General features: G+C 45.5%; 2 protein-coding genes across 2 annotated transcripts; both read left to right on the top strand.

Moving 5' to 3' along the window:
• The first annotated feature begins 30,294 nt into the window (after positions 1 to 30,294).
• Positions 30,295 to 31,906, top strand: LOC123159882 (non-specific lipid transfer protein GPI-anchored 7). The gene is made up of 3 exons (XM_044577692.1): positions 30,295 to 30,768; positions 31,309 to 31,371; positions 31,668 to 31,906. The coding sequence occupies exons 1-3, from the start codon at positions 30,378 to 30,380 to the stop codon at positions 31,769 to 31,771; spliced, it is 558 nt and encodes a 185-aa protein (XP_044433627.1). The 5' UTR covers positions 30,295 to 30,377; the 3' UTR covers positions 31,772 to 31,906.
• Positions 31,907 to 33,743: 1,837 nt separating this feature from the next.
• On the top strand, positions 33,744 to 35,382 carry LOC123159881 (uncharacterized). Its single transcript, XM_044577691.1, has 2 exons — positions 33,744 to 34,641; positions 34,772 to 35,382. Exons 1-2 carry the CDS (start codon positions 33,972 to 33,974, stop codon positions 34,786 to 34,788), a joined length of 687 nt encoding a protein of 228 aa, XP_044433626.1. The 5' UTR covers positions 33,744 to 33,971; the 3' UTR covers positions 34,789 to 35,382.
• The last annotated feature ends 36,707 nt before the right edge of the window (positions 35,383 to 72,089 follow it).

Here is a 72,089-nt window from a genome sequence, read left to right on the forward strand (position 1 = left end):
TTGTTCAATCTCGTTACCGGCAAGTCACTTTACTCGTTCCGTAACACATCATCCCGTGATCAACTCCTTGGTCACATTGCGCATATGATGATATCCTACCGAGTGGGCCCAGAGATACCTCTCCGTTTACACGGAGTGACAAATCCCAGTCTCGATCCGCATAAAACAATAGATACTTTCGGAGATACCTGTAGTGCACCTTTATAGTCACCCAGTTATGTTGTGACGTTTGATACACCCAAAGCACTCCTACGGTATCCAGGAGTTACACGCTCTCATGGTCAAAGGAAGAGATACTTGACATTGGCAAAGCTCTAGCAAACGAACTACACGATCTTTGTGCTAGGCTTAGGATTGGGTCTTGTCCATCACATCATTCTCCTAATGATGTGATCCCGTTATCAACGACATCCAATGTCCATAGCCAGGAAACCATGACTATCTGTTGATCACAACGAGCTAGTCAACTAGAGGCTCACTAGGGACATATTGTGGTCTATGTATTCACACGTGTATTACGATTTCCGGATAATACAGTTATAGCATGAATAAAAGACAATTATCATGAACAAGGAAATATAATAATAATACTTTTATAATTGCCTCTAGGGCATATTTTCAACAGTCTCCCACTTGCACTAGAGTCAATAATCTAGTTCACATCGCTATGTGATTAACACTCACAGGTCACATCACCATGTGACTAACACCCAAGAGTTTACTAGAATCAGTAGTCTAGTTCACATCACTATGTGATTAATACTCAATGAGTTTTAGGTTTGATCATGTTGCTTGTGAGAGAGGTTTTAGTCAACGGGTCCGAACCTTTAAGATCCGTGTGTGTTTTACAAATCTGTCAGGACCCCGACTCGATGTCACATCGATCTAGCTGGTAACACCTCATATCACTTTGCGGCCTCACGCACGGTATCCCCACGGGTGTCGTCTTACCTTTTCCCGGGACCGTTTGCGCCTTTTGGCTCACGTATATGATAGTGTCGCTAGCATCCATATGATAAAGAGCCCGGGCTGACATGACTAGTCGTAAACCCAAAGTGGCACAGACTTACAGGGACAGGCATCCATGACCCAGCTTCGAACGTGTCGGTCATCAGCAAGTGGGTCCGGGCTGTAGCACTGGGCTAGCAGGACTCCGGTAAACCGGGCTGTAGCGGGCTAACAGGACTCCGGTACTCAAAGCGTGACATTTCCCCGAAGGGACAGACACAGGAACGAAGAAGGACACATGCCGGCCAGCCTAAGTGTTCCAGAGCAGTAGCAAGCTACCATGGCTCAGCGGTAACACTAGGAGACATTTCCCGGTAAGAGAGGCTACTAAAGATAAACAACTAGATAGTCAGATCCCACACATACCAAGCATTTCAATCATACACACAATATGCTCGATATGTGCAAATACAACGAAGCATCACAACATGACTCTATGACACAAGTACTTTATTTAAGGCTCAGTGAGCCATACATAACATACACAAAGGTACGGGTCTCACGACCCCACATACAAGTCATACAGTCATACAAACCAGCAGCGGAAGTAACTTGTCTGAGTACAGACAACTAGTAAAATAAAAGAGGCTTGGAAAGCCTAGCTATACTACGTGGTCCTTCACAAGCTCAGGGTCACCACCTGGGTCTTAGCCTACTCGTTGATGTCAACGTCTACATAGAACCCATCAGAAGGGGTTGCAGCGTCTTCTGTAAAAATGTAGATTATAGCAACATGAGTACAAAGGTACTCAGCAAGACTTACATCAGATCCTACATACATGCATAGTATCAAGAAGGGTTGGTGGAGTTATTGCAGCAAGCCAGCTTTGACTCTTGGCTAGGCTATCCTACGATACTCCAACTTGAAATGGTTTTGCGCACACGAGTCCACTACTCACCACTTCAATACACCACCGAGGATCCGCCTCCGTCTTCCTACGGAAGAGCCATCCTCGGCACTCACACTTATCTTGAGGCTTTTAGTAGTTTTCATTTACTTGTCTATGAACTGTATAAGCAACCAAGTAGTCCTTTACCGCGGACGCGGCTATTCGAATAGATCATGTTAACCCTGCAGGGGGTACTTCTTCATACACGCTCTCACCACTTACCGTCGTTTACACGACATGTACTCGGCAACCTTCAAGCGGAAGCCCAACGTGGGTGTCGGCCACGACCTACCTAATCACCTAAGCCTCCAGTCCAGGTTTATCGCCTATTCAGGTTCCATCCGCAGGGAGTCCGGCCGAGGTTTCCCATACGGCCCCGAACGATGTGAACAGGGTTCCCGAGATACCTAACGGGTATTCGGTACACCCGGCCACGTACCTACCGCATCACAGCCCACCCCTACGGTCAGCGCTGTCCACGGCCTCCAGTAGGCTACAAACACCAGAAACTACTTGCAACTCCTGGACGGAGAACTAGGGTGAATAAGAAGCCGAGAGGGTCCATTGGTTTCGGGCCCAATGCATGGTAGTAGCTGATTCTTAAATCACACATACAGATCTCAGTGCTTAAGGTCGGCTTCAATGAAACAACCCACCATGTACTCCTACATGGCCTCTCATCGATACCTTTACCAAATCGTGTTCACCACACCACTCTCATTACCGACATAATCATTTCACTCCAGCCCATCACCCCGATGAACCAGACCTGACACGACTCTAAGCATAGCAGGCATAGCAAGGTAGGAACAACACATACATATGGCTCAAGCAACTCCTACACATGCTAGTGGGTTTCATCTAGTTACTGTGGCAATGACAGGTCATGCAGAGGAAATGGGTTCAACTACCGTAGCACACAGCAGTTTGAATCGCGTTGTCTTAATGCAGTAAAAGAGAGCAGGAGCGAGAACATGGGATTGTATCGATATGATCAAATGGTTGGTTGCTTGCCTGATGGTTCGATGCACTGATATGGTTCTTCGTTAGGGTAATCACGGTACTCCTCGGGGCAGAACCTGTCGCAAAGGACATCGATACACAACCATCACCAAACAATGTGCAACAATATGATGCATGCATGAAACATGGCAATATGAGTGTGTTGGGCTAATGCAACTAAGAACAGAGGGGTTTGAACAAATTTGAATCAAGGATTCAAATTTTAAGTTCAAATATGGTCTTTTAAAGTGCTTTTCCTTGTTCTGCTTAAAACATCAATTTAACTTGTTTGATCATGCATGAAAATAGTACAGATGGATAGATTGGATTTTTCTGATCATTTTTCATATATAATTTGTCCAATTTGGAGTTACAGAATAAAAGTTATGAATTTTTGAAGTTTAAATAATATTCTGGAATTTCCTGATTTAAATTAAATCCAGAAATTATAATTATTGCGCCAGCATGACGTCAGCATGACGTCAGTGGTCAACTGCGGCTGGCTGAAGTCAAACCTGACGTGTGGGGGCCACACGTCAGTGACAGGGGGGGTTTAACAGGTTTAAATTAATCCTAATTAGGGATTAGTGGCGCTGGGGCCCACTGTCAGTGTCAGGGGGGGGTTGACTAACGGTAATTAGTACTAACTAACTACCTGTCCGACAGGGCCCACGCGTCAGTGACCCTGGGGGGTCAAACCTCAGGTCGGACAGGTCAAACCCGCCGGCGGCATGACGCCGGCGAGGCCCGAGACGGCGGCGAAAGTGCTTTTTGCCATTCCGGCAACCAAATGGACGGCGGAAGGCATCTACGTGTTGCTGAGGTTGAGCCGCGACTATTGGTGGTGGTGGTTGGGCTCGGGGTGGCCGGAGTTGACGGCGGCGAGCTCGGCTGCGGCCGCCGGGGTTCGGTCGTGCACGGGAACAGGGTTGGAGCTCGAAGTCGAGCGAAGCGAGGCGCTAGGGATGCTCTACGGGGTCTTGCGAACTCGTTGGACTCGCCGGGGTGACCAAATGGTCACCGGAGCTGCGTCGACAGCGAGCTCGGCGACGACGGAGGTTCGGCCGTGGTGGGGAGGAGGCTACGGTGGGGAAACGAGGGGGAGGAGAGGGGAAAACGGTGGCATAGCTCACCGCGGTTGCAGTGGGCGTCGAAGTGGGCTCGGGGACGCGCTGGAGACGGCGAATCGACGGCGACGGTGGTCGGAGCCCGAAGAGGGGAACGGCGACGTGGCGGCGATGCAGGGCTTCCGGGGAGCTGTGGAGCGGTGGGGAGGAAGAGGGAGTCGAGGCGGAGCTCCTGAGCTAGTCGGGGGAGCGAGGGGTGGTCGGAGACGGCGGCTATGGCGAACGGCGGCGACGGTGGTGTTCGGCCGTGATAGAGAGAGAGAGAGAGCAGCACGGGAGAGAGAGAGGGATAAGGTCAGGGGATCGGGGCGGCACCGAGAAGAAGCGCCGCGGCGTCGCGCTGGCGGGGGAGGCAGGCAGACGGGCTGGTGGCGTGGCGCTCCGGCCGTGCGCGCGCGCCGCGGCCACACGCCTGGCCGACTGGCGCCAGGAGGACGACGGCGGTGGTGGGCTGGGCTGGCTTGCTGGGCCGGCCAGCTGGCTGGGCCGGCCAGCTGGCTGGGCCGCACAGGGAAGTTTTTCCCCTTTTTTCTGTTTCTGTTTTTTTTATTTAATATATCTGCAACTTTGTTGAATTTAATAAAATACCTAGGCAACTTCAAAATCACCAAACTATTCCTGGCCCATAGTTGGATTATTTCCAACATGAAACATTTTAGTTTGGAGATATTTGAGCATTTAAATATTTTATATTATTTTAAATGCCCAAATTCAAACATTTATGATTTAATTCAAAAACCCTAGGATGGCCTAGGAAAATGTGCACCATTTTTGGCAGAGGTTCTGAACCAAGACAAAATGATGGGCATTTTAGAAGGGCATTTCAGGTTCATTGAAAAATTATTTTAGTAACCCTAGTTGGTTTCAGAGGGGACTGGGGGTTCTGCCATCCCCATTTCAAGTTTCTGATGAAAGAGTAAACATGATGCAACACTCTAATGCATGACTAGCTAGGTTGTGACAACTCACCCCCACTCAAAAGAATCTCGTCCCGAGATTTGGGTTCCTCCGAGAAGAAGGCGGGATATTCAAGTCGAAGACGATCCTCCCTTTCCCAAGTTGCTTCATCCTCAGAATGGTGCGACCATTGAACCTTGAGAAACTTGATATTATGACGTCGCGTGGTACGTTCGGCCTGATCGAGGATACGAATGGGGTACTCTCGATATGTAAGATCATCTTGGAGATCAAGCGTTTCGTGGTCCACTTCACGGATAGGATCCGAGAAGCAACGCCTGAGTTGAGAAACGTGGAAGACATCGTGAACTCTGGAGAGGTGCGGAGGTAGTTCCAACTGGTAGGCAACTTCTCCTCGTTTGGCAAGAATGCGAAAAGGTCCAATGTAACGAGGAGCCAATTTGCCTTTGATACCGAAACGATGGGTTCCCTTCAGAGGGGTGACCCGAAGATAAGCCTTCTCGTCAACCTCGAAAGTCATAGCCTTATGTTTTCGGTCATATTGACTCTTTTGACGGGATTGGGCTGTTTTCAACTTTTCACGAACGATACGAACTTGTTCTTCTGCTTCCTGAATCATGTCCGGGCCAAAGAATTGTCTTTCCCCGGTCTCTGACCAGTTAAGGGGTGTTCGACATCGTCGTCCATAGAGAACTTCAAAAGGGGCTTTACCCAAGCTAGATTGATAGCTGTTGTTGTAAGCGAATTCGGCAAATGGAAGGCACTTCTCCCAGTCCATTCCGAATGAGATAACAGAGGCTCGAAGCATGTCTTCTAGAATTTGGTTGACGCGTTCCACTTGACCACTCGACTGAGGGTGGAAAGCGGTGCTAAAGGAAAGACGGGTTCCCATAGCATTTTGGAAACTTTCCCAAAATCGAGAGGTGAAAAGACTTCCTCGATCCGAGTTAATTTCCAAAGGAACACCATGAAGGGACACTATTCGGGAGATGTACAAATCTGCCAGCTGACTAGCGGTTATACTCTCACGAACAGGTAAGAAGTGGGCTACTTTGGAAAGACGATCGACCACGACGAAAATAGCATTATTCCCTCTCTTGGTCCTGGGAAAACCGGTAATGAAATCCATACCAATTTTATCCCATTTCCATTCAGGAATAGCTAGGGTTGAAGGGTGCCAGCAGGCCGTTGATGCTCTGCTTTTACACGACGACAGACGTCGCAATTTGCAATATACTGAGCAATTTCTCTCTTCATCCTAGTCCACCAGAACCTCTGGCGTAGGTCCTGATACATTTTAGTGCTACCGGGATGAATGGTGAGAGGAGATTCATGAGCTTCCTTAAGGATTAATCGCCTTAGGTTGCGCACTTTGGGAACCACTAGTCGATTCCCGAAGTATACGACTCCTTGATCATTAATGGAGAAACAATTCGCAATTCCTTTCTGAATGTTCCTCTTGATGCGGGAGATTCCCGGATCTACCTTCTGTGCTTTGATAATTTGATCCGTAAGGGTAGGTTTTGCCACCAAGGTGGAGAGAAAACCTTGAGGAACAATGTGAAGGTTAAGCTTCCGAAATTCCTCATGGAGAAGCGGTTGACTTTGTTGTAACATCAGGTTGTTACAATAAGATTTACGACTTAGCGCATCAGCCATGACGTTGGCTTTCCCTGGGGTGTAGGTTATTCCTAAGTCGAAGTCGGTGATCAATTCAACCCAACGTCTCTGCCTGAGATTCAAATCCGGTTGGGTGAAAATATACTTCAGACTTTGGTGATCAGTGAATATTTCGCAACGATTACCGAGGAGGTAATGTCGCCAGGTCTTAAGTGCATAGACTACGGCTGCAAGCTCTAGATCATGAGTAGGATAATTCTCCTCATGTGGGTGCAATTGCCGTGAAGCGTAGGCAATTACGTGTCGATCTTGCATGAGAATGCAACCTAGTCCTTGTCGCGAGGCGTCGCAGTAGATAACAAAGTCCTTGGAGAAGTCTGGCGGTACCAGCACGGGAGCAGAAGTCAGGCGTCTTTTCAGTTCCTGAAAGCTGTGCTCACATTGTGGAGTCCATTCGAACTTCTTATCTTTCTTGAGGAGTTCGGTTAGAGGTTTGGCAACCTTGGAGAAGTTCTCGACAAAGCGACGACAATAGCTCGCTAAGCCTAGAAAACTCCGAACTTGCTTGACCGATTCAGGTGGAGTCCAGTTAAGGACGGCTTGAACTCGCTCAGGGTTAACAGCAATACCTTTACCAGATATTACATGACCCAGATAGGTCACTTCTGACAACCAGAATTCACATTTAGAAAATTTGGCATAAAGGCGATGCTCTCGAAGTTTCTTCAACACTAGCCTTAGATGTTCGGCATGTTCTTCCTCGTTCTTGGAGTAGATGAGTATATCATCGAGATAAACTACGACGAATTTATCCAAATACTCCATGAAGATTGAGTTCATTAACCGAGAAAAGGTGGCTGGAGCGTTGGTTAAACCGAAGGACATGACGGTGTACTCGTATTGGCCATAACGAGTAACAAAGGCCGTTTTAGGAATGTCCCCGTTTCTGATTTTGATTTGATGGTAGCCCAACCTCAAATCCATCTTGGAGAAGACTGAGGATCCAGCGAGCTGATCATACAGGTCGTTGATCCTGGGAAGCGGGTATTTGTTCTTGATTGTGACCAAATTGACAGGTCGGTAATCTACAACCATCCGGTCCGTACCATCCTTCTTCTTGACGAATAGGACGGGGCAAGCCCACGGAGAGGAGCTAGGTCGGATGAAACCCTTTTTCAAGGACTCATCGAGTTGTTTCTTAAGCTCGGCTAGTTCTAGGGGTGCCATCTTATAAGGTCTTCTAGCAATCGGAACGGTTCCTGGAATGAGGTCTATTACGAACTCAACATCCCTGTCAGGTGGAACACCTGGCAATTCCTCTGGAAAGACATCCGGGAAGTCACGGACTACCGGAACGTCCTCAAGGTCTGGCAAAGGGCTGGCGTTAAGAGAATATAATTGTCGCTTGGCTATTCGGGTCAAGACATTGACTATCTTCCCCGAAGGATGGGTGAGTTGAACAGTCCTAGAGAAGCAATCAATTTGGGCATGATGAGCTGACATCCAGTCCATACCCAGAATGATATTAATATCTGAAGATTTAAGGGCTATCAAAGACGCAAGGAAAACAAGTCTGTCGACTTGGATCTCATTTCCATAACTTACCCTAGAGGTCTGCCATCTAGAACCCAGGGGTAGAGATTTCCATAGTGGATGGCATGTCACAGAATGCAACGTTATGCAAACGAGCATAATTTTCAGATATAAAGGAATGAGAGGCTCCTGTATCGAAAAGGACAGATGCCGGGTGGCAATTAACAAGAAGCGTACCGAGAACGACGTTGGGATCCTCTTGAGCTTCTTCGGCAGAGACACAGTTGACATGGCCACGTGAAGCGGTGACCGGCTTGGCGTGGAATACTTTTCCTGTCGGCTTGCCACGGCCAACAGCTTTAGCAGATTGATTGGGGTTGGTCTGGGGGCATTCACGCATATAGTGACCAGATTCCCCACACTTGAAACAAGTCACGGAACTGGTACGTGGAGGAACATTATTGGTTGGACCCCCATAGGGCTTGGCTGGAGCAGACTGTTGTACAGGGCGAGGCGCCTGGAAAGATGGCCTCGGTGTGAACCTGGGTGGCAGGGCGGTGTTGGGCACCCACACGCGGCGCTTCTGAGGACCAGCACCGGATGAGGAACCCATGTCACGTCCATGCTTGCGTGTTGCGTCATAGTCAGTCTGACCAGTTTCAGCACTGATGGCTTTGTTGACAAGTTTCGAAAAAGATGTGCACTCATGCAGACGGAGGTCGCGGCGAAGCTCAGGACTAAGTCCCTTACGGAACCTTGCTTGCTTCTTGGCGTCAGTAGACACTTCCTCAGTTGCATATCGGGCGAGATTACCAAACTCCCTGCTATAGGCATCCACAGAAAGTCGGCCTTGGGTGAAACTGCAAAATTCTTCACGTTTACGGTCCATGAGACCCTCCGGAATGTGATGTTCACGGAAAGCCTCGCTGAATTCAGCCCAAGTAGTGACATGGCCCGCTGGGCGCATAGCTCCATAATTCTCCCACCATAGACTGGCGGGGCCTTCAAGATGATATGCAGCAAAGGTGACCTTGTCAGCCTCCGCTACCAGCGCGGAACGCAGTTTGTGAGAGATACTGCGAAGCCAGTCATCAGCGTCGAGAGGCTCGACGGAGTGGTGGAACGTGGGTGGATGCAATTTGATAAAATCACTGAGTGACACCACGTTAGCCCTCTGATGGTGTGCTGTATTCTGTTCAATACGCTCCAACAAACGGTTTGTCTCCCGCTTGTTTCTCTCAGCTTCCATCATCACCTCGGCTAGTGAAGGAGGATGAGGCAGATTTTCATTCCTGGCTTCACTGCCTTCGGCCTGCTCTTGGGAAGCAGGGTTAGCGCGCGTGTTGACCATCCTAGGTAAACAAGACAATGATTTAGTCAGGATGGTAAAATTCCGACATAGGATCATAATGTAAGGAATAACTCGAAATGCAAGATGATCATCCGTATGACATGGTAGATACAGAAACTGCTTCTTTATTCCATCGTCATACACACCATACAGGGTTTAGTACAAGACCAAACAAAGTACTATTACGGTGAAAAGAGGATTACATCTCATCGGAGGCATTCCAAGCTCCTATACATTATTTTTCTACACCTCCGGAAGAGTACAAACTAGGTCATATCCCACGAGTCACGCGGGACGATAGAGGACACAGCTAGTGCGAACTAGTGATACTACCACTAACTCAGACCGATCCGTAGTAGTCCTCGTAGAAGTCACCTCCATAGCCTGGAAGCTCAACATGATCATCCGGAAACAGACGGTCTCGCGGAGCTTGTGGACCATAGGGGCTAGGATGAGGCCTTGGACCAACAAACGGTGGCCTGCGGGGACCGCGAGGTGGGGTGATGCCTCCTACATCACGCCAAACCATCACGTCTGGCAGAGCGGATCTCACAGGATAGAGGTCGCGCATATCTAAATATCCAGCTTGCACCGCCGGTGCGAACCGAGTCAAAGTGGCCCAGTGGTCAGCACGGGTATTGAAGAGCTCTAACCTTAAGGCCCGATTTTCACGGTCCTTATCCTCGAGCATCTCAGCAGTGGTGCGAGTCCGTGAATCCTCCTGAGTGGGATCAGCATAGATAGCCTGGAGATACCCTTGTGCTCCCGGAAGTGATCCTGGCATATACCGGAAATCAGAGTCCCGAAATAACCCAGATCTGACTCGCATAATGGTCATCATAGAGTAGGCGGCGTCCTGCACAGCCATCTCAATAGTAACCCCGAGTCCATAGGAGCAGTGAAGAGGCTCGGTGGATCCAGGATAAGATGGAAATATCCTGACAGTGCAGAGATACTGGCTTTGATTAAAGTCTCGGAATTGCTCTTCGACCGTGTACTCGGGATACCAGCGATATCCAGCCTCAGTCATTACCCTGACCAACTTAGCAGTATGGCCGGGTACATCTAGGCATCGAGTCAGGCGAACCACTTGATTGAGGTCGCGAGTGGCCATCTGAAAGCACAATCATAATGCAAAGGCATTAGAATTTCTAGCAAAATTTCGGCAGCATAACAGCTGTAAATGCTCAAAAAGGATTTGAGACATTTGACAAAGGATTTCGTACACACTCAACATCACCATATCAAAGTTCTGAAACCATTCTGGCAACATAATGTGGTAGTAGAACTGAACTAGGCTGGTAACCATCAAACTTATAAGGTACTACTGATTAGTAACTCGTGATCCTGATAGAGAGAACAGATCCTAATTCCTTAACCCCCGGTGGAAGAATGGACTGACTCAGATCAGAAAGTCATAAGGTATAAGGAGTAAAAAGAGCCTTACGTTCCAACCCACAAACAATTCCCCTACATATAACTAAAGAATTTCTAGACTCAACATCGACCAGTTTGGCTTGGAGAACCTACAGGCAGTCCGGCTCTGATGCCAACGCTGTCAGGACCCCGACTCGATGTCACATCGATCTAGCTGGTAACACCTCATATCACTTTGCGGCCTCACGCACGGTATCCCCACGGGTGTCGTCTTACCTTTTCCCGGGACCGTTTGCGCCTTTTGGCTCACGTATATGATAGTGTCGCTAGCATCCATATGATAAAGAGCCCGGGCTGACATGACTAGTCGTAAACCCAAAGTGGCACAGACTTACAGGGACAGGCATCCATGACCCAGCTTCGAACGTGTCGGTCATCAGCAAGTGGGTCCGGGCTGTAGCACTGGGCTAGCAGGACTCCGGTAAACCGGGCTGTAGCGGGCTAACAGGACTCCGGTACTCAAAGCGTGACATTTCCCCGAAGGGACAGACACAGGAACGAAGAAGGACACATGCCGGCCAGCCTAAGTGTTCCAGAGCAGTAGCAAGCTACCATGGCTCAGCGGTAACACTAGGAGACATTTCCCGGTAAGAGAGGCTACTAAAGATAAACAACTAGATAGTCAGATCCCACACATACCAAGCATTTCAATCATACACACAATATGCTCGATATGTGCAAATACAACGAAGCATCACAACATGACTCTATGACACAAGTACTTTATTTAAGGCTCAGTGAGCCATACATAACATACACAAAGGTACGGGTCTCACGACCCCACATACAAGTCATACAGTCATACAAACCAGCAGCGGAAGTAACTTGTCTGAGTACAGACAACTAGTAAAATAAAAGAGGCTTGGAAAGCCTAGCTATACTACGTGGTCCTTCACAAGCTCAGGGTCACCACCTGGGTCTTAGCCTACTCGTTGATGTCAACGTCTACATAGAACCCATCAGAAGGGGTTGCAGCGTCTTCTGTAAAAATGTAGATTATAGCAACATGAGTACAAAGGTACTCAGCAAGACTTACATCAGATCCTACATACATGCATAGTATCAAGAAGGGTTGGTGGAGTTATTGCAGCAAGCCAGCTTTGACTCTTGGCTAGGCTATCCTACGATACTCCAACTTGAAATGGTTTTGCGCACACGAGTCCACTACTCACCACTTCAATACACTACCGAGGATCCGCCTCCGTCTTCCTACGGAAGAGCCATCCTCGGCACTCACACTTATCTTGAGGCTTTTAGTAGTTTCCATTTACTTGTCTATGAACTGTATAGGCAACCAAGTAGTCCTTTACCGCGGACGCGGCTATTCGAATAGATCATGTTAACCCTGCAGGGGGTACTTCTTCATACACGCTCTCACCACTTACCGTCGTTTACACGACATGTACTCGGCAACCTTCAAGCGGAAGCCCAACGTGGGTGTCGGCCACGACCTACCTAATCACCTAAGCCTCCAGTCCAGGTTTATCGCCTATTCAGGTTCCATCCGCAGGGAGTCCGGCCGAGGTTTCCCATACGGCCCCGAACGATGTGAACAGGGTTCCCGAGATACCTAACGGGTATTCGGTACACCCGGCCACGTACCTACCGCATCACAGCCCACCCCTACGGTCAGCGCTGTCCACGGCCTCCAGTAGGCTACAAACACCAGAAACTACTTGCAACTCCTGGACGGAGAACTAGGGTGAATAAGAAGCCGAGAGGGTCCATTGGTTTCGGGCCCAATGCATGGTAGTAGCTGATTCTTAAATCACACATACAGATCTCAGTGCTTAAGGTCGGCTTCAATGAAACAACCCACCATGTACTCCTACATGGCCTCTCATCGATACCTTTACCAAATCGTGTTCACCACACCACTCTCATTACCGACATAATCATTTCACTCCAGCCCATCACCCCGATGAACCAGACCTGACACGACTCTAAGCATAGCAGGCATAGCAAGGTAGGAACAACACATACATATGGCTCAAGCAACTCCTACACATGCTAGTGGGTTTCATCTAGTTACTGTGGCAATGACAGGTCATGCAGAGGAAATGGGTTCAACTACCGTAGCACACAGCAGTTTGAATCGCGTTGTCTTAATGCAGTAAAAGAGAGCAGGAGCGAGAACATGGGATTGTATCGATATGATCAAATGGTTGGTTGCTTGCCTGATGGTTCGATGCACTGATACGGTTCTTCGTTAGGGTAATCACGGTACTCCTCGGGGCAGAACCTGTCGCAAAGGACACCGATACACAACCATCACCAAACAATGTGCAACAATATGATGCATGCATGAAACATGGCAATATGAGTGTGTTGGGCTAATGCAACTAAAACCAGAAGGGTTTGAACAAATTTGAATCAAGGATTCAAATTTTAAGTTCAAATATGGCCTTTTAAAGTGCTTTTCCTTGTTCTGCTTAAAACATCAATTTAACTTGTTTGATCATGCATGAAAATAGTACAGATGGATAGATTGGATTTTTCTGATCATTTTTCATATATAATTTGTCCAATTTGGAGTTACAGAATAAAAGTTATGAATTTTTGAAGTTTAAATAATATTCTGGAATTTCCTGATTAAATTTAAATCCAGAAATTATAATTATTGCGCCAGCATGACGTCAGCATGACGTCAGTGGTCAACTGTGGCTGGCTGAAGTCAAACCTGACGTGTGGGGGCCACACGTCAGTGACAGGGGGGGTTTAACAGGTTTAAATTAATCCTAATTAGGGATTAGTGGCGCTGGGGCCCACTGTCAGTGTCAGGGGGGGGGTTGACTAACGGTAATTAGTACTAACTAACTACCTGTCCGACAGGGCCCACGCGTCAGTGACCCTGGGGGGTCAAACCTCAGGTCGGACAGGTCAAACCCGCCGGCGGCATGACGCCGGCGAGGCCCGAGACGGCGGCGAAAGTGCCTTTTGCCATTCCGGCAACCAAATGGACGGCGGAAGGCATCTACGTGTTGCTGAGGTTGAGCCGCGACTATTGGTGGTGGTGGTTGGGCTCGGGGTGGCCGGAGTTGACGGCGGCGAGCTCGGCTGCGGCCGCCGGGGTTCGGTCGTGCACGGGAACAGGGTTGGAGCTCGAAGTCGAGCGAAGCGAGGCGCTAGGGATGCTCTACGGGGTCTTGCGAACTCGTTGGACTCGCCGGGGTGACCAAATGGTCACCGGAGCTGCGTCGACGGCGAGCTCGGCGACGGCGGAGGTTCGGCCGTGGTGGGGAGGAGGCTACGGTGGGGAAACGAGGGGGAGGAGAGGGGGAAACGGTGGCGTAGCTCACCGCGGTTGCAGTGGGCTCGGGGACGCGCTGGAGACGGCGAATCGACGGCGACGGTGGTCGGAGCCCGAAGAGGGGAACGGCGACGTGACGGCGATGTAGGGCTTCCGGGGAGCTGTGGAGCGGTGGGGAGGAAGAGGGAGTCGAGGCGGAGCTCCTGAGCTAGTCGGGGGAGCGAGGGGTGGCCGGGGATGGCTGCTATGGCGAACGGCAGCGACGGTGGTGTTCGGCCGTGTGAGGGAGAGAGCGAGAGAGAGGAAGGAAGAGCCGGGAGAGAGTGAGAGAGAGCAGGGGGGATCGGGACGGCCTGCGGGAGTCGTCCACGCGGCCAGGAGCTCGTCGGCAAGCAGGAGGTGGCCGCGCGGCCGTGCGCGCGCGAGCATGCAGCAGCTTCGGGGCGAGGGGAGGAAGACGACGGAGGGCTGCAGTGGTGGGCTGGGCCGGCTGCTGGCTGGGCCGGCTGCTGGCTGGGCCGGCCAGCTGGCTGGGCCGCACAGTGGAGGAGCCCAGGTAAGTTTTCCCCTTTTTATTTCTGTTTCTGTTTTTATTTAATATATCTGCAACTTTGTTGAATTTAATAAAATACCTAGGCAACTTCAAAATTCACCAAACTATTCCTGGCCCATAGTTGGATTATTTCCAACATGAAACATTTTAGTTTGGAGATATTTGAGCATTTAAATATTTTATATAATTTTAAATGCCCAAATTCAAATATTTATGATTTAATTCAAAAACCCTAGGATGGCCTAGGAAAATGTGCACCATTTTTGGCAGAGGTTCTGAACCAAGACAAGAATGGTGGGCATTTTAGAAGGGCATTTCAGGTTCATTGAAAAATTATTTTAGTAACCCTAGTTGGTTTCAGAGGGGACTGGGGGTTCTGTCATCCCCATTTCAAGTTTCTGATGAAAGAGTAAACATGATGCAACACTCTAATGCATGACTAGCTAGGTTGTGACAAAATCTCTATGTCATCTCCTAGATGTAGCTACCACGCTCTATTTGGAGCTAATCCAAATAACTGTTCTACTTGGAGCTATTCTAAATTGTTGCTCCATTATATGTATCCGGTATCTCTACTCAGAGCTATCCGGATAGGTGTCAAGCTTGCATCGACGTAACCCTTTACGACGAACTCTTTTACCACCTCCATAATCGAGAAAAATTCCTTAGTCCACTAATTTCTAAGGATAACTTTGACCGCTGTCCTGTGATCCATTCTTGGATCACTCTTGTACCCCTTGACTAACTCATGGCAAGGCACACTTCAGGTGCGGTACTCAGCATGGCATACTGTAGAGCCTACGTCTAAAGTATAGGGGACGACCTTCATCCTTTCTCTCTTTTCTGCCGTGGTCGAGCTTTAAGTCCTAACTTCGTACCTTACAACTCAGGCAAGAACTCCTTCTTTGACTGGTCCATCTTGAACACCTTCAAGATCATGTCAAGGTATGTGCTCATTTGAAAGTATTATTAAGCATTTTGATCTATCCTTATAGATCTTGATGCTCAATGTTCAAGTAGCTTAATCCAGGCTTTCCATTGAAAAACACTTTCAAAATAACCCTATATGCTTTCCAGAAATTCTACGTCATTTCTGATCAACAATATGTCAACAACATATACTCATCAGAAATTCTATAGTGCTCCCACTCACTTCTTTGGAAATACAAGTTTCTCGTAAACTTTGTACAAACCCAAAATCTTTGATCATCATCAAAGCACACATTCCAACTCCGAGATGCTCACTCCAGTCCTTAGAAGGATTGCTGGAGCTTTGCATACTTATTAGCATCTTTTGGGATTGACAAAACCTTCCGGTTGTATCACATACAACCTTTCCTCAAGTATAACGTCGAGGAAACAATGTTTTGACATCCTATCTGCAAGATTTCATCAATCATGCAGTAACTGCTAATCCAATTCCAACAGACTCTTAGCATCGCTACGAGTGAGAAAACCTCACCGTAATCAACTCCTTGAACTTGTCGGAAAATATCTTAACGACAAGTCGAGCTTTCTTAATGGTAATTCTTACCATCATTGTCTGTCTTCCTTTTAAAATCCATCCGTACCCAATGGCCTTACGACCATCAAGTATTTCTTCCAAAGTCATGGATCCGTTCTCGAATTTTATGGCCTCGAGCCATTTATCGGAATCCGGGCCCACCATTGCTTCTCCATAGCTCGTAGGTTCATTGTTGTCCAGCAACATGACTTCCAAGACAGGATTACGTACCACTTTGATGTAGTACGTATCCTTGTCATCCCACGAGGTTTGGTAGTGACTTGATCCGAAGTTTCATGATCAATATCATAAGCTTCCACTTCAATTGGTGTAGGTGCCACAGGAACAACTTCCTGTGCTCTGCCACACACTAGTTGAAGAGACAGTTCAATAACCTCATCAAGTTTCCACCATCCTCCCACTCAATTCTTTCGAGAGAAACTTTTCCTCGAGAAAGGACCCGATTCAAGAAACAATCCATATTGCTTTCGGATCTGAATTAGGAGGTATACCCAACTGTTTTGGGTTTCCTATGAAGATGCATTTTATCCGCTTTGGGTTCGACCTTATCAACCTGAAACTTTTTCATATAAGCATCGCAGCCCCAAACTTTTAAGAAACGACAACTTAGGTTTCTCTAAACCATAATTCATACGGTGTCATCTCAACGGAATTACGTGGTTGTCACACCCTAGCTAGTCATGCATTAGAGTGTTGCATCATGTTTACTCTTTCATCAGAAACTTGAAATGGGGATCTGTGAAACCCTCAGAATCATTTTGAAAATGACCCAAATAAAAATTTCTCCAAAAGGGTCCAAGAAAATGCTCATGTTGATCTCTGAAAATATTGGACAGAGATAAAAATCAGACCAATATTTTTAGTGGCTCATGGACATTTATTTTGGGCATTTGGAATTAATGCATAAATATTTGCTTTGGAAATATATTTCTATATATATTAATATATGTCCAAATATTATGCCAATTATAAAGGAGCTCTGGAATAATATATCTAGCCCCTGAAAAAAAAATTGGCATAAGTTAAATAAATGATTTAATATATTATTTAAATCAAAACAAATGTCAGAAATTAGAAAACAGAAAAAAATAAAAGGTAGAAGCTTACCTGGGCTCCTCCACTGTGCAGCCCATCCAGCTGGCCGGCCCAGCCAGCAGGCGGCCCAGCCCGTCTCCCTCCTCTGTCGTCTTCGTCCCGACAGAGGGAGGGGAGTGTGGCCGGCGCGCGCGCGCGCCACCGCGCCACGCCACCTCTCTCCCTGCCTGCCTGCCCTCCCCTCCTCGCCTCGATGCCCTGGACGACGCCACGCCTCCCCCCTGCTCTCTCTCACTCGCCCTCGGCTCTTCCCTCCTCTCCCTCGCTCTCTCTCTCACGGCCGAACACCACCGTCGCCGCCGTTCGCCTTAGCAGCCGTCTCCGGCCACCCCTCGCTCCCCCGACTAGCTCAGAAGCTCCGCCACAACCCCCTCTTCCTCCCCACCGCTCCACGGGCCTCCGGAAGCCCTGCATCGCCGCCATGTCGCCGTTCCCCTCTTCGGGCTCCGACCATCATCGCCGTCGAATTCGCCGTCTCCAGCGCGTCCCCGAGCCCGCTTCGACGCCCACTGCAACCGCGGTGAGCTACGCCACCGTTTCCCCCTCTTCTCTCCCTCGTTCCCTCACCGTAGCCTCCTCCCCACCACGGCCGAACCTCCACCGTCGCCGAGCTCGCCGTCGACGCAGCTCCGGTGACCATTTGGTCACCCCGGCGAGTCCAACGAGTTCGTAAGGCTCCATAGAGCATCCCTAGCGCCTTGCTTCGCTCGCCTTCGAGCTCTAACCCCGTTTCCGTGCACGACCGAACTCCGGCGGCCGCAGCCGAGCTCGCCACCGTCGACTCCGGCCACCTCAGGCCCGGCCACCACCACCGTTCGACGCGCGGGAGCAAGGGCTCTCCAACGAGCCCAAGCACAGCCTCGCCCGTGCCCTGTAGCGCGATCCCGCATCACGCCGCCGTCTCGGACCTCGCCGGCGTCATGTCGCCGGTGGGGTTTGACTTGTCCGACCTGGGGTTTGACCCCCCAGGGTCACTGACGCGTGGGCCCCGTCGGCCAGGTGGACATCATTAGCGCTAACCACTGTTAGTTAACCCCTGACACTGACCAGTGGGCCCCAGCGCCACTAATTAGTAATTAGGATTAATTTAACCCTGTTTAACCCCCCTGTCACTGACGTGTGGGCCCCACACGTCAGGTTTGACCTCAGCCAGCCGCAGTTGACCACTGACGTCATGCTGACGTCATGCTGGCGCAATAATTATATTTCTGGATTTAATTTAAATCAGGAAATTCCAGAATATTATTTAAACTTCAAAAATTCATAACTTTTATTCTGTAACTCCAAATTGGACAAATTATATATGAAAAATGATCAGAAAAATCCAATCTATCCATCTGTACTATGTTCATGCATGATCAAACAAGTTAAATTGATGTTTCAAGCAGAACAAGGAAAAGCACTTTAAAAGGCCATATTTGAATTTGAAATTTGAATCCTTGATTCAAATCTGTTCAAACCCTTCTGGTTTTAGTTGCATTAGCCCAACACACTCATATTGCCATGTTTCATGCATGCATCATATTGTTGCACATTGTTTGGTGATGTTGTGTATCGATGTCCTTTGCGACAGGTTCTGCCTCCGAGGAGTACCGTGATTACCCTAACGAAGAACCGTATCAGTGCATCGAACCATCAGGCAAGCAACCAACCATTTGATCATATCGATACAATCCCATGTTCTCGCTCCTGCTCTCTTTTACTGCATTAAGACAACGCGTTTCAAACTGCTGTGTGCCACGGTAGTTGAACCCATTTCCTCTGCATGACCTGTCATTGCCACAGTAACTAGATGAAACCCACTAGCATGTGTAGGAGTTGATTGAGCCATATGTATGTGTTGTTCCTACCTTGCTATGCCTGCTATGCTTAGAGTTGTGTCAGGTCTGGTTCATCTGGGTGATGGCTAGAGTGAAATGATTATGTCGGAAATGAGAGTGGTGTGGTGAACACGATTTGGTAAAGGTATCGATGAGAGGCCATGTAGGAGTACATGGTGGGTTGTTTCATTGAAGCCGACCTTAAGCACTGAGATCTGTATGTGTGATTTAAGATACAGCTACTACCATGCATTGGGCCCTGAAATATGACCCCGCTCGACTTCTTATTCACCCTAGCTCTCTGTCCAGGAGTTGCAAGTAGTTTCTGGTGTTTGTAGTCTACTGGAGGCCGTGGACAGCGCTGACCGTAGGGGTGGGCTGTGATGCGGTAGGTACGTGGCACGGTGTACCGAATACCCGTTAGGTTTCTCGGGAACCCTGTTCACATCGTTCGGGGCCGTATGGGAAACCTCGGCTGGACTCCCTGCGGATGGAACCTGAATAGGCGATAAACCTGGACTAGAGGCTTAAGTGTTTAGGTAGGTCGTGGTCTACACCCACGTCGGCTTTCGCTTGAAGTCTGCCGAGCACATGTCGTGTGCAGACGCTAAGTGGTGGAAACATGTATGAAGAAGTACACCCCTGCAGGGTTAACATGATCTATTCGAATAGCCGCGTCCGCGGTAAAGGACTACTTGGTTGCCTATACAGTTCATAGACAAGTAAATGGAAACTACTAAAAGCCTCAAGATAAGAGTGAGTGCCGAGGATGGCTCTTCCGTAGGAAGACGGAGGCGGATCCTCGGTAGTGTATTGAATTGGTGAGTAGTGGACTCGTGTGCGCAAAAACCATTTCAAGTTGGAGTATCGTAGGATAGCCTAGCCAAGAGTCAAAGCTGGCTTGCTGCAATAACTCCACCAACCCTTCTTGATACTAAGCATGTATGTAGGATCTGATGTAAGTCTTGCTGAGTACCTTTGTACTCATGTTGCTATAATCTACATTTTTACAGAAGACGCTGCAACCCCTTCTGATGGGTTCTATGTAGACGTTGACATCAACGAGTAGGCTAAAGACCCAGGTGGTGACCCTGAGCTTGTGAAGGACCTTGTAGTATAGCTAGGCTTCCAAGCCTCTTTTATTTTACTAGTTGTCTGTACTCAGACAAGTTACTTCCGCTGCTGGTTTGTATGACTGTATGACTTGTATGTTGGGTCGTGAGACCCGTACCTTCGTGTATGTTATGTATGGCTCCCTGAGCCTTAAATAAAGTACTTGTGTCGTAGAGTCATGTTGTGATGCTTCGTTGTATTTGCACATATCGAGCATATTGTGTGTATGATTGAAATGCTTGGTATGTGTGGGATCTGACCATCTAGTTGTTTATCTTTAGTAGCCTCTCTTACCGGGAAATGTCTCCTAGTGTTACCGCTGAGCCATGGTAGCTTGCTACTGCTCTGGAACACTTAGGCTGGCCGGCATGTGTCCTTCTTCGTTCCTGTGTCTGTCCCTTCGGGGAAATGTCACGCTTTGAGTACCGGAGTCCTGTTAGCCCGCTACAGCCCGGTTTACCGGAGTCCTGCTAGCCCAGTGCTACAGCCCGGACCCACTTGCTGATGACCGACACGTTCGAAGCTGGGTCATGGATGCCTGTCCCTGTAATTCTGTGCCACTTTGGGTTTACGACTAGTCATGTCAGCCCGGGCTCTTTATCATATGGATGCTAGCGACACTATCATATACGTGAGCCAAAAGGCGCAAACGGTCCCGGGCAAAGGTAAGGCGACACCCGTGGGGATACCGTGCGTGAGGCCGCAAAGTGATGTGAGGTGTTACCGGCTAGATCGATGTGACATCGAGTTGGGGTCCTGACAGTGGTGCCCTATTTAAAGTGAATGTGGTTGTCTCTAATGCCTAACCCATGGACAATAGTGGTAATTCGATAAGAGACATCATGGTACGCACCATATCCAATAGGGTGCAACTATGATGTTCGGACACACCATCACACTATGGTGTTCCAGGCGGTATTAATTGCGAAACAATTTCCACAATGTCTTAATTGTGTGCCAAAACTCGTAACTTAGATATTCATCTCTATGATCTTATCATAGACATTTTATCCTCTTGTCACGATGATCTTCAACTTTACTCTGAAATTACTTGAACCATTCAATAATTCAGACTTGTGTTTCATCAAGTAAATATATTCAACATCTACTCGAATCATCTGTGAAGTAAGAACATAATGATATTCACTGCATGCCTCAGCACTCATTGGACTACACACATCAAAATGTGTTACTTCCAACAAGTTGCTATCTTGTTCCATCTTACTGAAACCGAGGCTTTTCAGTCATCTTGCCCATGTGGTATGATTTGCATATCTCAAGTGATTCAAAATCAAGTGAGTTCAAATGGTCCATTTGCATGGAGTTTCTTCATGCATATATACCAATAGACATGGTTCGCATGTCTCAAACTTTTCAAAAATGAGTGAGTCCAAAGATCCATCAACATGGAGCTTCTTCATGCATTTTATACCGATATGACTTACGTGGCAGTGCCACAAATAGGTGGTACTATCATTAATATCTTTTGGCATGAACATGTGTATCACTATGATCGAGATTTCAATGAACCATTCATTTTAGGTGCAAGACCATTGAAGGTATTATTCAAATAAATAGAGTAACCATTATTCTCTTTAAATGAATAACCGTATTGCGATAGACATAATCCAATCATGTCTATGCTCAACGCAAACACCAAATCTCGATGGTAGAGGGAGCGTGCGATGCTTGATCATATCAACATTGGAAACACTTCCAACACATATCGTCAGCTCACCTTTAGCTAGTCTCCGTTTATGCCGTAGCTTTTATTTTGAGTTACTAACACTTAGCAACCGAACCGGTATCTTATACCCTGGTGCTACTAGGAGTACTAGTAAAGTACACATTAACATAATGTATATCCAATATACTTCTATCGACCTTGCCAGCCTTCTCATCTACCAAGTATCTAGGGTAATTCTGCTCTAGTGACTGTTCCCCTTATTACAGAAGCACTTAGTCTTGGGTTTGGGTTCAACCTTGGGTTTCTTCACTGGTGCAGCAGCTGATTTGTCGTTTCATGAAGTATCCCTTCTTGCACTTGCCCTTCTTGAAACTAGTGGTTTCACCAACCATCAACAATTGATGCTCCTTCTTGATTTCTACTTTCGCGGTGTCAAACATCGCGAATACCTCAAGGATCATCATATCTATCCCTGATATGTTATAGTTCATCACGAAGCTCTAGCAGCTCGGTGGCAATGACTTTGGGGAAACATCACTATCTCATCTGGAAGATTAACTCCCACTTGATTCAAGTGATTGTTGCACTCAGACAATCTGAGCACAAGCTCAACGATTGAGCTTTTCTCCCTTAGTTTGCAGGCTAAGAAAATCGCCGGAGGTCTCATACCTCTTGACGTGGGCACGAGCCTGAAATCCCAATTTCAGCCCTTGAAACATCTCATATGTTCCGCGATGTTTCGAAAACATCTTTAGTGCCTCAACTCTAAACCTTTAACTGAACTATCACGTAGTTATCAAAACGTGTATGTCCGATGTTCGCAACATCCACAAACGATGTTTGGGGTTTGGCACACTGAGCAGTGCATTAAGGACATAAGCTTTCTACTGTCCGCATAATTGCTACTTTCAACTTTCAACTATATTTTCTCTAGGAACATATCTAAAACAGTAGAACTAAAGCGCGAGCTACGACATAATTTGTAAAAGGTCTTTTGACTATGTTCAAGATAATTAAGTTCATCTTATGAACTCCCACTCAGATAGACATCCCTCTGGTCATCTAAGTGATTACATGATCCGAGTCAACTAGGCCGTGTCCGATCATCACGTGAGACGGACTAGTCATCATCGGTGAACATCTTCATGTTGATCGTATCTACTATACGACTCATGCTCGACCTTTCGGTCTCCGTGTTCCGAGGCCATGTCTGCACATGCTAGGCTCGTCAAGTTAACCCTAAGTCTTTTCGCTGTGTAAAACTGTCTTACACCCGTTGTATGTGAACGTAAGAATCCATCACACCCGATCATCACGTGGTGCTTAGAAGCGACGAACTGTAGCAACGGTGCACAGTTAGGGGAGAACACTTCTTGAAATTTTGTAAGGGATCATCTTATTTACTACCGTCGTCCTAAGTAAACAAGATGCATAATCATAATAAACATCACATGCAATTATACAGTTGTGACATGATATGGCCAATATCATATAGCTCCATTGATCTTCATCTTCGGGGCTCCATGATCATCTTGTCACCGGCTTGACACCATGATCTCCATCATCATGATCTCCATCATCGTGTCTTCATGAAGTTGTCACGCCAACGACTACTTCTACTTCTATGACTAACGCGTTTAGCAATAAAGTAAAGTAGTTTACATGGCGTTCTTCAATGACACGCAGGTCATACAATAAATAAAGACAACTCCTATGGCTCCTGCCGGTTGTCATACTCATCGACATGCAAGTCGTGAATCCTATTACAAGAACATGATCAATCTCATACATCACATATATCATTCATCACATCCTTTTGGCCATATCACATCACATAGCATACCCTGCAAAAACAAGTTAGACGTCCTCTAATTGTTGTTTGCATGTTTTACGTGGCTGCTATGGGTTTCTAGCAAGAACGTTTCTTACCTACGCAAGACCACAACGTGATATGCCAATTGATATTTACCCTTCATAAGGACCCTTTTCATCGAATCCGTTCCGACTAAAGTGGGAGAGACTGGCACCCGCTAGCCACCTTATGCACCAAGTGCATGTCAATCGGTGGAACCTGTCTCACGTAAGAGTACGTGTAAGGTCGGTCCGGGCCGCTTCATCCCACAATACCGTCGAAACAAGATTGGACTAGTAACGGTAAGCATATTGAACAACATCAACGCCCACAACTACTTTGTGTTCTACTCGTGCAAAGAATCTACGCAATAGACCTAGCTCTGATACCATTGTTGGGGAACGTAGCGGAAATTCAAAATTTTCCTACGTGTCACCAAGATCTATCTATGGAGAGACCAGCAACGAGTAGAAAGAGAGTGCATCTACATACCCTTGTAGATCGCTAAGCGGAAGTGTTCAAGTGAACGGGGTTGATGGAGTCGTACTCGTCGTGATTCAAATCACCGATGATCCTAGTGCCGAACCGATGGCACCTCCGCGTTCAACACACGTACAGCCCGGTGACGTCTCCCATGCCTTGATCCAGCAAGGAGAGAGGGAGAGGTTGAGGAAGACTCCATCCAACAGCAGCACAACGGCGTGGTGGTGGTGGAGGAGCGTGGCAATCCAGCAGGACTTCGCCAAGCACCATGGGAGAGGAGGAGTAGGAAGAGAGGTAGGGATGTGCCAGAACTTCGTGTATAGCTCCCATGCGCCTCCCCACTATATATAGGGGTGGAGGGGCTGGTTTCTTGCCCTCCAAGTCCATTGGGGCGTTGGCCAAGGTGGGAGGAAAGAAATCCCATCATTTCCTCCCCCACCGATTGTTATCCCCCCTTTTTAGGGATCTTGATCTTATCCCTTCGGGATATGATCTTATTCCTTCTAAGGGGGGATCTTGTTGCGCCTTGACCAGGGGTGTGGGGCCTTGCCCCCACTACCCACATTCATGTGGGTCCCCCCATGCAGGTGGGCCCCACTCCGGAACCTTCTAGAACCTTCCCGGTACAATACCGAAAAAACCTGAACATTTTCCGGTGGCCAAAATAGGACTTCCCATATATAAATCTTTACCTCCGGACCATTCCGGAACTCCTCGTGACGTCCGGGATCTCATCCGGGACTCCGAACAACATTCGGTAACCACATACAAACTTCCTTTATAACCCTAGCGTCATCGAACCTTAAGTGTGTAGACCCTACGGGTTCGGGAGACATGTAGACATGACCGAGACGTTCTCCGGTCAATAACCAACAGCGGGATCTGGATACCCATGTTGGCTCCCACATGTTCCACGATGATCTCATCGGGTGAACCACGATGTCAAGGACTCAGTCGACCCCGTATACAATTCCCTTTGTCTAGCGGTATGTTACTTGCCCGAGATTCGATCGTCGGTATCCAATACCTTGTTCAATCTCGTTACCGGCAAGTCACTTTACTCGTTCCGTAACACATCATCCCGTGATCAACTCCTTGGTCACATTGCGCATATGATGATATCCTACCGAGTGGGCCCAGAGATACCTCTCCGTTTACACGGAGTGACAAATCCCAGTCTCGATCCGCATAAAACAATAGATACTTTCAGAGATACCTGTAGTGCACCTTTATAGTCACCCAGTTACGTTGTGACGTTTGATACACCAAAGCACTCCTACGGTATCCAGGAGTTACACGCTCTCATGGTCAAAGGAAGAGATACTTGACATTGGCAAAGCTCTAGCAAACGAGCTACACGATCTTTGTGCTAGGCTTAGGATTGGGTCTTGTCCATCACATCATTCTCCTAATGATGTGATCCCGTTATCAATGACATCCAATGTCCATAGCCAGGAAACCATGACTATCTGTTGATCACAACGAGCTAGTCAACTAGAGGCTCACTAGGGACATATTGTGGTCTATGTATTCACACGTGTATTACGATTTCCGGATAATACAGTTATAGCATGAATAAAAGACAATTATCATGAACAAGGAAATATAATAATAATACTTTTATTATTGCCTCTAGGGCATATTTCCAACATCTAGATCTTGGAGTTCTTCGTGTTCTTCTTTCGTTCTTCCTCTCATTTTTCCTCCCTAACATTAGTTGCTTTGGTGGGATTTGGGAGAGAAGGACTTGGGCACTCTGTATGCCCTTGCCATTGCATTTGGTGCATCAGTTTGAGTTCTCCACGGTGATACGTGGAAGTGAAGTTTGAGAAGCTTATTACTCTTGGGTGTTTGGGCACCCTAGAGCTTGTTCCTCTTGGGTGCCTTGGTGCCCTAGACGGTTGGTGGTGTTCGGAGGTCAATCATTGTGGTGTAAAGCTCCGGGCAAGCGTCGGGGTCTCCAATTAGGTTGTGGAGATCGCCCCGAGCAATTTGACGGGTACCGATGACCGCCCCCAAGGGTTGCCAAAGTGTACGGGTTCGGTGACCGCCCCCAAGGGTCGCCATTTGTACGGGTTCGGTGACCGCCCTCAAGGGTCCCTTAGTGGAATCACGGCATCTTGCATTGTGTGAGGGCGTGAGGAGATTACGGTGGCCCTAGTGGCTTCTTGGGGAGCATTGTGCCTCCACACCGCTCCAAACAGAGATTAGCATCCGCAAGGGTGTGAACTTCGGGATACATCATCGTCTCCGCGTGCCTCAGTTATCTCTTACCCGAGCCCCTTTACTTATGCACTTTACTTTGTGATAGCCATATTGTTCTTTGTCATCTATCTTGCTATCACATAGTTGCTTATTCTTGCTTAGCATAAGTTGTTCGTGCACATAGGTGAGCCTAGTTGTTGTAGGTTTTGTGCTTGACAAATTAACCGCTAGGTTTATTCCGCATTTGTTCAAACCTAAACCGTAATTATTTTAAAGCGTCTATTCACCCCCCCCCTCTAGGCGACATCCTCGTTCTTTCAGGAGTGCTGAAAGAGGAAATTGTGAAGGTAGTACATCAGTTTTTTATGACTGGGATGATGCCTGACGGTGTAAACGACACATCTATTGTGTTAATACCCAAGGCTCAACATACCTCCTCCCTAAAGGATTTTCGCCCTATTTCCCTATGTAATGTGATCTACAAGATAGTCTCAAAGTGCATGGTAAATCGTCTTCGACCACTCCTTACAGAGCTCATATCTGAAAACCAAAGTGCGTTCATCCCGAGAAGACTTATCTCAGATAATTCCATCATTGCATTTGAATGTTTACACCATATACAATCCAGTACTGGAGGCAATAATTTTTGTGCATATAAGTTGGATCTCTCCAAAGCTTACGATCGTGTGGATTGGGTTTTCCTGGAGCGTGCTCTTTTGAAGTGGGGATTTGCGAGAGAATGGGTCACCCATGTCATGGAGTGTGTGCGCTCGGTAAAGTTTGCGGTAAAGTTTAATGGAAAATCTCTGGAACAGTTTTCTCCCTCTCGCGGTCTATGTCAAGGTGACCCATTATCACCCTTCCTGTTTCTTTTTGTCGCTGATGCTTTATCCGCTCTTTTACATGGCGCTGTACAAGAAAGAGGTCTTGAAGGTATAAAAATCTGCCGGGGTGCTCCGGCTATTTCACACTTATTGTTTGCGGACGACTCTTTGCTCTTTTTTCGGGCTGCCTCGGATCAAGCGGTGATTGTCAGGGATGTTTTGAACACATATGCCTCAGCTACCGGTCAACTTATCAATCCCTCAAAGTGTTCCATCCTGTTTGCTGACAGCTGCCCTCCTCTGGTGGTTGAAGAAGTGAAAGATATTCTGCAAGTCACTCAACAGGAGTTCGAACCCAAGTACCTTGGCCTCCCTGTACCGGAAGGCCATATGCATAAGGGCCGTTTTGAGTCATTACAATCCAGATTGAGCAAGAGGTTAATTGACTGGAGCGAAAGGTATTCTTCACAAGCTAGCAAAGAAGTTTTAATCAAGTCTGTTGCACAAGCCATCCCAGTTTATGTCATGAGCATCTTTAAACTCCCCTTCTCTGTGTGCGATGAGCTAACAAAAATGATGAGACAATATTGGTGGGGAGTGGAGAATGGCAGGCGGAAAATGGCGTGGACTGCATGGGATAAGCTAATTTTGCCCAAGTCGAAAGGAGGCCTCGGTTTCAGAGATATGAGGGCTTATAACCAAGCGTTGCTTGCTAAGCAAGCTTGACGACTCCTGATGACACCGGATTCTTTATGTGCTAGACTCCTTCGAGCTAAATATTTTCCCAATGGTAGCTTGGTCGATACGGTGTTTTCGGGAAACTCCTCGGCAGTATGGAAAGGAATAGAGTATGGCCTGGAACTAGTGAAGAAAGGCATGTTATGGCGTGTTGGTAATGGTGCTAATATTCGCGTGTGGAGGGACCCATGGATTCCACGGGGACCGCCATATACACCCATTACTCCCAAGAGAAACTGTCGCCTTAACAGAGTAAGTGATTTCATAGATGATCGGGGTAATTGGAAGGTGGAGCTGGTTCAGCGACACTTTTGGCAGCCCGATGTGGACTCCATCCTCAAGATCAGAACATCTACGAGGCAACGACATGACTTTATTTCTTGGCTTGGGAGAAATCTGGCTTGCTGACAGTTAAGAGTGCTTACCATGTGGCGATGGCGGACCATTATGAACAGTTTTGTCCAGGGTCCTCCATCAATCACCCCTCAGGAGATAGATCTGTATGGCGTTTAGTGTGGAACGCTGCGGTTCCACCAAAACTCAAGAACTTTGCTTGGCAAGTGGCCTCAGGCGCCCTGCCAACGGATGCAGAAAAGAGAAGAAGGCATTTCGAGCTGAATGGGTACTGCAGTCTATGTGATCGGGAGCAGGAATCATCATTTCATGCGCTCATATCCTGCCCAAATGCTGCTAATCTCTGGGACTTAATGATGAATCACTGGCCTCTGCCGAATAGGTCCTTGATCAAATGCACAGGGACGGAATGGTTGTTTCACCTCCTTGCAGAATCACATGAGTCTATCAGGAGCAGAGTTATCATGGTCTTATGGAGAATATGGCACCTTCGGAATGAGCTGGTACATGGTAAGTCCATACCACCACCAAAGGTATCATGCTCATTCCTTCTCAGCTACTATAATACGTTCAGTCAGATTTCACGTGGGGTGGAGGAGATAATCAAGGGCAAATCTCCGATGTTCACTGAAACTTTCGTCGAGGGGGTGGGCAATATAAATCCCATGCATCGTGAGCCTTGGCCACCCCCTGTGATAGATGCGGTGGCGCTGTCAGTGGACGGCTCTTTTAACGTTACAGATGGCTCGGCTGGATCGGGTATGATCTTGAGGAACGCAGGCGGTGATGTAACCTTTGCTGTGTACCGCAAGTTATTCCATTGCAACGATGCCTTTGAAGCGGAGCTACATGCTATATTAGAAGGAATTAAACTGACAGTGGAGCACTCCAATTCAATGATCATCATATAGTCAGACTGTGCCTCGGTACTTAAAGCTATATCTGATGCATCCATGGATAGATCAGCTTTCGGCCATATGATCCAGGAGATTAAATTTCTCTTAAGTGATAGGGTTTTTGTTCCTGTAAAAATTTCTCGTTATCAAAATAGGGTTTTTGCAGATTGCTTAGCGAACTTTGAACGGTGTGGAGATAGCACAGCATACTGGCTGGGGCAAGCTCCTCCGTGCGCCAGTAATTTAGTCGCTGAGGATTGTAAATCTATTATCCTAGAATAAAATCCCTATGACTTCCCGCAAAAAAAAGAGAGAAGGATGATGAGGAAGAGCTTACTGGTTGCGCCCCTTATCCAGTCGAAGAGGAAGCAGTTGGCGGCTTGACGCCCTGGACCCTGTCGCGGAACACCTCGATGGCAAGTGGGAACCCTTACTTGGTTGTCTCAAGATCGGTGTTGAGCAGCGGCAGGCGGAGACGTCAACTTGCTCCACCCGCAGCTTCGAGACAGACTCCTTGAACACCTCCACCGCATGCCAACAATGGGTCTGTGGTAGCACGGGCAACTTGATCGTTTGTTCAGCGCCACCCGATTTCATTGCGGGAAGGGGAATGAGAAGGGGAATGAGCGTCACGAGGATGAGGAAAACGGCGGATCAGGAGCAAGGGGGGTTCGAAGAAGACGGAGTGTGGCGCGTGGGTCGTGACTATACTTTTTTCCACTGAGGAATCATGCGAGCTAGAGAAATGGGTCGAACCATCACCGCGTTTGATTCTGTTTTAATAGTAGAGATACCACAAGACTCCTGTCGTGCCTAGCACCTCTCGCGAACTGGATCAGCCATGGCGTGCAATTTGCACAGCGAGGAAGATTCCAGCCCACGTACGTACACGTCGCCAGCCAGGCACCAACCACCCTGCAGGCACACATGCTAGACTAGGCTAGATCCATGCAGCAGCTGAACTACTGAAGCCCCTCAAAAAATAAAAATAAAAACTCAACTGCTGAAGAATATAGGAGTAGGACCATACCACCTTGCTCGCTCGCACTCACACTAGTTCACTCTCGCAGCAGCTAGCCTCGCTCTCGTGCGCAGGATGCGGAGCGGTGTCAGCGCGCGCCTTCTGCCGCAGGCGGTGGCCATCGCCATCGCCGTGGCCGTCGCCTGCTGCATGGCCGCCGCACCGTCGTCGGCGCAGGGGACGACGACGCCCGCGGACGCCAGCGGCGCGGTGCCGTCGTGCGCGTCGAAGCTCGTGACGTGCGCGGGCTACCTGAACACCACCGACACGCCGCCGGAGTCGTGCTGCGACCCGCTCAAGGAGGCGGCGACCACGCAGGCGGCGTGCATGTGCGCCATCCTCATGAACAAGGCCGCGCTGCAGGCGTTCGGCGTGGCGCCGGAGCAGGGGGTGCTCCTCGCCAAGCGCTGCGGCGTCACCACCGACGCGTCCACCTGCGCCAAGTACACCGCCGGCGCCGGTTCCGGTAAGCCCGCCCGCTTTCCGAGCTCTCGTCAATCATCATCATCATCGTTGCCGACAGGATCGATAGATTGATGCTTCGTTTAGCGCCTAGTGCGGCACGCACGTACGTCCAAGCTGAGCTGAAACTTAATTATTTGTTTGTCAGAAACAGTAGTACTTGGATCAGATCAAGGTGGATTGTCCATTACTGGAAAATTTGTCCTTTCATGCACCTGATCTGAGCTAGCCACATCTCTCTCTCTCTCTCTCTTAAACATCTTTACCATCAATCTGTACTTTGTAGTGGTACTTTAGTTAACAACATGTAAAAAAGTAATCTGCTGGTTGCCTGACGAGCTGAGGGTAGAGAAATGGGTGCCAAAACTTGGATCTCCATCAAACCAGAACCATAATTATTGTATCTTCTGCTGAAAGTTTTCACACGCAAGATCTCTTCAATGATGATCTGATTTGATCACAACCGATAAGATCAATCATGCCATAATTAGATTGATTTGTACGACAGCGTGCTGAGCACTGCTGATTTTAACTCTCTTTGCAGATGCTGCAACTGCAGGTAGCACAGCCGCTTCTTCAGCATCCACGGGAACTGCTGCTTCTACAGGTAATTTGAGTTCAGACAACAATCTTTAGTGCTGTCTAGGATGATCAGAAGTAGAGAAACTTACAAATTTCTAGTCTCGCTAGAATAACTTTAAAAATCAGTACTGCCTTAAAACACTGGGAAATAATGTACACATGAAACCAACATAATGACTGGCGGAGATGTTCTTTTAATTGGTAGCCTGAACCTCTCTTCTGAAACCATCTCAAACTCAACTGACCTTCGTTCTACATTTTTTGAAAGGAAACTTAACTGAATTTCTACTGCCAGTAACCTACCCTTCTGTTCTTCTGCAGTTGCCAAGCCAACGGCAAGCGGAGGAACCACGCATCCCCTGAGCTTGATCGCCGCATCTTCATTTGTAGGCTTCAGTTTCATCTGGTGGACGATCATGGCGTAGTAAGAGATGCCAATGAGTATGAACTGTTATGTAAAAAAAAACTGTATCGTCTCAATAAACATAACTATCTGGTTGTCACTTCGTTCGGTAAATTTTACTGCTTGTGCCTTTGTACATGGCCCACGCATCCCATTCTGTATGCCTATCTAGGTTACAATTGTCATTAAATGAGAATGAAGGGTAGATTGTTTAGAAGGGAGAGACGGAACAATGAAGAACATAACAGAGCATGTCTACTTCGAAAACACATCATAATTGCAAACACATAACTAACGCAAATCACCAAGTAGAAGTCTAGGGCCAAAAACCAATGAGAGAAAAGACCTTCTATTCACTTCAAAAGAGACATGTTTTATTTGATACAATAATTTCAACAGGTCACTACTTAGCGGCAAAGGGTGAAACTTTTCTCCACATTCCGATTAATCATCAGCCATCACTCCCTACTTCGGCTTTTATGTTCACGGTGGTGATGTTTGGACCTCCTGTTCTCCTCCTTTCTCTCTCGGTTGCTACTATTGTTCTTTTCTTCTTTTATGTGCTTGTGCTTCGAGGTGGATGGCTCCTCGTCTGAGTATTTAGATCTAAAAAATAGTGGCTTCTCTGGACCATAAACTCGGTGCTTCCGTTCTTCTTTCACTCGTGCATCCGGACTTACTGAATTATCTTTCACGCCGGATGGAGGCTTGAGGTATGGGCCAGGCTCATCCATTCTAGAACCAATGGCTCCTCGCCCGCGCTTCACCCTAACAAAGAAACTGCGTGTCTAGTGAAAATTGGAACAGATAGATGGCCTATGCATGTGCAAATACAAATGTATAGGCTAACTACATTTCTTATTAAAACAAGAACATTGTAAGATTATGATTTTGTGATTAGTCACATGTAAAGTACACACATGACATCATAGAAAGATCACATCTTCAATTAATATCAGATTATTTTTTTCTCAATATTTCATTTCTCCCAGTGTGTTGTTGATCAAAACCGTAACTGACCTTGATCGAAGAAACTCTTCGATTTCATCATCGCCTAGCCCATCCCCCCGGTCCGAATAAGAACTGCCTTGTGAATCCCTTGACGAAAATGATGCGCCATACGGTCTGTCTCGCTGGGTCTTAGAAACAGGGCTCTGGTCTCTTGAGTCGTTCTTCCGTTTCTGGGATCTCGAGTCAATTCGACCATTGGTTCTGGTTTTCATCTTCAATTCCAGCTCCAGCTCCTTCTCCCTGGCACGCCACATCTCATTAACTTCCACAACTCGATTTGCTGCAGACAAAAAGAGAAAATATATTTCAAAAAGAAAGTTCCAAACTGTATTTCTACCGGAAAATTCTCAACAAAGTAGATTCTTTCAAATGAACGTTTTTGGATGTGAGGGCTAGCAGAAACAAAACATTTTTTTTACTACAAGACATGTCATTTTGCACTATACTCGTAACTTCGTAGTAATTTTAATTAATCAATCATATTAGCTGGGCTTTGAGCATAACCAACAACTACTCCCTCCGTCCGGAAATACTTGTCATCAAAATGGATAAAAGGGGATGCTTAGTTGGCCAGTGAATCAATCATATTAGCGTCGAACAAAAAAGTAAGGAGCAACCAACCGACCTTGATGAACGCCAAGAACGGTGGCGGCAAGGAACCGCGAGTAGGGGCGGTGCCTCACATTAGGTTTCTGCAGATAGGCGTGCACCCCTTCCTTCTCCACCTGCATCCGCAGCCTCCGGGCCTCCTCGAGGAGCAACGCCGCAAGGCGATTCTCCGTCCCCAAATCCATCGCCCAGCCGCGAAGGAAAACGATTTCTGGAGAGGAGAGGAGAGCCTCGGCGACAGCGGCCGTGCACGCGTCGCCCGGCGGCGACGGACGGCGAGAAGCCCAGCCGCCGGGAGGATTTTGGACGCGTCTAGAAATTCCGGTGGCGGTTGGGGACAAGAGACCTCGATTGCTTCTTCTGTTTTGTGATCGATTCCACCGATTCCTGCTGGGCTTCCGCTTCCGTGTCCAGCTCGTGCTGGACCGTCGTAATTGCTGTTTTCTTGTATGGGCCTCCACTAGCCCATGTAACCGAGCCCACGCCTAGCATTTCCTAAGCCCGAGCGCCATGCTTCCGTTCCGGCAACGCAACCCACCGGAGGAATTCTCATCTGGAGGAGAAGGAAACTCGTCCGCCCCCAAATCGACGACGGGCACCAGATGCGGCCGCCGTCGCCGCCGCGGCCGCTGGCCTTCCCGACGCTAGACTCGCTCGCGGCGTACCTCCGGCCGCGCCTCCCGGGCCCGGCGCTCGCCTCCTGGGGATCCGCGCCGGGGACCAAGAACCTGCTCAACCTCTTCCTGGAGCTCTCCTGCGGCGACTGCACGCTCCTGCCCGCGGCCTCCTCCCCACCGGCCCTCGTCGTGCGCGCCGTCCACGTCGCCACCGTGCGCATCCGCAATCGCCGGGGCGCGCTCCTCGTGGAGACCCGCCAGCTGCTCTCCGACGGCACGCTCCGCCGCCGGGCCGCGCGGCCGCTCTCCGAGAAGATGCGCCCCGGGGAGACCCCCGAGGCCGCCGCGGCCCGCGCCGTCGTCGAGGAGCTCGGCGAGCGCGCCCGCGTCCGGATCGTGGGGGCGGTCCCGGAGCCGCGCGTGGAGGAGCGGGAGTCCGTCTCGTACCCAGGACTCCCCGCCAGGTACGTGCTGCACGCGGTGGACGCGGAGCTCGTGGAGGGCGTCCCGGAGGAGGGCGAGTTCGACACGGAGGAGGGCGGCGAGGGCGAGGGCCACGACGGCGGCGGCGCGGCCATCACCGTGAAGCGGCACTACTGGTCGTGGGTCGACGACGACGAGGCCCGCGGCGAGGCCGCCCCGGCCGCCGTCGCCGGTGCGCAGTAGAAATAAATATATGCTGTTATCATCTTGTGTTTGTGTTTGGGTAATTTATTTTTAACAATTCATCCGCTTGCCATATCATGTACTCTCGTTGAGTATGCTTCTTGCGCTCTGCTCTGCAGGACTGCAGTGTTCATAGTACGGCGGCCCTTTTTGCAACCCGCACAGTTCGTCACTCTCTCTCTCTCTCTCTCTCTGCGCCGCAGGGACGTCGAAGTGTTTCTTCCGCGCTCGGGTCTGTTTGTTTGAGCTTCGAGGCCAGATTCAGCTTGGCCGGTGAAGCCGAATCTGAAAGCTGAAACAATCTATTAACATTCAGGCTATTTTGAATGCAATTGTCCGAGACATCTTTGGGTGTCTGCGTACACAAGTTGCGCGGAAGGAATTTAGCCTGTTGGATTGCCTGCATTCATCGTCGGGTCTGCATTGCATGAAGTTTAGAACATCTCTGGGTCTGGTTCCCAGAGAATGCTCGATTTGGCAGTTTTTCACAAGCTAGGCCTGGGCTCGATGCTATCGAGCGCACGTGGGTGACTCTCCCCCGGTGCGGTTACGTGGGCTCCTTCATTCTGGGTACACCTCGTACGTGAGTTTGCACGTTTTCTACGGTAATCTCTTCTTAATTTCTTTCATCTTCTAATCCACAAAATAATGCTTGGATTTAAAAGATAAGGTCTACAGAAAGAAGATGCACATCGATGTTGATCAGTTCGTAGTTTCGTCTGCCATAAATGTTTATATTTGAAGCTATTTTGTACTCCCTCCGTTCGGAATTACTTGTCGAAGAAATCGATAAAAATGGATGTATCTGGCGAAGTTCGCCCGGGCCCTCCGCCTGCGATTGCTATGGCTTGCATGGACGCAACCCTCCTGCCCCTGGGTTGGCACCAGCTCTCCATGCGACGACGCCGATCGCGCCCTGTTCGCTGCCTGCATGGCCGTCACCGTCGGGGACGGCTCAACGAGTTCCTTCTGGCACTCTCCCTGGCTCAACGGCAGACAACTATGTCAGGCATACCCCGCAGTGTTTGCTCACTCCGCCCGCAAGAACAGATCCGTTCAAGAAGCCCTGCATCAAGACCGATGGGTACTCGACCTCCGCCATGGTGATCATGACAACATCATGCACACGGTGTTGCAGCTCGCCAGGGAGATCCGAAGCGCTGGCATCACGCTTCAAGCTGGCAGGGCTGACACCATCACCTGGACCTGAGGCAACTCCGGCAACTACTCCACGCGCTCCGCCTACGACGTTCAGTTTGAAGAGCGCCCGGCACTTGACTTCACAGCAACCATCTGGAAGGCCTGGGCTCCTGACAAGACGAAAGTCCTTCTCTGGCTGCTGCACTTAGATCGATTATGGTGCAACGATAGACTACAGAGACGCGGATGGATTAACAGCTACTTCTGCCAGCTATGCCTGCGCAATCTTGAGTCCTCGTCGCACCTGTTCTGGGAGTGCACCGTTGCCATTCAGTGCTAGAATGAGGTGGCAACCTGGCTAGGCTGCCACTCTTTCAGCCATTCCATCTGGAGCACGGGAAGGTCCACTGCCGAGAGGGTTCGTTTGATCATCGATGGAGCCAACCCAGGCATGAGGAAGGGCACCAGATCCCTGCTCACTTTGATGGTCTGGCAAATCTAGTTAGAGCGGAATGCGTGCACCTTTAGAGGGAAATCACCATGCGCCCGCAGCATCATAGCGGCCTGCCGCCGCGACATGGAGCAGTGGAGGATCGCCGGAGCCAAATGCATAGCGCACCCCTTCGGGGACGTGCCGTGAAAATAGCATAATCAGGCCCCTCTCGCCAGCTTACACTCTTGCTAGGCTGGCTATGTAATTTCTTCTCCACCCCACCGATCACTTGATCAGACTATGTACTTTTCCCGCTCTCTCCTGCTATGAAATGAAAACCAGAAATGGCCACTTTCAAAAAAAAGGATGTATCTAGAACTAACTAACATATGTCTCGATACATCTATTTTTCCGACAAGTATTTCCGGACGGAGGGAGTATGAATTTTGTCAAATTTGCCGCGCGCCGTTAACTGTTTGAATTTTTTTGACCAATATCTTCATCTTGCAATTTCACACGACTTTTGTGTTGCATATTTTGTCTTTCGCCGATCGTAGACGAGTAGATTTACATCTTCCTCATGGACGGTACATATGCATATGTGTGGTATGTTTAATGACAGTTCTTAATCTCTCTCACCCCTTCTAATCGTTCCTCTCGAACTTCTCTCACGCATCCTACATTCCTACTACACTGGCATCACCGCTGGCGTTGTTCCTCTCAGCCTCCTCTCCCGCACCTTGTTGCATTGTCACCACCACCGACGTCGTTCCCCTCTGCTTCTTCGCCCCCGCCCTACTTCACTGGCGTCGTCGCCGGCATCGTTCCTCTCGGCCTCCTTGCCCGCGTCGTACTACATTGGCATCATTGTCTACGACGTTCCTCTCGACCTCCTTGCCGACATCCTACTACACTGGAGTCGTCTCCAGCGTCGTTCCTTTCGACCTCCTCTCCCTCGTCCTACTACACTGACTCTGCTATGGCGCACGCACTGCATTTCTCCTCTTTGTTCTTTGCCTCAGCGCCCTCCTATTCGTCCCTCCGCGCATACTTTCTCTGCGCCGACGACGCTAGCAACTAGTTCGCCGCGCCGCCGACGGGATCACTCGCCCATAACTCTGTGCTCGTCGTGTCAGACATGGCGCCGTGGCCACCGTCCATCATAGTTGCCATGGCACTGTGTAACTTTGTGGGTTATGTGTAGCTGTTAACTTTTAATCACGCTGCATGTATGTAACCAAACATCGTGTAGTTGCATCAGCCCAGTTAATGCAGGACACCAAACGTCATGCCAAAATTGCCCCTAATGCAAGAAGCCTAGATGCGCGCAACCAAGCAACATGGAGATGTTGGTTTTTTGCTCTTTTTTCCAGCCATGCTCAAGTAAGACACACATGCAATGCAGGCAAAATCATGCGAGCAACCTAACACACCCAAGTGTACCATAAGCGAGTCCACTGATAATTCAAATCCAATCAAAGATGAAACAAATAAGGTCTCCTTTGATTCAAAGGAATTCTATAGGATATATGGGGGACTGAAATCCTTAGGAGTTTTTTTTGCGTTGGTCCTTTGATTCATAGGATTGAATCCTGTAGGAATTTTTTTATGAAATTTTTTGTACGACATTTCATAGGAAATCTAACATCCACTCCAACCTCTTTTCATAGTTTTTTTGCTTTTTTTCTGTACCGTCAAACACTCATTGCTAATCCTATAGAATTCAACATGCCATTCCAACCCTATACTTTTTTTATTTCTACGTTTTCAAAATTCCGCGAATCAAATAGGCCATAAGACTCGATCTGCCTACTCCTACGTACCGGAAGAATCTGCAACTGCTTACTCCCTCCTTTCCGGTTTATAGGGCTTAATTCAAAAATCTCACCAACCAAGGTAGATGGTGAGTGATGGAATATTTTTTGTAGTTTGTAAAAGCACCTAATTAATGCTTTTGTTTTTCTCAAAAAATTATGTTTATCAATGCATTAATTGCAATGTATGCATGCATAAAGTACATGCATTGGTCAATTTTCTCTTAATACTTGCATGCAATGATTTAATGCACCTTAAAATCTGAACATGTGATGGGGAACAACCAAATTGAGCCTTATAAAATGGAAAAACTAAAATTTTAAGATAAGCTCTATAAACCGGAAAAAAGGAAGTATGTTGCAGCTATTGAATTTCAGTGAACATTCTGTCGGCGAGGGACCGCCAAATCGATTAAAAAAATAGGGCCTGGTGTCCTCGTGGCCCTCGTGCCTTCGTTCACGAACATTCTGACGTTGGGAAACGGGAGCCACAAGGCGGCCATTTCCATTCCCGATTTCTCCAGTCAAGCACGTTAAAGTCATCTTGTTTCTATGCGTTGTTGGCGTTCAAAACACTCTGCCTTCTCCATTTGGACATCCGGGATAGGAGATGAATCGTTCTAGTCAACCAATCACAGCTATCTGAATTGGCACGACGGACGACGCATTAAATAAACCGCCTCTAGTTGCTCCAGATAGCGTGTTTTTCTTCTGAAAAGAAAAAGTTGATATAGCGTGAGGAGCTTGTGGCTGTGAATATACGGCGACATATATTGTAATACCATTATTGGTGCGTGGATGGGACGGGCAAGCAGCTAGTTTGTTGTCATGTGTTGCGTTTCCATTTCCTTTACCACGCGCGTACATTTTAATATAGTAGTGTGATTTGTAGTTTGGAGTGAACGTAGTGTTACCACGTGCAATAATAATTCATATGTTTGTCCATCTCTTTCTAACGGATGGCGCCAACAGGAAACTTATTTTTAAGAGACCAAATGCTATATATTCAATGGTACAAATCCTTACAAGAATACTCTTATTTTTTCGCGGGGGTAAAAGGAATTTTATTGCAAGTTCATAGAGTTGCAGTTAAGAGGCAACCAACCCTTGATACAAGGTGGTACCGAGCGTAGCCACACAGCGGTGGCTCGCTTAGATCGGCTATAATTGGCCAACCGATCAACAACTCTATTTTGAGTACGACTAATTTTCTGAGGAAAAATCTCCCTACTACCAAGGAGATCCTTAATCTGAAGGACTATCTGGCCATACGCCGAACGAACTATGGCAGTATTTGACAAACTTGACAAGGCCTCTGAAGAATCGGACTGCAATACCACCAGAAGGTAAGAGTGTTGCATCGCCAGCGCCATATCCTGCATGATCGCATGCAGCTCAACTTCCAACGGATCATTGCAGTGGAAAATGAACTTGTATGCCGCAAATATAATAGATCCCTCATTGTTCCTTAGAACCGTCCCAATGGCGGCCTCCGAGCCATCTGACTCCTGAAATGATCCATCAACCGAGAGGGCCACCGTGCCCAGTACCGGGGCCAGCCAACAAGAACACACTATCATGCCCACAACACACAACACACCGTCCAACTTGGCTACCCACAAAGACCAACACGCACACCACCAAAGAGAGGAACTCTGTTGAGGATGTTGTCAAATTGGCATCGTTGTCACTTTTTGCCGAGCAAGTGACTCCGACTTCACCGTGGACGACCAAGCAAGAGTCATCTCGGCGATCAACACTCAAGATATTAGTCGGCTTATGCAAAACAATAGCCAAAGGGGTCGAGAATTAGGGAGCTCTAACTTTGCTGTCAAGTCTCCAGCAGAAACAATCGCATCTGGCAGTGGCAGATCCAAATAATGGACCTACCTTTCATAGGACATAATTGCCGCCAAGAGACCTCTTGCGCAAATCCGACTTCACCACTACACAGTAAGAAGACACGATGATAGCGTGCATCGGTCTTCTCCTCCGACATCAAGGCCTCGCCTATCTGGAAAGAGAGAAGCTTCAACGGTTCATCGTAGCCTCTGAGTACGGTGCATCGTTCTTTGAATTTTGAAGGAACATCAGATTGGCAGATTTGGAGTAAGAAGAAATAGGATGAGGAGTATCACGCCAAGGTTCAGGACGTGGTCTGTGGTGACTACATCCCAAGTAGCTTTGTCGTTTCTATGGTAGGAGAGGCCTACATCACCACGGCTGCTCGGGACACGACGGGCATGAGCTCTGATCCCATTGAACAGTATACCACGGGGACGATCGTCCCTTTGGCTGCACTTCCCACGTCATTGAGAGAGGCTACACGCAACTCATTTAGCCAGGAGGATTATCCGATTAATTAAATAGAATATAGGAAAAATGGTACATCATGCCCACATGACACAACACACCGCCCAACTTGGCTTTCCACAAAGACCGAAACGCACACCATCAAAGAGAGGAACTCTGTTGAGGATGTTGTAAAATTGTCATAGTCATCACTTCTCCCCGAGCAAGTGACTCTGACTTCACCGTGGAAGGCCAAGCAAGAGTCATCGCAGCGACACTCAAGATGTCAGTCGGCTTATGCCAAACAAATAGCCAAAGGTGTCGATAACTAGGAAGCTTTGACTTTGGTGTCGAGTCTCTAGGAGAAAGAAGCACATTTGGCAATGGCAGCTCCAAATGGAGCACCGAAGATCTCTAAGCGTTGGACCTACCTTTCATAGGGCATCATTGTCAGCGAGACACCTCTTGCTCTTGCACCACTACACAACAAGAAGACAAGAGGACAAACCCAAGGACAAGTCAGATGGTTAATGACAGAGAACAAACAACCCAATTCATCTTGCCACCAGCATCCTTACCACATGAGTCACAATGCCAACTGCGATGCCATGCACGCCGAGCCTTGAAAAAGCGTGTAGGGGGGAGTCTTCAAGATGACTCCCCGTGGAGGGAAGTAACACAGGGACAACGATGTCGCCTGGCCGTGGAATCATGGCCTTAGGATTTTGCCTGAAGACATACCTCGAGAGTGGATAAGGCCGAAAAACTCCACGATGACCTCCCTCACACACACATCTCTCTGTGTGTCCATTGAGAGCGGGGCCGGGGCCCTTTTTCAACCTTTTCCTTTTAGGCCCTCTTTGATTCCCATGATTTCTAAGACACGTTGTAGTAAAACACATGAATAAAGTGTCATTCCATCTTCAGCACTAAGATCATGGGCAAGTTTGATCGTTGGCGGCCCTTCAAAGCGCAAACTTTTTTTCTCGAATACGCACGAGTGTGCGTATCATAGTATATAGAAGGAATCGGGGAAGACAGCCGTCCACCAAGTTTGGTTACAGGTTGCATGTTACGTGCACCGAACATACCCACCTCCACCCTCACCTACGCTAACTACTACTGTCTACCCACCATGCTAATGAGCTAAAGAAGGGATCCAGATCACCCTTAAGTAGCCCTGCCATTCTCCAAGAACTACCTTCCCTCTCGATCGTCCTCGCCACACGAGGGATGGAGGGAGTGGCTCCATGAAAAACAATATCATTGTGTTGGTTCCAAATGCACCACATGACTAGCACCATGATTGCCCGGATGTCCTTGACGCGATGTCCATTGTCGTTCTTGGTAGTGCACCACTCCATAAGTACGCCCGTTCCCAACGGCGTCCAATCCTGCCTGCCAAATGCCTCACACACATTGTGCCAGACCTCCATCGCAAACACACACTAATAACCCACAAGTGTAGGGGATAATTGTAGCCTCTTTCGATAAGTAAGAGTGTCGAACCCAACGAGGAGCTAAATGTAGAACAAATATCTCTGAAGTCCTATTTGCCACTGATACAACTCTACGCACGCTTGACGTTCGCTTTACCTAGAAAAAGTATGAAACTAGAAGTACTTTTTAGGTGTTGTTGGATAGATTTGCAAGATAATAAAGAGGACGTAAATAAAAATTAGGGGTTGTTTAGATGAAGACACAATTAAGTTAGTTTTAGTAGAGAGTTTTTTGTCATGAGAAAGTTATTTGTCCCTAGGCAATCGATAACTAAACCGGTAATCACTATTGCAATTTTATTTGAGGGAGAGGCATAAGCTAACATACTTTCTCTTCTTGGATCATATGCACTTATGATTGGAACTCTAGCAAGCATCCGCAACTACTAAAGATCATTAAGGTAAAAAACAACCATAGCATTAAAGTATCAAGTCCCCTTTATCCCATACGCAAACAACCTACTTACTCGGGTCTATGCTTCTGTCACTCACGCCACCCACCATAAGCAGATCATGAACATATTGCAAACTCTACAACGGGAATCCCTCACGCTTGCACGACACGGAGAGCACCATAGGACAACACCAATAATAAAACATGCAACTCAAACCAATCACGATCATCAATTAACCCATAGGACAAAACGGATCTACTCAAACATCACAGGATAGCCATACATCATTGGGAAATAATATATAGCGTTGAGCACCATGTTTAAGTAGAGATTACAGCGGGTAAAAGAGGGGTTACACCGCTCCGTAGAGGAGGGAAGAGTTGGTGATGAAGGCGGTGAAGTTGTTGGTGTAGATCGCGGTGATGATGATGGCCCCCGACGGTGTTCCGGCGCCACCGGAAGTAAGGGGGAGAGAGGCCCCCTTCTTCTTCTTCTTCCTTGACCTTCTCCCTAGATGGGAGAAGGGTTTCCCCTCTGGTCCCTGGTCTCCATGGCGTGGGAGGGGCGAGAGTCCCTTCGAGATTGGATCTGTCTCTCCGTCTCTCTCTGTTTCTGCGCTCCCTGATTCTGCCCTGGCACCGTTTATTTTATATCTGAAGATCCGTAACTCCGGTTGGATTGAAACCTTCGCCAGGATTTTTTTTCCAAAAATTAGCTTTCTTGCGGCAAAAGAATAGCAGCAACCGCCTTACGAGGGGCCCACGAGGGTCAGGGGCGCGCCCCCTGCCTCGTGGCCACCTCGGGCACCGTCTCGCGTTGATTCTTCCTCCCATATTTCCCAAATATTCCAAAAATATTCTCTGTTCGTTTTTATCCCGTTTGGACTCCGTTTGATATGGGGTTTCTGCGAAACATAAAACATGCAACAAACAGGAACTGGCACTAGGCACTGGATCAATATGTTAGTCCCAAAAATAGTATAAAAAGTTACCAAAAGTATATGAAAGTTGAATAATATTGGCATGGAACAATCAAAAATTATAGATACGACAGAGACGTATCAGCATCTCCAAGCTTAATTCCTGCTCGTCCTCGAGTAGGTAAATGATAAAAAGATAATTTTTGATGTGGAATGCTACCTAGCATAATCTTGATCATATATCTAATCATGGCATGAATATTAAGACACGAGTGATTCAAAGCAATAGTCTATCATTTGACATAAGAACAATAATACTTCGAGCGTACTAATAAAGCAATCATGTCTTTTCAAAACAACATGGCCAAAGAAAGTTATCCCTACAAAATCATATAGTCTGGCTATGCTCCATCTTCATCACACAAAATATTCAAATCATGCACAACCCTGATGACAAGCCAATCAATTGTTTCATACTTTTGACGTTCTCAAACCTTTTCAACTTTCACGCAATACATGAGCGTGAGCCATGGATATAGCACTATAGGTGGAATAGAATATGATGGTGGGGGTTATGTGGAGAAGACAAAAAGGGAGAAAGTCTCACATCAACGCGGCTAATCAGCGGGCTATGGAGATGCCCATCAATTGATGTCAATGCGAGGAGTAGGGATTGCCATGCAACGGATGCACTAAGAGCTATAAGTGTATGAAAGCTCAAACTGAAACTAAGTGGGTGTGCATCCAACTTGCTTGCTCATGAAGACCTAGGGCATTTGAGGAAGCCCATCGTTGGAATATACAAGCTAAGTTGTATAATGAAAATTCCCACTAGTATATGAAAGTGACAATATAGGAGACTCTCTATATGAAGAACATGGTGCTACTCTGAAGCATAGTGTGGTAAAAGGATAGTAACATTGCCCCTCTTCTTTTTTTGGGGTGGGCTTCTTTGGCCCCCTTTTTTATTTAGGCTTCTTTGTCTCTCTTTTTTTAATTTTTTTAATTTTTTTCATGGGGCAATGCTCTATAATGATGATCATCACACTTTATTTACTTACAACTCGATACTAGAACAAAGATATGACTCTATATGAAAGCCTCCGGCGGTGTACCGGGATGTGCAATGATCTAGCATAGCAATGACATCAAAAAACGGACAAGCCATGAAAACATCATGTTAGCTATCTTACAATCATGCAAAGCAATATGACAATGAATGCTCAAGTCATGTACATGATGATGATGGAAGTTGCATGGCAATATATCCCGGAATGGCTATGGAAATGCCATGATAGGTAGGTATGGTGGCTGTTTTGAGGAAGATATAAGGAGGCTTATGTGTGACAGAGCGTATGATATCATGGGGTTTGGATGCACCGGCGAAGTTTGCACCAACTCTCGAGGTGAGAAAGGGCAATGCACGGTACCAAAGAGGCTAGCAATGATGGAAGGGTGAGAGCGCGTATAATCCATGGACTCAACATTAGTCATAAATGGACTCAACATTAGTCATAAAGAACTCACATACTTATTGACAAAATCTATTAGTCATCAAAACAAAGTACTACGCGCATGCTCCTAGGGGGATAGATTGGTAGGAAAAGACCATTGCTCTCCCCGACCGCCACTCATAAGGAAGACAATCAATAAATACCTCATGCTCCAACTCAATTACACAACGGTTCACCATACATGCATGCTACGGGAATCACAAACCTCAACACAAGCATTTCTACAATCCACAACTACCCACTAGCATGACTCTAATATCACCATCTTTACATCGCAAAACTATTGCAAGGAATCAAACATATCATATTCAGCGATCTACAAATTTATGTAGGATTTTATGACTAACCATGTGAATGACCAATTCATGTCATCTCTCTAAATAGATATAAGTGAAGCAAGAGAGTTAATTATTTCTACAAAAGATATGCCCACGCTCTAACAATTATAAGTGAAGCAAAAGAGCATTCTACAAATGGCGGTTTTCTATGTGAAGAGAAAGAGGCAATCCAAACTTCAAATGATATAAGTGAAGCACATGAAGCATTCTATAAAGCCATACTCAAAAGATCTAAGTGAGGTGAAAAGAGCATTCTATAAATCAACCAAGTACTATCTCATACCAGCATGGTGCATAAAAGAAAAGTGAAAAACTACATGCAAAAGACGCTCCAAGACTTGCACATATCGCATGAACGAAACGAATCCGAAAACATACCGATACTTGTTGAAGAAAGAGGGGATGCCTTCCGGGGCATCCCCAAGCTTAGTCGCTTGAGTCTCCTTGAATATTTACTTGGGGTGCCTTGGGCATCCCCAAGCTTGAGCTCTTGCCTCTCTTCCTTTTCCTCATATCGAGACCTCCTCGATCAAACACTTCATCAACACAAAACTTCAACAGAAAACTCGGTAAGATCCGTTAGTATAATAAAGCAAATCACTACTCTAAGTACTATTGAAAACCAATTCATATTTTGTTTTTTCATTGTGTCTACTGTAACATAGCTTTTTCATGGCTTAATCCACTGATAGAAATTGATAGTTGCATCAAAACAAGTAAACTATGCATCAAAAATAGAATCTGTCAAAAACAGAACAGTCTGTAGCAGTCTGAACATTCACCATACTTCTGGTACCCCAAAACTTCTACCAAAATTAGTAAAAATAAAAAATGTGTACAGAAAGACAATGCAAAAAGAATCATAACCGTTTGACGTTACAGTAAAAAATGTAAAATCGCGCACTACAGCCAAAGTTACTGTCCTGCACCGTACAAACCAACAAGCATTGTAAACATCCTAAAGGCAAACCTTAGCACATTATTTTTATAATATAATGGAATTGTACAAGGGGATAATTATTTTTGATGAAAAGTTTCTAAAATCAAGATTCACAAAGTTTTCGTGAGCATGAACAAAGTTCAAGGACCTCTCCCACTTCAACAATGCTTGTCTTTCTTACTTTCACTTTCCTTTTTGAAAAGTTTTAGGTTCCCCTCTTTATTTATTTATTGTTTTTAGACTATATAAAAGCACTCAACAGAAAAAAATGACTCTCTAAAACTTCCGGGTTGTCTCCCTGACAGCGCTTTCTTTAAAGCCATTAAGCTAGGCATACAGTGCTCAAGTGATGAATCCACCCGGATCCCAAGGTATATCAAAGCCAATTTTAATTACCAATGATTTGTGATTTAGGAGTGAGCACAAAGTAACATATGACATGCAGCAACGAAGTCTAACTCTCTTCCTATGCATCAGCATGTCATAAAAGAACAATTCATGCACACATAGTAAAGGCCAATGCATAGTATAATCAGTTTCTTGCAATTTTATCATATTGGAAACATAGAGAAGTGGAGATATAGTTCCTCTCTCATAATAATTGCAAGTAGGAGCAGAAAGCACATGCATATTATATCTATCAAAATTATCATGTGCAACAGTAAAAGGCAACCCATCAATATAATCCTTAATAAACACAAACTTCTCCGATATAGTGTAGTCGGGAGAATTCAAAAAGATAATAGGACTATCATGTGTGGGTGCAATAGCAAAAAAATTCATGTTTAACATAAGGAAATATAGCAAGTTCATCTTCATAAGCATAATTCATGTTGGCATCATGGCCACAAGCATAGCAAGCATCATCAAAAAGGGATATTCCAAGAGAATCAACGGGATCATAACAATCATCATAGCACTCATCCTTCGGTAAGCATGAAGGGGAATTAAACAATGTATGAGTTGAAGAGTTACTCTCATTAGAAGGTGGGCACGGTTAGCTAATCCGCTCTTCCTCCTTTTGTTCTTCGCTCTCCCCATCATCTTTTTCATCCAATGATCTCACAGTTTCATCAATTTCTTCTTCCATAGACTCCTGCAAAATATTAGTCTCTTCTTGGACAGCGGAGAATTCCTCAATATATGGTTTAACATAGGCATTAGAAGCATAATTATCATAACAACATTCAAGTATGGCAAAAATTTCAGATTTGTAAAGAGTGGTATCATACTTTTCAATCAAAGAAGCAATTTCATAAGCACCCTTAAAAGCAACAAATTCTTCAATTTGTTGAACATCATAGTAATTATAAACACACTTAGCATACGAAGATACGATTCCATTATCAATAAACTCACATTGGTAGGGAAGGTGTTTCTTATGGTTTTCAGAACAACAAGTAACATCATATATTTCACATAAATTCCAAGCATAGCATTGCAAACGATGAATTTGATCCAGTAAAAGTTTTCCTTTTTTAGATATACGGTGTCGCACATAACAAGCATGCTCATCTAAAGATTTTCCCTCAACTAAGCTAGTTGGGGTTTCAGCACGAGCACATAGGGATCGAAGATGATCCAAGTAAAAAGCTTCAGGAGTGTGATAGATTTTGAGTGGTTCTTCAACCATTGGTTCAGTAGGTACAACTATTTTTTTGGGTATTTTGCGTTTCTTACCCATAACTAAAGATAGAAAACAACTAAGAACAACAAATAAAAATTACTTAGTGATAAAGCAAAAAAGCACACATGAGAATATTCACCCCACGCTATGACTCCCCGGTAACGGCGCCTGAAAAAGGTCTTGATAATCCACAAGTGTAGGGGATAATTATAGCCTCTTTTGATAAATAAGAGTGTCGAACCCAACGAGGAGCTAAAGGTGGAACAAATATTCTCTCAAGTCCTATCTGCCACTGATACAACTCTACGCACGCTTAACGTTCGCCTTACCTAGAACAAGTATGAAACTAGAAGTACTTTGTAAGTGTTGTTGGATAGGTTTCCAAGATAATAAAGAGCACGTAAATAAAAAGTAGGGGCTGTTTAGATGAAGTCACAACTAAGTTAGTTTTAGTAGAGAGCTTTTTGTCACGAGAAAGTTATTTTTCCCTAGGCAATCGATAACTAAACCGGTAATCACTATTGCAATTTTATTTGAGGGAGAGGCATAAGCTAACATACTTTCTCTTCTTGGATCATATGCACTTATGATTGGAACTCTAGCAAGCATCCGCAACTACTAAAGATCATTAAGGTAAAACCCAACCATAGCATTGAATTATCAAGTCCCCTTTATCCCATACGCAAACAACCTACTTACTCAGGTTCGTGCTTCTGTCACTCACGCCACCCACCATAAGCAAATCATGAACATATTGCAAACCCTACAGCGGGGACCCCTCATGCTTGCGCGACACGGAGAGCACCATAGGACATCACCAATAATAAAACATGCAACTCAAACCAATCACGGTCATCAATTAACCCATAGGACAAAACGGATCTACTCAAACATCATATGATAGCCATACATCATTGGGAAATAATATATAGCGTTGAGCACCATGTTTAAGTAGATATTACATCGGGTAAAAGAGGGGTTACACCTCTGCATAGAGGAGGGAAGAGTTGGTGATGAAGGCGGTGAAGTTGTTGGTGTAGATCGCGGTGATGATGATGGCCCCCGGCGGCATTCCGGCGCCACCGGAAGCAAGGGGGAGAGAGCCCCCCCCTTTTTCTTCTTCCTTGACCTTCTCCCTAGATGGGAGAAGGGTTTCCCCTCTGGCCCATGGTCTCCATGGCGCGGGAGGAGCGAGAGCTGATGTCTACTACCCAACCTTCTTCATGTAGACGTTGTTGGGCTTCCAAGTGCAGAGGTTTGTAGGACAGTAGCAAATTTCCCTCAAGTGGATGACCTAAGGTTTATCAATCCATGGGAGGCGTAGGATGAAGATAGTCTCTCTCAAGCAACCCTGCAACCAAATAACAAAGAGTCTCTTGTGTCCCCAACACACCCAATACAATGGTAAATTATATAGGTGCACTAGTTCGCCGAAGAGATGGTGATACAAGTGCAATATGGATGGTAGATATGAGTATTTGTAATCTGAAAATATAAAAACAGCAAGGTAACAAGTGATAAAAGTGAGCACAAACGATATTGCAATGCTAGGAAACAAGGCCTAGGGTTCATACTTTCACTAGTGCAAGTTCTCTCAACAATAATAACATAATTGGATCATATAATTATCCCTCAACATGCAACAAAGAGTCACTCCAAAGTCACTAATAGCGGAGAACAAACGAAGAGATTATTGAAGGGTACGAAACCACCTCAAAGTTATTCTTTCTGATCGATCAATTCAAGAGTCCGTAGTAAAATAACGTTAAGCTATTCTTTCCGTTCGATCTATCATAGAGTTCGTACTAGAATAACACCTTAAGACACAAATCAACCAAAACCCTAATGTCACCTAGATACTCCAATGTCACCTCAAGTATCCGTGGGCATGATTATATGATATGCATCACACAATCTCAGATTCATCTATTCAACCAACACAAAGTACTTCAAAGAGTGCCCCAAAGTTTCTACCGAAGAGTCAAGACGAAAATGTGTGCCAACCCCTATGCATAAGTTCACAAGGTCACTGAACCCACAAGTTGATCACCAAAACGTACATCAAGTGAATCAATAGAATACCCCATTGTCACCACGGGAATCCCACTCAAGACATACATCAAGTGTTCTCAAATCCTTAAAGACTCAATCCAATAAGATAACTTCAAAGGGAAAACTCAAACCATTACAAGAGAGTAGAGGGGGAGAAACATCATAAGATCCAACTATAATAGCAAAGCTCGCGATACATCAAGATCATGCCAAATCAAGAACACGAGAGAGAGAGAGATCAAACACATAGCTACTGGTACATACCCTCAGCCCCGAGGGTGAACTACTCCCTCCTCGTCATGGAGAGCGTCGGGATGATGAAGATGGCCACCGGTAAAGGATCCCCCCTCCGGCAAGGTGCCGGAACGGGTTCCCGAGAGGTTTTTGGTGGCTACAGAGGCTTGCAGCGACGGAACTCCCGATCTGTTGTGCTCCCCGAAGGTTTTAGGGTATATGGACTTATATAGGCGACATAAGTTGGTCAGGAGAGCCACAAGGGTGGAGGGCGCGCCCCCCTGCCTCGTGGCCTCCTCAAAGCTTCCCTGACTTCAGCTCCATGTCTCTTGGATCACGTTCGTTCCAAAAATCACGCTCCCGAAGGTTTCATTCCGTTTGGACTCCGTTTGATATTCCTTTTCTTTGAAACATTAAAATAGGCAAGAAAACATCAATATGTGCTGGGCCTCCGGTTAATAGGTTAGTCCCAAAAAATAATATAAAAGTGCTTAGTAAAGCCCATAAACATTCAAAACGGATAATATAATAGCATGAATGCTTCATAAATTATAGATACGTTGGAGACGTATCAGCATCCCCAAGCTCAATTCCTGCTCGTCCTCGAGTAGGTAAATGATAAAAGAAAGAATTTATGAAGTATGAATGCTAGCAGGTGCACAAGTTTGATCAATGATAATTTCAATCACCTTTTCTAGGATGATTATATATCATAACAGTAGTTCATCTCATAAAACTTCTCAAGATCAAGTAACAAGCTATTCACATGTTAAAGCATAAACCATAAACTTTCTTGAAAACTAGCAAACTTCATTCTCAGTCATCAAACAATTACAATTCATCTTATTTTCAGGAAGGGTCTATGTCAGAGCTTTGATTTAGAAAACTCCACATACTCAACTATCATATAGTCTTCCATGATTGCTACCACTCAAAGCATATTCTTAGAACAAATAGCATCCATCGAACACAGAGAAAGATAGGGGCTTAGTGTTTCGCCTCCCAACTCACTTATCATATAGATAATTGTCAACAATAATAAGTCATGATCAAATATATTTGCATGGCCATATATGCTTAGATCTTTCCCCAACACACGATGCTTGCCAACTAAAGAGTAGGTAGGAATGAGAAGGAATACTACCGACTCTTGCATAAAAGTAAAAGATAGGCCCTTCGCAGAGGGAAGTAGGGATTTGCAGAGGTGCCAGAGCTCGATTTTGAAATAGAGATGAAAATAATTTTGAGAGGTATGCTTTCATTGTCAACATAACAACCAAGAGTTCCCAATATCCTCCATACTACATACATTACAGGCGGTTCCCAAACAGAATGGTAAAGTTTTTACTCCCCCTCCACCAACAATCATCAATCCATGGCTTGCCCGAAACAACGGGTGCCTCCAACTAACATCAATCCTGGGGGAGTTTTGTTTGCAGTTATTTTTGATTTGATTTTGATCTTTTGATCAAGGGACTGGGCATCCCGATTACCAGCAATTTTCCTCATGAATGATGAGCGGAGTCCACTCATCGTGAGAATAACCCACCTAGCATGGAAGATACTGACAGCCCCTAGTCGCTACATGAGCGATTCGGGCATCCAAAACAAATTATTATTTGAAGGTTTAGAGTTTGGCACATGCAAATTTACTTGGAACGGCAGGTAAATACTGCATATAGGTAGGTATGGTGGACACTCATGGAATAAACTTGGTTCAAGGAATTTGGATGCACAAGTAGTATTCCCGCTTAGTACAAATATTTTGGCTAGCAAAGGATTCTAAAAAGCAAGCACCACATGTTGAAGGATCTATAACAATATAACTTCTATACAAATACACCCAAGCATAACTCATTACATTGTCTTCCTTGTCCAACTTCAACTAATTTGATCAGGTTTGAAAATAATTAATGGGGCTCACAATCATAGAAGATGTCTAAGATAGTATATCTATATGTGAAATTTCTCTTCCTTCAATATTCTTCAACTAATGTTCAAGTGACCAATACAATGCTTGCTAACCTTCAATAACTTTACTACCTCTACTTCTTAGATGTGAAGTCATTACTTCCAACGGGGTAAGCATATGAAACATATATAATTTCAGATTTATGACATTCAACTCATTCAACCATTTACTCATAGGATATAAGTGAAGCGCACGAGTAAATGACAAAATACTCCAAAAAGATATAAGTGAAGATCAATGAGTAGTTAAATAATTATGTAACTATGTGAAGACTCTCTCTCATTTAAGAATTTCAGATCTTGGTATTTTATTCAAACAGCAAGCAAAATAAAATAAAACAACATGACACTCCAAGAAAAACACATATCATGTGGTGAATAAAAATATAGCTCCAAGTAAAGTTATCGATAGACGAAGACGTAAGAGGGGATGCCATCCGGGGCATCCCCAAGCTTAGGCTCTTGGTTGTCCTTGAATATTACCTTGGGGTGCCTTGGGAATCCCCAAGCTTAGGCTCTTTCCGCTCCTTATTCCATAGTCCTCGAATCTTTACCCAAAACTTGAAAACTTCACAACACAAAACTCAACAGAAAACTCGTAAGCTCCGTTAGTATAAGAAAATAAAGCCACCACTTAGGTACTGTAATGAACTCATTATAAATTCATAATGGTGTAATATCTATTGTATTCCAACTTATTTATGGTTCATATCCTCCGATACTACTCATAGATTCATCAAAATAAGCAAACAACACAAAGAAAACACAATCTGTCAAAAATAGAACAGTTTGTAGTAATTTGCATCAAACGTATACTTCTAGAACTCCAAAAATCCTACAAAATTAGGAAGTTCTAAGAAATTTGTTTACCAATCCATATAAAAAAGAATCAGATCAGAAGAACGTTTCTGTGAATTAGCAAAACTAATTTACTGGGTGCAAAAGTTTCTAATTTTCAGCAGGATCAACACAACTATCACTGTAAGCTATCATAAAGGTCTTACTTGGCACTTTATTGAAATAAAAGCTATAAAACATGATTACTACAATAGCATAATCATGTGAGCAGGCAAAAACAGTAAGGATAAATATTGGGTTGTCTCCCAACAAGCGCTTTTCTTTAATGCCTTTCTAGCTAGGCATGATGACAATGATGCTCACATAAAAGATAAGAATTGAAACATAACGGGAGAATCATGAAGCATATGACTAGCACATTTAAACCTAACCGGCTTCCTATGCATAGGGATTTTGTGAGCAAACAACTTATGGGAACAATAATCAACTAGCATAGGAAGGCAGAACAAGCATAACTTCAAAACTTTAAGCACATAGAGAGGCAACTTGATATTATTGCAATTCCTACAAGCATATGTTCCTCCCTCATAATAATTTTCAGTAGCATCATGAATGAATTAAGGACAGTATAACCGAGCCTAAACTGAGCCCTCTCACACACTTAGAAATTTTGGCCGTCAGATTTTAGTTATCGATCATCTGTGGCCGTCCGATTGCTAAGGAATCTCGTGGTTTCCCGCTAAGTGGGCTGGCTGTCCTGCGAGCAGCTACTCGGGTGGCCGAATCATAGCATTCTGGTTCATTGGGACCTACACCCGCAAGAAGCCCACATAGTCCTCTATTTCATTTGAAGCAGTGCCTTGCGATATCCCGAAAAGAAAAAAAATGCCACGCCTCGTGAACCCTAATGGAGGAGATGATGATGGTTGATGGCGTGGCGGCGGCGCCTTCCCCAACGACAACGGCAAGCCACCACATTCTCGGCGATCTGGATAAGAGATGGCGAACAATCACGTTCTCGGCGATCTGGATGAGCACCATGGTAACGGCGCTTCCCCCTCCCCCGATCTTGAACTCAAGCGGCAGAGTCCACCACGACTTGCGGCACTGCTGGTAGAACCGGCGTCCCCAGGCGAGGAATAGGGCCGTCATGCTTCCACCCTCCCATCACGTTGTTGTTTTATCTTCAGGTATCGTTCGATTTCGTCGCCATCCATCGCACTCAGATGCTCTCAGATCCGTTATTCTCTTCTGGGGAAAAGAGAAGAAAGCGTGAAGGTTGATCTCTAATATTTGAACATATGGCTTTTGGTCAAATGATCTTCTATATGTCTTTAACGCCAGAAAAGCGAAGGCCGACCACTCTTCACTTCAACTGCAGCATCCATGGATCCTGGATAGATTAGCATGTCTCCTGGTGATTCCTTTTGCTCCTTCCTTTCACGTGCTCAAGTACATCTTAGGCTCTTCTCCTCGTATTTTGTTATTTCTGACCAGTATATTGGGCAAATATGCAAAAGCCCTTCGGATGAAACAAATCATGCACTGGAAAGTGATTGCCCACGTGCCACCACAGACCTAATTATGGACAACATCATAGAGCCAGATGACGCAAAGTACACGATTACAGGCTTGCGACCACTTCACAAACAGCTTCCTTGAAAGATTCCTAAGAAATATCATTATGTTAGGTGAAGCAAATGAACCACATTAATTGTCAGTTTCCTACAAATCAAAATATCAGCATCAGCCGTTTCAGTGGAGTAATCAAAAATCGTTTTAGTCCAGTACACCGAGCCTATTCCAGCAACAAAACAAGTAAAAATACTTGCAGGGCTACAAAGCTTGCACACGCAGTTTTGTTGGATTCCACTGTTGGCACTTTTACAATGGATTTGGGGCATTTGAATGCATATGGAATATAAAATTTGGTACTATAATGTGTGCGTTCAAATCATATATCTCCTTTCAATGTGCTAAACAATCCGCTTCATGATAACTTTCCAAGAGATGAACTCAAATGCGCATTATCTCTGCTGACATAAGGTGACACCTCTTGGTAGCGGGTTACTTGTCACCGTCAGCTTTCTTCGCAGTACAGTTTGGGTATATGGTAATAATAACTTGCCATGTGCTATTACGCTAATAAATAGTTTCTCATTTTACATTGGTTATGCTTTCTTGGTCGCCACCTCAATTTGAGAGATGCATCGTTACAAATTGACATTAATATTTTCTCGTACAAATTTGCACTCCTCTAGCTCCACATTTATTGTCACTTTTGTCGGTTTTGCAGTCCGTTTACTTCTAAACACGGTAATCTCTCAATACGGAACGAATGCGAGTATGGCAGGTTGCGTCCGAACTTTGTATGACAGAGGATTGAATGGTATTGTCCAGTTCTGCTCTACGCACAGACGGCTTAATGTGATGTGTTGTACAAGAGAATTTGCCATGTGTATAACATTATTCCTCGCAAAATTCACGTCTTTGGTTTATACCGTAATATGACAGCTGCCTCAAACAAATCATGCAAGAGTTTGTGAGTTTATACTATTTGACTACAAATGTTACATGAATGTCAGCTATGTCAACATCAAGGTTAGCTACTCTCCTTCGTGTAACATGAATTCTTATTGAAAAATTTACATCTATGTCCAGAAATTTATTGTTCATTCATTTTGGTTATCTTCAAGTCTGCTGCGAACAAACATAAAATTCTGATTATTTTTTTATCATGAATTCAATACTGAAATATACTTATTGTATGTGATGACCCCTATGGTAGTTTAGTCTACTCATGGAGTCATGGTAAATATTTTATCATAAGCTTCAGCAGCTCATTTTGGTGATCTTCAAATCTGCTAATTTTTTTATCATGAATTCAATACTGAAAGATACTTATTGTATGTGATGACCCTGTGTGGTAGTTAAGTCTACTCATGGAGTCATGGTAAATATTTTACCATAAGCTTCAGCAGCTACCCTAATTTTAACCATTATTTATGTTTTCATATATTCCTTGGCCCCACTTGTGTAAGACCGATATTTTTGGTCAATAAGCAATAAATCAGTGTACACAAGAATTGACCGAACAACTGAATGTGTGTAGTATGCTAATTTGAGTCATTTCCAGGTTATGTGTATGATAGTAAATTGTAATGCAATTCTCTGTGATGTGTTGTTAGATGTGGTGTTGGAAATTTGCAAATATGTAAATACTAAATTTCCTCTTTGTCTTTAAGATTGCCTATTGCAGAATATGTGGTCAAATCGTCATCCCCACTCTATTCAGAAGTTTGCAGTCACCGAGTTCGTTGATGTAAGGCAGGCTAGAGTTTACGTAGTGTGGTCGATTTCCCTATTTCTGAAATAACAATGGTAATTTCAGGCTTAGTCAACAACATGTCAGAAGTAGCACTTAGATGGTGTAGCAATACTTGCTCAAAGAGCCAGACTGGAAAGCCATATTTTCAAGTGACAAGCACACATATGGAAGGAAGTCAAGCACAAATAAGGAAGGAACAAAAGATCCACATACTCTGTAGACATGTTTTGAAGGTACAACCATAGGTCACGGAAGTAGTGCTATTGGTGGTTGCAAAATCCATGTGATGTTGATGAAAGCTTTTCAATCTTCTTGCTCTATATGTCTAATCATACGCTGGCAAATTGATAGATGTATGCTAGATTAACATTTTTTTATTTGTGCCTACCTATGTATGTGCAAAAATGATGATACTCTGGAAATGTGAGAACAAGAGCTTGATATGAGACAATCCTCACTCATACTATAGTTCATTTATGAGAACGTAAATTTGGCTTTTTACTTTGTTCCTGTCGACATATGCTATCTCATAAGCATGCCTGCAAAATTGAGATGAAAAAAATATGGCTTCAATGAAAATAGAATTATCTACCAACTCAGCAATCAATTTTCTATATATTTGGAAAACTTCGTGTCCTTGTATAGTCAAAATGGACGAGCGCAGCAACGCGCGCCTCTAATGATCTAGTTCAACAATATAACCAACACCTAAAGCATTCTTTTCATGATCTACTAGCATAGAAAATTTACTACTCTCCACATAAGCAAAATTCTTCTCATTCGGAATAGTGGGAGTATCATAAGAGACTCTAATACTATAAATTGTTTCCACATTAAAAGAGTAATGTTCAGAAAAAGGGTAATCATAATCATGACAAGTTTTATAAATATAATCATCACTACTTTTTATATCATAAGTTTCATCACAATAATCATCATAAGTAGCAACTTTGTTCTCATCATAATCAATTGAAACCTCTTCCAAGATAGTGGAATCATCACTAAATAAAGTTGACACTCTTCCAAATCCACTTTCATAAATATTATAAGATTCAACATCCTCCAAAATAGTGGGATCATTACTTCCTAGAGTTGACACTCTTCCAAACCCACTTTCATCAATATAATCATCATAGGTAAGAGGCATGCTATCATCATAACAACTTTGCATATCAAAACTTGGGAGGCTAAAAATATCATCTTCATTAAATGTAGCATCCCCAAGCTTGGGACAAACATTAATTTCAGCAAATATATTATCAAATATGTCATCCTCATCAAACATAGCTTCCCCAAACTTGGGCCTTTTCATATCATAAGCATAATCACTCTCATCATTAATAGTATGGATAACACCAATAGTATAGCAATTATCATCATCACAATGAGTAGTAGGAGCAACATCATTTGGGAGGGATACCTTTTTACCTTTACTTCTCCGTCTTTTCTTTTTCTTCTTCACATCATGTGTGGGTTTATCCCTCTTTTTTGAGCTCCTTATTGATGATATTGGTTGAATAGAAAGCTCCTCCTCGTTGCCTGATTCATCATAAGAAATAATAGGAGGATATTGGGAAGTCTCTTCCCTTTCATTAGTATTCTCTTCATATTCTATTTGCTTTCTTTTCTTTATGTAATTGGCAATATAAGAATTTTCAATGCAATTCACCGCACAATACATATAAATCTTCTCTAGATCAAAATCAAGAAACCTCTTAAGGGCAAATTCTGGAATATTCTTAGTTGCACGTTTCAATTCTTCATAACCCAAAAGCAAACTAAGTTCATTATGATGTGCAAGGGAAATCAAGTCATCACAATTTTTGGACACGATTCGATCATGAAACAATTTGCATTGGAGATTTAAATGACCATGTTCATTGCAAAGTTCACAAGGATCGCGAAAAATATTGAGTTTTTCAGCACAGACATCAAGACTTTCTTGCAACAATTTAGTTTCTAAATGCTTATGCCTCTTGCAATATCTATTTTCCCTATTTGGTGTGTACTTGCAAACGCAATGTACTCCACAAAAATCGACATGGTTATAGAAGACATTTTCATCATAACTAGTGCAATCATCATTACAAGTGCAATCATCATTAGTACTATGAATATTCAAAGAGTTCATACTAACAACATTGCAATCATGCTCATCATACAAAGATCTAGTACCAAACATTTTAATTCATTCTTATTCTAGCAATTGAGCACAATTGTCCTTTCCATCATTCTCACGAAAGATATTAAAAAATATGAAGCGTATGAGGCAAACTCAATTCCATTTTTTGTAGTTTTCTTATATACTAAACTAGTGATAAAACAAGAAACAAAAAGATTCGATTGCAAGATCTAAAGATATACCTTCAAGCACTCACCTCCCCGGCAACGGCGCTAGAAAAGAGCTTGATGTCTACTACACAACCTTCTTCTTGTAGACGTTGTTGGGCCTCCACGTGCAGAGGTTTGTAGGACAGTAGCAAATTTCCCTCAAGTGGATGACCTAAGGTTTATCAATCCGTGGGAGGCGTAGGATGAAGATAGTCTCTCTCAAGCAACCCTGCAACCAAATAACAAAGAGTCCCTTGTGTCCCCAACACACCCAATACAATGGTAAATTGTATAGGTGCACTAGTTCAGCGAAGAGATGGTTGAAAGATCGTGGATGTCGCCTAGAGGGGGGGTGAATAGGCGTTTTAAAATATTTACGGTTTAGGCTTGAACAAATGCGGAATAAACCTAACGGTTAATTTGTCAAGCACAAAACCTACAACAACTAGGCTCACCTATGTGCACCAACAACTTATGCTAAGCAAGATAAGCAACTATGTGATAGCAAGATATATGACAAGAACAATATGACTATCACAAAGTAAAGTGCATAAGTAAAGGGCTCGGGTAAGAGATAACCGAGGCACGCGGAGACGACGATGTATCCCGAAGTTCACACCCTTGCGGATGCTAATCTCCGTTTGGAGCGGTGTGGAGGCACAATGCTCCCCAAGAAGCCACTAGGGCCACCGTAATCTCCTCACGCCCTCGCACAATGCAAGATGCCGTGATTCCACTAAGGGACCCTTGAGGGCGGTCACCGAACCCGTACAAATGGCAACCCTTGGGGGCGGTCATTGAACCCGTACACTTTGGCAACCCTTGGGGGCGGTCACCGGTACCCGTCAAATTGCTCGGGGCGATCTCCACAACCTAATTGGAGACCCCGACGCTTGCCCGGAGCTTTACACCACAATGATTAAGCTCCGAACACCACCAACCATCTAGGGCGCACAAGCACCCAAGAGGAACAAGCTCAAGGGTACCAAGCACCCAAGAGTAATAAGCTTCTCAACTTGTAACTTCCACATATCACCGTGGAGAACTCAAACCGATGCACCAAATGCAATGGCAAGGGCACACGGAGTGCCCAAGTCCTTCTCTCTCAAATCCCACCGAAGCAACTAATGCTAGGGAGGAAAATGAGAGGAAGAACAAGAAGGAGAACACCAAGAACTCCAAGAACTAGATCCAAGGGGTTCCCCTCACATAGAGGAGAAAGTGATTGGTGGAAATGTGGATCTAGATCTCCTCTCTCTCTTCCCTCAAAAACTAGCAAGAATCCATGGAGGGATTGAGAGTTAACAAGCTCGAAGAAGGTCAACGATGGGGGAAGAACACAAGCTCAAAGGATTGGGTTCAATGGGGAAGAAGACCCCCTTTTATAGGTGGAGAAAAATCCAACCGTTATGCTCACAGCCCGCACAGAGCGGTACTACCGCTCCAAGGAGCGGTACTACCGCTAGGGCAGTAGAACCCCTTTGAAAAACAACAACGTGGAGGCAAAAGGCTAGTAGAACCGCCAGAGCGGTACTACCGCTCGTCCTCACGGTACTACTGCTCGACCTCACGGTACTACCCTATATATTGAGTTAAAGAAAGAAAGCAAGCCAAATAAAATACATGAAGTAAACATGCATGCTCAAGACTTTCAAAACCCGAAACCAAAAGACAAAGAAATGCCAAGTGAAAAGGATACCAAATGGAGAAATCATCACTTGGAAGATATCATTAAAGATACATCAAGGAATGAGATATCCATTGATACACACTAAACTAAAGATGTCAAACTCCCAAAGAGAGGATTGTTCCAAACAAACCAAGCTCTCAACAAAGTTTCATGATGGCACAAAGTACCAAAAAGAAATGGCTTGTCTTCCACCAAAACACACTTGATAAGGATCACAAGAAGAGTGTTAGAAAATAGGATAGCTCCCCCACGAGTTGTGCATTATATAGGATTTGCATTTGAATACAAAATGCACAAGGTGGGATCACCACTTTCACTATATCTAAAAAACACTAGACAAGAACAAAAAATAAACAAGATCCAAAGTGGTAGGGAAGACAACGGGAGTTGACACAAACCTTGGCAAGAGAAAAGGCAAATAAAGACAAACCAAAGTAAAGATGATCAACAAATTCTACCACACATAAGTGACTACCAATTGTCAAAGACAAGAAGTATTTGAAAATAAATCCCGGTGGTAGATAACAAGGACATCCAACATCATCTTCACAACAAACACAAGCAAATTGCCACTTGTAGAGCTAACATGTCACCTAGGAACAATATAATTTACAATATCAATTCTAGGAGACACTATCTCAAATGTACACATTTTCTAGGCTTGTAATAAGCACATAGCATATTACTCCCCCATAATGTGATACCAATAAGAACCTAACAAGAGGCAATAAGAGGATCCAACACGAGATAATCAATGGAATTTTTAGAATTTGAATTTCTCATGAGAGATATATCACCTAGCGACTAGATAATCTTGTAATATCAATACTAGATGGTATTCCTCATGTACACACATTTATAGGATTGTGAGGTGCACAAAGCACATCACTCCCCCAAAATGGGATGTTCCATTAATCTCTCTCACGAGCCAACTAGGATACACACAAGAAGCAAAAAGGCTCAACGCACGACACCCACGTACATGATGTGCAAACCAACACACACATACTTGATTGCTCAAGATAAGCAAGTTGGAAGCACAACATATACAAACACATGCAAGGAACAAAACCAACACATGCATGGGGGAAAGTAACTTCCAATGTAAACAATTTAAGTACAAGTTACCGCAAGGAGGCACATTGGATATAAGATAGAAACTTGATAATCCAATTGACTTGGCTTGAGACAATAAGAATGATGAAGTCCCCTTAATTCTTCATAATGTAGCCAAGTCTCCAATGCCCTCCAACAACACCTATTGATCAAGTTTTAGCTTGTTGGTCCCCAACCAAGTTGGGTCCTAAGAGGTTAGTCACAATAGGCTTGGCAACCCAAATGGTTCTTTTCTTGACACCACTTTGAGTACCAACAAACTTGGCAAACACATTGCCAACCTTATCCTTCCCAAGAGAATAGATATCATCAATAATAATTGGGTTGGATAAGTTACCACTAGTGCATGAAGAAGCGAGGTTACCTTTCTCACGACATAAGTAGCAATGTCTACTCTTCATTTTCTTTTCACTTGATTTCTCAACAAGAGAGGCATTAACTTGAGTCTTCTTGGGAAGTGGCCTTTCTTCAACTTGAGGTTGAGCATGAGATTGAACTTGTGGCCTCTTCCCTTGTTGCTTGTTACCAATGGCATTCTTTTTCAATGGGCAATATCTAACATGATGTCCTTCAATTTTGCACTTGAAGCAAATAATCTTGGCCGAATTCTTGACTTGTTTTTGGCCCTTCTTTTTGTTCATCTTGGACTTCTTCTTCTTATTGGAGTTGAATCCAAGTCCACCTTTGTCATTGGGGGATTTTTGCACACGCAAGATATTGTTGAGTGTGGATTTCCCTTCATGACTCTTTTCCAAGTCTTTCTTCAAAGAAGTGACTTGGGCCTTGAGCTCTTTGATTTCCTCTACATGGTTAGTTTCAACACAAGTACTAGAGGAAGTATAACCTTCATCATTAGAGAAACAAGGCAAGGAAATCAATTCATCACAAGATGTACCAATGTTATGCATAGACGAATTACGATGACTAGCACAAGGCAATATAGCATTTTGACTAAAAGTGGTGCTAATGTCCACATGAGGCTCACTAGATGTTACCTTAGCAATCATGGCCTCATGAGCTATCTTTAGCACACTATGGGATACTAGAAGATCATCATGAGAGCTTGAGAGCTTTTCATGACTTTCTTCTAATTTCCCATAATTTCTAGATAGCACCTCAAGTTGAGCCCGTAGCTCTACATTCTCCTTCAAAATGGATGCTTACAAGTAATAGAGTTAGTAGCACAAGCATCATCATTTACAACAATAGGAGAAGACAACTTGGCAAGCTCTTTTAAATAAGATGCTTCAAGTTGGGCTTGAGACTCGGTGAGTTTGATGAGCTCACCCTTGATGACCCTTGAGCCATTTTCGAGGTGCTCAAAATCCTCAAGGAGTCTAGCATGAGAAACTTCAAGCTTAGCATTTTTAGTTTTGAAATCATTGGCCACCTCAAGAGCTCTATCATGAGATTCCCTCACTCTAGATAGTTCTACAGCAAAAGTCTCCTCAAGAGATTCAGAGGTGGTTTGTTCATGTTCAAGAGCTTGAGATAGCTCCGCGATCTCATTTGCATAATCACGCCCATGAGCTTCCATTTTCTCAATGTTGACCTCATGCTCCTCTAGATGAGATTCCAACTCCTCAATGTATTTCTTGCCATCAATGGCAATGGACATTATTTCCATGAAGTTGGAACGAGCAATTTTATTTTTATGAAGAGCTTTAAAAATAATTTCCCCCTTAGTTTTTAAGGAGGCAACATTATCATTCTCTTCATCATTATCCTCATCATCATTAGAATCAACATCATCATCAAGAGACATATTGGGGTACAAAGTAGGAGATACCTTTGACGCCTTAGCCATAAGGCAAAAAGCAATAGATGATGATGTAGGATCCCTTGAGGCACCATTAAACACCACATCTTGTTCCATGGAGTGTTGGGTTTCCTCTACATTGTTAGCACAACAATTCGAGGAAATAGATGCATTTTTATCATGGCAACAAGACATAGCAAGCATATCATCATGAGATTTAGTCAAGCAATTTCTACATGATATGCAAGGACTATCAACACAAGCATGTGAAACATTTGGAGTGCTCGAAGTGTTAAAGCCCAAAGAAGGAGCATTGCAATAATATAGTGATGAAGGGTCATCCACAATAAGCATACTATCATCATTGAAATGACCAACACTACTCACCATATCATTACCTTGTGGCAAAACACATGTAGGTGAAGTAGAAGAAGTTGAGAAGACTACACGACCGGAGGTGGAGGGAGAACAATCATCCCCACAAATCTTGGACACACCATATTTATCTTGAAGCTTCGTCCACAACTCATGAGCATCTCGGAACGGCATGAGTTGAAATATAACTACATTGCTCAAAGCATCAAAAAGCACATTAGAAGCTTGAGCATTGAGATAAGAGTTTTTCTCATCCTCTAAAGATAATCTTTGGGGATCCTTTGGAGGAGAAAAACCCATATCTACAATTCGCTCTAAATTTGGGTCCATGACCCTAAAGAGATTAAGCATGCGAATTACCCAAACATCAAAATTTGTGCCATCGAAACTAAGAGTGTCAGAGAATCCTAACCCCCTAGTCGACATCTTTACTCTCTAGGCGGTTAAGCCTAACAAAGAGAGACGAGGCTCTGATACCAATTGAAAGATCGTGGATGTCGCCTAGAGGGGGGGGGGGTGAATAGGCGTTTTAAAATATTTACGGTTTAGGCTTGAACAAATGCGGAATAAACCTAACGGTTAATTTGTCAAGCACAAAACCTACAACAACTAGGCTCATCTATGTGCACCAACAACTTATGCTAAGCAAGATAAGCAACTATGTGATAGCAAGATATATGACAAGAACAATATGACTATCACAAAGTAAAGTGCATAAGTAAAGGGCTCGGGTAAGAGATAACCGAGGCACGCGGAGACGACGATGTATCCCAAAGTTCACACCCTTGCGGATGCTAATCTCCGTTTGGAGCGGTGTAGAGGCACAATGCTCCCCAAGAAGCCACTAGGGCCACCGTAATCTCCTCACGCCCTCGCACAATGCAAGATGCCGTGATTCCACTAAGGGACCCTTGAGGGCGGTCACCGAACCCGTACAAATGGCAACCCTTGGGGGCGGTCACCGAACCCGTACACTTTGGTAACCCTTGGGGGCGGTCACCGGTACCCGTCAAATTGCTCGGGGCGATCTCCACAACCTAATTGGAGACCCCGACGCTTGCCCGGAGCTTTACACCACAATGATTGAGCTCCGAACACCACCAACCGTCTAGGGCACCCAAGCACCCAAGAGGAACAAGCTCAAGGGTACCAAGCACCCAAGAGTAATACGCTTCTCAACTTGTAACTTCCACGTATCACCATGGAGAACTCAAACCGATGCACCAAATGCAATGGCAAGGGCACACAGAGTGCCCAAGTCCTTCTCTCTCAAATCCCACCGAAGCAACTAATGCTAGGGAGGAAAATGAGAGGAAGAACAAGAAGGAGAACACCAAGAAGTCCAAGAACTAGATCCAAGGGGTTCCCCTCACATAGAGGAGAAAGTGATTGGTGGAAATGTGGATCTAGATCTCCTCTCTCTTTTCCCTCAAAAACTAGCAAGAATCCATGGAGGGATTGAGAGTTAGCAAGCTCGAAGAAGGTCAACAATGGGGGAAGAACACGAGCTCAAAGGATTGGGTTCAATGGGGAAGAAGACCCCCTTTTATAGGTGGAGAAAAATCCAACCGTTATGCTCACAGCCCGCACAGAGCGGTACTACCGCTCCAAGGAGCGGTACTACCGCTAGGGCAGTAGAACCCCTTTGAAAAACAACAGCGAGGAGGCAAAAGGCCAGTAGAACCGCCAGAGCGGTACTACCGCTCGTCCTCACGGTACTACTGCTCGACCTCACGGTACTACCCTATATATTGAGTTAAAGAAAGAAAGCAAGCCAAATAAAATACATGAAGTAAACATGCATGCTCAAGACTTTCAAAACCCGAAACCAAAAGACAAAGAAATGCCAAGTGAAAAGGATACCAAATGGAGAAATCATCACTTGGAAGATATCATTAAAGATACATCAAGGAATGAGATATCCATTGATACACACTAAACTAAAGATGTCAAACTCCCAAAGAGAGGATGGTTCCAAACAAACCAAGCTCTCAACAAAGTTTCATGATGGCACAAAGTACCAAAAAGAAATGGCTTGTCTTCCACCAAAACACACTTGATAAGGATCACACGAAGAGTGTTAGAAAATAGGAGAGCTCCCCCACGAGTTGTGCATTATATAGGATTTGCATTCGAATACAAAATGCACAAGGTGGGATCACCACTTTCACTATATCTAAAAAACACTAGACAAGAAAAAAAAATAAACAAGATACACAAGTGGTAGGGAAGACAACGGGAGTTGACACAAACCTTGGCAACAGAAAAGGCAAATAAAGACAAACCAAAGTAAAGATGATCAACAAATTCTACCACACATAAGTGACTACCAATTGTCAAAGACAAGAAGTATTTGAAAATAAATCCCGGTGGTAGATAACAAGGACATCCAACATCATCTTCACAACAAACACAAGCAAATTGCCACTTGTAGAGCTAACATGTCACCTAGGAACAATATAATTTACAATATCAATTCTAGGAGACACTATCTCAAATGTACACATTTTCTAGGCTTGTAATAAGCACATAGCATATTACTCCCCCATAATGTGATACCAATAAGAACCTAACAAGAGGCAATAAGAGTATCCAACACGAGATAATCAATGGAATTTTTAGAATTTGAATTTCTCATGAGAGATATATCACCTAGCGACTAGATAATCTTGTAATATCAATACTAGATGGTATTCCTCATGTACACACATTTATAGGATTGTGAGGTGCACAAAGCACACCATTCCCCCAAAATGGGATGTTCCATTAATCTCTCTCACGAGCCAACTAGGATACACACAAGAAGCAAAAAGGCTCAACGCACGACACCCACGTACATGATGTGCAAACCAACACACACATACTTGATTGCTCAAGATAAGCAAGTTGGAAGCACAACATATACAAACACATGCAAGGAACAAAACCAACACATGCATGGGGGAAAGTAACTTCCAATGTAAACAATTTAAGTATAAGTTACCGCAAGGAGGCACATTGGATATAAGATAGAAACTTGATAATCCAATTGACTTGGCTTGAGACAATAAGAATGATGAAGTCCCCTTAATTCTTCATAATGTAGCCAAGTCTCCAATGCCCTCCAGCAACACCTATTGATCAAGTTTGAGCTTGTTGGTCCCCAACCAAGTTGGGTCCTAAGAGGTTAGTCACAATAGGCTTGGCAACCCAAATGGTTCTTTTCTTGACACCACTTTGAGTACCAACAAACTTGGCAAACACATTGCCAACCTTATCCTTCCCAAGAGAATAGATATCATCAATAATAATTGGGTTGGATAAGTTACCACTAGTGCATGAAGAAGCGAGGTGACCTTTCTCACGACATAAGTAGCAACGTCTACTCTTCATTTTCTTTTCACTTGATTTCTCAACAAGAAAGGCATTAACTTGAGTCTTCTTGGGAAGTGGCCTTTCTTCAACTTGAGGTTGAGCATGAGATTAAACTTGTGGCCTCTTCCCTTGTTGCTTGTTACAAATTGCATTCTTCTTCAATGGGCAATATCTAACATGATGCCCTTCAATTTTACACTTGAAGCAAATAATCTTGGCCGAATTCTTGACTTGTTTTTGGCCCTTCTTTTTGGTCATCTTGGACTTCTTCTTCTTATTGGAGTTGAATCCAAGTCCACCTTTGTCATTGGGGGATTTTTGCACACTCAAGATATTGTTGAGTGTGGATTTCCCTTCATGACTCTTTTCCAAGTCTTTCTTCAAAGAAGTGACTTGGGCCTTGAGCTCTTTGATTTCTTCTACATGGTTAGTCTCAACACAAGTACATCATAAGATCCTTAAAGACTCAATCCAATAAGATAACTTCAAAGGGAAAACTCAATCCATTACAAGAGAGTAGAGGGGAAGAAACATCATAAGATCCAACTATAATAGCAAAGCTCGCGATACATCAAGATCGTGCCAAATCAATAACACGAGAGAGAGAGAGAGAGAGAGAGAGATCAAACACATAGCTACTGGTACATGCCCTCAGCCCCAAGGGTGAACTACTCCCTCCTCGTCATGGAGAGCACCGGGATGATGAAGATGGCCACCGGCCGTAAGGGATCCCCCCTCCGGCAAGGTGCCGGAACGGGCCCCCGAGAGGTTTTTGGTGGCTACAGAGGCTTGTGGCGGCGGAACTCCCGATCTATTGTGCTCCCCGAAGGTTTTAGGGTATATGGACTTATATAGGTGAAAGAAGTCGGTCAGGGGAGGCACGAGGGGCCCACGAGGGTGGAGTGCGCGCCCAGGGGGGTGGGCGCACCCCCTGCCTTGTGGCCTCCTCGAAGCTTCCATGACTTCAGCTCCACGTCTCCTGGATCACGTTCGTTCCAAAAATCACGCTCCCGAAGGTTTCATTCCGTTTGGACTCCGTTTGATATTCCTTTTCTTCGAAACACTGAAATAGGCAAGAAAACAACAATATGGGTTGGGCCTCCGGTTAATAGGTTAGTCCCAAAAAATAATATAAAAGTGCTTAGTAAATCCCATTAACATTCAAAACAGATAATATAATATCATGAATGCTTCATAAATTATAGATACGTTGGAGACGTATCAAGAGCCCCTCCAAGATTGAATATGTCTCTCTGTCTCTCTCTGTTTCTGTGCTCCCTGATTCTGCCCTGGCACCGTTTCTTTTATATCCGGAGATCCGTAACTCCGATTGGATTTAAATCTTCGCCACCATTTTTTCCCCAAAAATTAGCTTTCTTGCGGCAAAAGAATAGCAGCAACCGCCTTACGAGGGCCCCACGAGGGTCAGGGACGCGCCCAGGGAAGGCAGGCGCTCCCCCTACCTCGTGGCCACCTCGGGCACCGTCTCGCGTTGATTCTTCCTCCCATATTTCCCAAATATTCTTCGTCCGTTTTTATCCCGTTTGGACTCCGTTTGATATGGGGTTTCTGCGAAACATAAAACATGCAACAAACAGGAACTGGCACTGGGCACTGGATCAATATGTTAGTCCCAAAATAGTATAAAAAGTTGCCAAAAGTATATGAAAGTTGAATAATATTGGCATGGAACAATCAAAAATTATAGATACGACGGAGACATATCACACACCAAAGCAGGAGGTGTTGGATGCTTTCCTCGTGCTGGTTACAGAAGGGGAAGGCATCTTGGTGCGAGAGCCCTCTCCTGGCAAGTCTATCCGAAGTCTAGCATCTATCTTTGAGTGTGAGCCAAGTGAAGAAGCAACATTGTAGCGGGGCATTAGATTTCCAGGTGAATTCTGCCGCTGGTGCCATCTCCCTTCCCCACAACCTTGCCGCGTAAGCTGAGCGGGCTGAGAACTGGCCGTCCTTCTCCCAAGCCCATCTAATCTGGTCCCCAATATCCGGTGAGGGTAACCTGCTGCACCACTTCCCAAACCAGGAAGTATTCCTGAAGGAGATCAAACTCCAAGTTTGGTCCAACATCCCAAGCCCATCAGGCCTCAAGTCCATCCTTTACCGCTTTGCTCACCCTAGTCCTTGTATGGACACGGTCATAGATCCTGGATGCCAACTCTTGCAATCGCCAACCAGAAATCCACCTGTCTTCCTAGAATAGTGTTGTCTCGTCGTCACTAACGGTTGTGTGCGCGGCCATCTGAATAGGTCCAAGGACTCCTCCGGTACCTTCCACGTGAATTCATTCCATGGTCGCGAAGTGTCCGAGCGGTGCAACCATGGCCATCTCGCCTGGAGAGCAACATTGAGCCATTTGAGGTTCGGCACGCCTAAACCTCGTGCGAGCAGACCACCTCCCAAGCAACCGCACAAGCTCCACCTCGTGTTTGGGCTTTGCCACACCAAAGGAAGCCCCTACAAATCTTGATCATCGCAGCAATAGTCTTTGACGGCATGTCCAACGCGAGCATGGAGTGAATCGGAATGGCATGTAGAACAGGCAGCACAAGAAGCAGGCGCAAACTCCCTGCATGAGAGCATCTCTAGCAGACCCCGCATTCCGCCGACCCGCATTTCACGTTTGTAGTTCGTGGAAAACTGTTTTGCAGGCCGGCACGAACGGCCGCAGAGGCAGACCCCGCAAAGCTGGCCCGTATCCTGTTTTATGGGTCGGGGCTTTGCGGGGTCTGCCTCTGCGGTCACCCCCCCCCCCCCCCCCCGCGGTCCGCAAAATGTAAATTTGCACCTCAATTTGTATTTCTTTGCATTTTCAACCACATTGGATACATAGGACATCACCAAATCTTTGCTAGAATAGCAAGACCAAAGAAAACAAGAACCACAAGTATGCATTTTAGAAGATTTTCAACTTCCATAACTGCTCCCACTAGTTGAAGTATCTTCTCCATGCACTCATTGTTGATCTGCGGATTCTTGATCTTGCATTCTTCATTCTTCTTCTTTGGTTCTAAGAAAGAAGTAGACGTTGCTTCCCCTCTAGTTGCACATGCATGCGCTTCATTGCCTTCGATTGTACTTAGGAGTGCACGAGCGTCTATCGGTTTTCTTTACATCAATAAATCAATGTATTCGCCTTCCCAAAACTAAAATGAGAATCCATCTTCCTACACGCATGATGATGTTTGAAATGAGCTAATGCAAGTGAACCAAAGAATGAGCCATCGAAATGAGCCGAATGAAAACAGCACGTACCCTGTCGTTTTCGCATTTGAAGAACACCCATCTGGGGTGCTTCGGTGTGCCCGAAGTCAGCCGTAGCATTGTCCGCGCGCAGTCGTCGCACTGTATGAGCCTCATCGCACAGAGCCTCTGCGAGAGGGCCGAGCCCGACGGACAGCTGGCCGAATCCATGCCGGCACACCGTCGGCGGCAACGACAGGACGAACCCGCACCTGCATGCGGCAATGCGCCTTTGCCGGGGCTGCGCGAGGTGCTCCTCGACCATTCCATCACTTGGCGCAGCCGGCGGCGGCCAGGAAAGCCAAATCGGGCCACCCGTGATGAAGGGCCGCAGATCCGCAAGTTCCCGGACCGCCGACGCAGGAGGAGAGGGAGGGGGGAGGGCAACCTCGTGCGTGTGCCGGCCTTTCGGCGTGCTCCCACCGGCTACTTTCGTCGGAATCTTGGGCGGCGGCGGGGCGAGGGGGAGAGGTGGTTGGTGGGGAAAAGCGCAGGCTGAAATATTCTCCCCATCAATCGCTCCCGCTATATGCAGGGCACCGACACGCCGGGGAGGGGGAAGGGGGGACCCGCGTATTCGCGGGTTGGGGTAAAGTTTTTGCCGCCCCCCTTAAAAATTTTTACGGGCCAGCCGCGTTTGCGGGGTCTGTTCGCGCGGGATTTTTTACGTCGACCCATATTTTAACGGTTATTATGCATGTAGGGCACTTTTGCGGGGTCGGCTAGAGTTGCTCTAAGTCCTGGCCACGGAACCTCGGTGCTGAAGTTGCGCCGAACAAAAGAATCTGCACCTCACGGTTGTATTCGCTTCTGTTGCAGGCACGCTCTTCCTCCGGCCAACCGTAAATTCCAGCGACCCAACATCCTGTTGACGAAAAAGGCCTCTGGTCATTCAAACAAATGCTTCGCTGTCCTTCGAGACTCTCTCTCCATTTGCCATTTGGCAATCCGGGCACTTCTCGTCACAAATTGTCGCAGCTCCCGAGCTCCGTGACCACTTTGACGTTGATCTGCTCACGCCATGGGGTTCGGCCAACAGTGCGTGCGTGCTGTCCGCGGCAGAAAGGGACTTAGCTGACGACACTACGTTTTTCAAATATAAGTTACTTGAATGAATTTCCTATTTCACGGGGCACCAGAATTTTTGATTTTTACGGTGAGTGCTGCCTGCACTGTCGTATACAATGTGTCGCCCTCTTGAAAGTTGAAACGTGGATGTGTTTTTTTAACACCGTACAAAGAAAAGCGCTCATACATATGTATATACAATCACCTCTATAGGCGCAAGTTTGCACACCCTGTTATTATAAGCATCTTCTAGAGACTGAGCCGCCACATTATCTTTAGATGACGAAATCGTCACAGGTGTCTTCGTGATCGATGGGAACGTCTCCTTTCACTAAACGCACATCACCAAAAATATGAAATAAATTCAAAAAACGAGCACAAATGTCAAGCTTAAGACTTAAACTCTATGAAACGATAATACTGTGCTCCTAACTATCCAATTGTCCAACCATAAATTAGTTCGCAAAACATGTACGAGATCATGACTCGTGTCATATGGGCAAAGCTCAGGCACCAACCTGTGTCCCTGTGCGTGGCCATGATTACTTACACAACAGCATTGTGCTCATCACACGAATCAACCTGTGGTTGAGTTGGTTAGGTGGACAGTGATATCCCCAACCCATCAGGGTTCCTATCGACGACGAGGCGCCTACGATGACTTCGTAAATCTCAAGATGATATGCCGGCTCAGTCTCTCAGAGGTGCTCATAGGGGTAGGGTGTGCGTGTGTGCGTTCATAATGATGAGTGTATGCGCGTGTATATGAGCGCTTGTGTCTGTACTGATGTTCAAAAGAAAACATTGTGCTGACTGATGCTAAAAAAACACATTGTGCTGATCACACGACCAAACGAACCGTCCACAGTCGTTTCTGTCGCAGGGGCCACGTGCTGGCCGTGTCGATGCCTCGTCGGCGGCAATACATTTTCCTTTTCAAAGCAGGCTTCGAAATCTTTGGATCGCCGAAATGATTTCGCGAGGATCTGCATCTCGTCGCGCGGGACGCGGCGTGGATCCGATCGGATCCAGGCTGACTCGACGTGAGCGGGATATCCCGTGCCGGCGGCGGCGGCCATCGGGCCATGTGCGCACATGCCGCCTGCAGATTTGAGTCGGACGGAGTTCAGGAGCGGGACGACGCAAACGATACGCGCTTTCGGCCCAGCGAGTAGTGTGAAAAGATAAG

The sequence above is a fragment of the Triticum aestivum genome, chromosome 7B (genome assembly GCF_018294505.1).
Source record: "Triticum aestivum cultivar Chinese Spring chromosome 7B, IWGSC CS RefSeq v2.1, whole genome shotgun sequence".
In the NCBI taxonomy this organism is placed as follows: Eukaryota; Viridiplantae; Streptophyta; class Magnoliopsida; order Poales; family Poaceae; genus Triticum; species Triticum aestivum.

Bases quoted from the DNA above. Each gene is read 5' to 3' on its own strand.
- LOC123159882 (XM_044577692.1), top strand. From the start codon at position 30,378: ATGCGGAGCGGTGTCAGCGCGCGCCTTCTGCCGCAGGCGGTGGCCATC. The intron at 30,769-31,308 runs GTAAGCCCGCCC...CTCTCTTTGCAG, and splicing joins CACCGCCGGCGCCGGTTCCG to ATGCTGCAACTGCAGGTAGC. The intron at 31,372-31,667 runs GTAATTTGAGTT...GTTCTTCTGCAG, and splicing joins GGGAACTGCTGCTTCTACAG to TTGCCAAGCCAACGGCAAGC.
- LOC123159881 (XM_044577691.1), top strand. From the start codon at position 33,972: ATGCGGCCGCCGTCGCCGCCGCGGCCGCTGGCCTTCCCGACGCTAGAC.